The sequence below is a fragment of the Eschscholzia californica genome, unplaced genomic scaffold, assembly GCF_041429995.1.
Source record: "Eschscholzia californica isolate CP2 unplaced genomic scaffold, dmEscCali1.0.p SCAF_3, whole genome shotgun sequence".
NCBI classification, from domain to species: Eukaryota; Viridiplantae; Streptophyta; class Magnoliopsida; order Ranunculales; family Papaveraceae; genus Eschscholzia; species Eschscholzia californica.
Genome location: NW_028238420.1, coordinates 20809055 through 20881143, shown reverse-complemented (window position 1 = coordinate 20881143; position 72089 = coordinate 20809055). Strand labels below are relative to the sequence as shown.

General features: G+C 37.8%; 4 protein-coding genes and 3 pseudogenes across 9 annotated transcripts in view; 2 read left to right on the top strand and 5 right to left on the bottom strand.

Moving 5' to 3' along the window:
- Positions 1-31018: 31018 nt before the first annotated feature.
- On the bottom strand, positions 31019-31895 carry LOC147548983 (uncharacterized; annotated as a pseudogene).
- Positions 31896-32677: 782 nt separating this feature from the next.
- LOC147548982 (uncharacterized) lies at positions 32678-33487 on the bottom strand. The gene has a single exon (XM_086668167.1). It carries the CDS (start codon positions 33485-33487, stop codon positions 32678-32680), a length of 810 nt encoding a protein of 269 aa, XP_086524293.1.
- A 2703-nt stretch (positions 33488-36190) lies between these two features.
- LOC147548981 (uncharacterized) lies at positions 36191-36556 on the bottom strand. The gene has a single exon (XM_086668166.1). The coding sequence runs from the start codon at positions 36554-36556 to the stop codon at positions 36191-36193; it is 366 nt and encodes a 121-aa protein (XP_086524292.1).
- A 5167-nt stretch (positions 36557-41723) lies between these two features.
- LOC147548980 (U-box domain-containing protein 45-like) lies at positions 41724-44723 on the top strand. Its single transcript, XM_086672660.1, has 2 exons — positions 41724-42314; positions 43708-44723. The coding sequence occupies exons 1-2, from the start codon at positions 42037-42039 to the stop codon at positions 44549-44551; spliced, it is 1122 nt and encodes a 373-aa protein (XP_086528786.1). The 5' UTR covers positions 41724-42036; the 3' UTR covers positions 44552-44723.
- A 9377-nt stretch (positions 44724-54100) lies between these two features.
- Positions 54101-58972, bottom strand: LOC147548979 (uncharacterized; annotated as a pseudogene).
- A 5153-nt stretch (positions 58973-64125) lies between these two features.
- The window catches only part of LOC147548977 (uncharacterized), an 8456-nt gene continuing 492 nt past the window's right edge, over positions 64126-72089 (top strand). The window contains exons 1-6 of one of the 6 annotated variants that reach the window (XM_086666412.1): positions 65858-65928; positions 66024-67723; positions 68322-68451; positions 69602-70370; positions 70458-70550; positions 71478-71632. In XM_086666412.1, the coding sequence (XP_086522538.1) occupies positions 68347-68451; positions 69602-70370; positions 70458-70550; positions 71478-71632 (1122 nt within the window). In that variant the 5' untranslated portion in view covers positions 65858-65928; positions 66024-67723; positions 68322-68346. Of the gene's footprint in view, positions 64420-65857; positions 65929-66023; positions 67724-68321; positions 68452-69601; positions 70371-70457; positions 70551-71477 lie in introns of those variants that run through there. The other 5 variants (XM_086666410.1, XM_086666411.1, XM_086666407.1 and 2 more) reach the window with 5 other exon arrangements.
- Positions 65802-66491, bottom strand: LOC147548978 (transcription repressor OFP16-like; annotated as a pseudogene).

The following is a 72089-nucleotide window of genomic DNA, read 5'->3' as shown; positions in this document are numbered from 1 at the left end:
GAATAAGTTAAGTGATAGTATGTTTGTATACATTGAAAATGATATATCTATGGAGATTGATAAAACGAGATAATTATGAGGAACTTCCAAGCAATGAAAACTCGTAGAGGTGAATTATGAATGTATATATTATAAAAGTATGAAACCTGTCTAAAATATTAAGTTTTTGAATCTCTCCGTATAAATTATTTATGATTATTAATTTTATCAATAAAATATTATGATTTGCTTAATTTGAATTTTTGATGGAGATTTTTTAGACCCCCCTAAAATCGTGGATGGATACTCACTGATTGCAAGAGAGGGTAAAGGAAAATTCAATCAATTTTAGAAACTCTAAAAACCTAAACTAATACACCACAAAAAAGGATTCTGGGAATTCAATCAATTTTAGCTAATATACCTACTTCATATTCATCCCTTGATCAGATGTTATGCAAACCAAACTGCTCGACCAGGAGTATATGTGAAGAGGGATTAATCTCTTAGTTTAATATTAATCAAGTAAGTGAGAGAGAGAGATAGTGGAACCGAGAGAAAAAAAGAGTTTAGAGGTTGGGTTGATAATGTAAAATAATTTCTCTCTGTAATTCATTATGTGAATAGAATACAAGTATATATAGGTATACAAAGTAAAACTAAATTACAATTATCAAAGATATACAAAATCAAGACTAATTCTATCTAATCAAGTAGATCGTATGGGTCGGACACTCGGATCCCCGAGTGGATCCGGGTTGGATTTGTATGAATCTTAACCATCCCCCTCAAGTTGGGGCGAGAAGTGAAGTGACACCCAACTTGCCCTGAAACGAATCAACACCAAGAGGTTTGGCAAAATTGTCAACAAGTTGATCTCCGGATGGTGTGAAACATGGTGCAATGATGTTGACTTTGATATTCTCACGAACAAGGTGGCAATCAATCTCAATATGTTTGTACTTTCGTGGAAGACCGGGTTGTCAGCAATGTAGAGAGCAACTTTATTGTCACAATGAATTGTCATCGAGGAAGAGTGATCGATAGCAAAATCAAGAAGTAGATATTTGAGCCACTAGAGCTCACATATAAGAGTGACGAGGGCACGATATTCTGCCTCGACAGAAGAACAAGCAACTATTGGTTGCTTTTTAGATTTCCAAGATAAAAGGGCTAGAACCTAACATGGTAAAATAACCAGTGGTTGAACGTCGGGTGGAAGGAAAGCCAACCCAATTGGAATCGCAATACCCAGTGATATATAGAGAACTATTGGCAGAAAGGATGATACTTTTGCCTGAAGAACCTTTAAGATAGTGGAAAACACGGTGAGTCACTTCAAGGTGGAGATCAAAAGGGGTTTTTGGAAACTGACTCAGGTTATTGACCGCATTAGTAATGTCAGGATGTGTGACAGTGAGATATAGAAAGCGCCCTATGACGCCCCGATAAACAGAAGGGTCGGAGAGTGGGGTCCCATCTGTAGGACTGAGACGAAGCTTTTGTTCCGTCAAAAAATTCGAAGGACGTCGAGCAATAAGACCTGAATCTTGAATAATGTCAAAGTCATACTTTCGTTGGTAGAGAAAGATGCCTTTAGAAAAGCGGGAAACCTCGATTCCGAAAAAGATATTGCAGACGTCCAAGATCCTTAAGAGAAAATGTACGATCTGGAAAGGATTTGGATATCCGAATTTGGTGAATTATTATTTCCGTGATTATTATGTCATTAATGCATACTAACACATAAATGGAAGTGGGAGATGTGAAGGTAAAAAAGGAGTAATCAGACTTCGGGAACCATTGGCGAAAGGCTTGTTTGAGGCCATAAAAGGATTTGTTAAGTCCATAAACTGTAGAGTCCCCCTCAGATGAAATTCTTGTGGTAATTTCATAAATACTTCTTCATGAAGATCATGTTGGAGGAAAGCATTGTTGACATCAAGTTAATGGAGGGACCATCCTTTGATGGTTGCAATGGATAGGATACTCTAACTGTCACAAGTTTTGCGACCGCTGCGAAAGTGTCAGTATTATCAAAGACTTCAATCTGAGTGTGTTCCTTGGCGACAAGACGGGCCTTGTAACGTTCTATTTTCCCATCAGATTTGAACTTTACCTTATAGATCCATTTGCAGCTTATTGATCTTTTAGCAGAGGGGAGAGTAACGACGGGCCAAGTGTCGTTAGATTCGAGAGCATTGATCTCACGAGCCATGATGTCACACCAGTGAGGAGATTTCATGGCCTGAGTAAAAGAAGTGGGCTCTAATGTTGAGATAACCCAAGATAAAACAAAAAATTATGAGAGGTCAAGAAAGAATTAACGGAAAAATATCATTCGAGCGTGTATTTGATACTAGGAGAGGCAGAACAAACGAAATCATCAAGATAGCGACGATTCTGGTGTGGTATGGTTGGGATAGGGGTGCCTATAGAGGGTGAGGGAGACTTGTAAGGTGGATTTGAAGCGAGTAAGGGTTGGGTAGAACAACTGGAAGGAACCATAAGATGGTTTTCGAGAGGCACCCCAAAGGACGTGTGAGTGGGAGCAGGGGGTGCCTCTACGATTGCATTGGATGGTGAGGGAGTTTCTGGAGGCACTGTTGTGGCGTCAACCAATCTTTCAGTTAAAGAGAGATTGGAAGCCATAGGTGCTGTTGTAGCCGAAAAAGAGTTTGACTTTGTCGAAAATGTAAAAGTTCTATCATCGGAAATTGATATGGAAGGGGTTGGTTGGGAAATTGATATGGAAGGAGTACCAATCAGAAAGTTTGTTTCATAGAAAGTGACATCTCTTGAAGTACAAATACGATGAGAATTGATGTTACTAATGTCAAAAAATGGGTCTCTGCCAATCAGCAAGGAATTGAGACTTGATATATGACAGCGTCTGTGATGTACGGGTATTCAGCCAGGTTGATTGATGGAATGTGGTAAACTTACTCAACGTAGGTTAAGTCAGTTGCCTTGAAGAAGGTGATGTGGTGCCCATTTTATAGGACGTAGTAGACCGACTTAGATCAGACGGTGTAGATGAGGCGGTTGTGATTCACCGTTTAGGGAAGTTTCCTATTGTTCTTAGTTAGGGTTTCCCTTTTGGTTTATCTCGTGTCTAGGATAAATAGAAGTTCCTATGTTCAAGGATACTTCGTAGATATCCTACCGAGATGATAGATCTTCCAGGAGATGTTTCCTCCTTTGAGACTCTTGAAGTCTAAGCTTGCTTGAACACTTAAGATCTTTTAGGAAGATATCGGGATTAAGTCCGTAAGCGGCGCGTTTTTGCCTTCCCAGTTTAGGGCGTCAGGCATCAGCCTTGCTTACGTGGACCCCCTTAATCCTTTAGAGAATCTCAGGGCTGGCCTCATTGTGTTTTAGGCGAAGCAGGGCTGGAGCTCCTTAGCTTATCATGGCCGACCTCCCAGTTCTAGGCGTAGGTGGCAGAGCATTGCGGGTCCAGCAGTCATGTTGCCTTAAGTCGGGTTGAGCCGTTGGACTTTTGGTCTATTCTTGACTTTTTGACGCTAGTCAACGACTGAACATTTTGTGCATCATCATGAGTATCGCCACTCCTTATTCGAAAGTAGATAAACTAAGGAGTAGAAGTAACTCTCAGGTTTCAAAGCATTAAATAAATAACCCTGAAGACAACGGGTATACCTGGACCAGAGCTATTTCGTGGAGCTCGGTCATTCTTTGGATTTTTGTTGCTTTGAGCTCCATGTTCCGGAGTTGGTTTCAGCTAGGGCTGAATCTTGTGTGACTAAATTCCGCGTTCCGGAACTGATTTTGGTTGAGTTGTTTTGCTAATGGCCAAGTTGATTCTCTTTTAGCTGAGCTCGGGTATCCCTTCGTTCGTCTGGGTTATTTCTTCAGAACATGTCGGGTGATGAATTCTAAAGGGCGTATCTAAGTATCGATTTGTGCGTGACATGTTTCAGTTTCGCACCTCGGTAGAGGGATTTCCGCTTTTTTGCTTGATTCTGTAAGGTCACAGATCTGATCTTCTGATCAAGCGCTTTTGGCGTTAATTAGGTAACAACCCACGGTACCTCTGTTGGCATGCGTAACGTGCGTGGCGTCTTTTTATTTGGAGACGATTGAGTCTTGTCGAGTCTCATTAATTCCCTTCTGTGACTCGGTCAACCTTCAGTGCGTTACGAAGGTGCTTTATCCATTTGCTTTAATGCCTTCTCCTTTGTTAAGGGGATCCTTTGATTTTCTTCTTCCACTATAAATAACCTCCTTTGGTTTTAAGTTTTCATCAAAAATAACTTTCTCCAGCTGCTTTTCCTTCGATATTTTTGTTCGCTTCTGAGCTCTAATAGTTTTTAGATGAGGCCCATGTTTGAGTTTATGCTTGCGGCTTCTTCAAGCAATTTTTTCTTTGCAGTGGTGATGACGAAATGTGGGATTCTTTGGAATGGAGATGATGGCCCAGGATGCCAATTTGGGTCGCTTCATTGCCGGGAGATGATTCTCGATGTTGAATAGCGGGGAATTGTTTTTATATCTTCATGAAGTCGGTGTTGGTGGATTCGGCTTGGTGAATCCGTCATCCTTTTCTTCGCATTGTGGCTTATTGGAAGGATGATCTGTTCTATTTCCTTTTTTATTGCAATTTCTTTTGTAATAGACCTAAACACTCTCCCTTGTTTTGGTGTCTTTAATTGTAATTTCTTATGTAATAGATTTTGCGCTAGAATGAATTAGAGGTGTCGTTGTTGCTTTCCCGTTATCGTTTTAATTACTCTGGTTGTTGAAGTCTCTTCGTCTTCTCGCGCTAATGTTTGCCTGCTTTGCCGTTTCGAGCTTATCATTTCATTAAGGCCCCCTAAGCAGTAGCGCTTGATCATTTCGTCTTTCTTAACCTTTGCCTCTATAAATAAATGAGGGCAAACTCAACTTCTTTCTCATGGCTACGCTGACGGTTCGAGGGACTCTTTCTAGAGATGGTCTTGGGATAGGTTTTTATTTGACCCTCTTTACGGAACAACTCTACATTTTTCGTTTCTCCATTGATGTTGAAGGCGAGGGCGTCGTTCGAGTTCTTCGCTGGATGGGCTTAACCTTGTTCGAGACTTGGAGATGGTTCTCTCTGGTGACCCATTTTGTCTGTTGCATTTTGTCTTGAGAGGGTGTCTAAGCGACGGTTGGCCGGTGATCTTTGTTGTGATGGGGTATCTGGTTCCCCGAGGAGATTCCCCCGATGTTATCTCTTTTTCTCCTTCCTCTTCTTTTTCTGACATATAATCGTTCACCAGCCGTCGGGTCAGACGGTGTTTTTACCAATAAACAACTTTATTTTTGCTTCGTGAAATCTCTTCTTTCTTTTGATTTCCTGTTCCTGCATGCATACTTTAGATATCGACAGGGAAATGTTAATTCGTTAATATAATCCTAAGCTTACTAATGCATTTTTCTAACTTACTACGCTCTGCTCCAAATGTCTTTTCTTGCACATAAAATTCAAATTAGAGTTATCCTGATTATGCATGACCTAACTTACTAATTCCCTCTTCAACATAAAAACCCAGTTAGCCCTGTATAATGGTTTGTACTTTTTTTGTAGTTTCGCTGATTGCTGATGTTAAGTTTATCTAGGGCTTCCCCTTGGCCCCTAGTCGTGGCTCTCGCTACCAGGGCAGGTTTGCTTGCTAGACCAAAACTATTTTGACTAGGACTTCTCCTTGACCCCTGGTCGTAGCTATCGCTATCAGGTTGTTTAGTCGGCTTGAGCACAACTAGTTTAGACTATGACTTCTCCTTGGGCCCCTGGTCATGGCTTGGGCTACCAGGGTTGTTTCGTCGGCTTGAGCAGGACTAGTTTAGACTAGGACTTGCCCCCTGGTCATGGCTTGGGCTACTAGGGCTATTTCGTAAGCTTGAGCACGACTAGTGTAGACTAGCACTTCTCCTTGAGCCCCTGGTCGTGGCTTGGGCTACCAGGGTTGTTTCGTCGGTTTGAGCACGACTAGTTTAGACTAGGACTTCTCCTTGAAAATAACTTCTTATTTCGTACAATTTTTTGAACTTCAAAGGTTCTTTTCGTCGGTGATGCTATGTATATGAGCCCCCACTCCCTCTTCTTTGTTTAAAGGGTCCGCGAAGTTTCTGGGGCAATTTCGTCTTTTTTCCTGAAGGCTGGTTTCAGGTGTTCCGCATTCTAAGGATGTGTGAGGATATGACCCGATACATTTTCTAGTATGAAAGTTCCTAGTCGTACCACATTGACTATTCTGTAAGGGCCTTCCTAGGTCGGGAAGTGTTTTGTTGCTGAAAGGTTTTTGACGAACTAGGAGTTTCTCCACACCATATCTCATAGAACGAATTTTCTTACCTCATGTGAGACTTTTTTTTTTTGTTGAAATATATTGCATTAAATTAAATCAAAATGTTATTACAGTATTTATCCACTAAAATACACGGTACATTTGACCACACTTTGTTCCGCTGATTCTTCCTTGCCCATTTCGCTAGTTTGTCAGCATTCTGATTTAGCTTTCTCCCGGTGTACTGAAATTTGATCATCTGGAAATCAGGGATATATGTTTTGATTTTCTTTAAGTGAAAGATAGATTGCCATTGAACTTCATTCTTTGAATTGTGTAGGTGATGTATAAGATTGATATTATCACTTTCTTTTATGATGGCGTGGTGGTTCATCTCTTTGGCCCATTCAATACCAAGAAGGATTGCCTTAGCTTCACTTTCTTCACTGTTTCTTGCATTGCTAGATTTGACTTGTGCACCGATGAACATAGATTTATCATTATGTGCAATAATGCTGATGCCTATATTCGAAGTAATATTAGTGAATGAGGCGTCAACATTAATTTTTATCATGTTATTTGGCGGAGGATTCCATTTTTCATCAGTTGAAGCATTTTTATTTCTATCATTTTTTCTGAGTGTTTTGTTTAATTTCGGATAGTTTTCTATCAGTTTAATAATGTGATGCAAGTCATTGATTTCGTGCTGGAAGCAGTGATCACATCTAACTTTCCATAAGATCCAAAGAACTGTGGAGAGATGAATGTTACCTTTGGTGTAACAAAGATTCCCATTTTCTTCCCAGGAGAAAATCCAGTCCGAGATGGATAGGATATTCTCCAAGATGATGTCAAAATAGAACTAAATGTTTTTAGCTAAGGCACAGTGTAGGAGAGCATGTTCTGAAGATTCCATAATGTTGCAATTGGGGCAGTTGAAAATGTTACCTATATATTTGCCTATTCTTCCTCTCACAGGAAGAGCTTCGTTGCAGACCTTCCAAATAAAATTCTTGATTCTCGGGATGGTTGGGAGGTTCCAGATGAACTTCCAGTTTCTTGTGTTTGGTTGGGTCTCTGTATTATTACTGATAAGATGTTTGTACATCGAGGCTACTGTAAATCTACCCGACTTGGTGAGCTTCCATTTCAGTTGATCTTTACCTTCATTGTTGATCGGTATAGTTTTGATGAGTTCTTGAGTGTTAGTGTCAAAATTCGCCCTAAGAATCTCTTCATTCCAATTGTTATTAGTGATAAGTTGTGCAACTTTGGTGATGGGAGAGTTGTTGGCATTAGTGATGGGGGTATTAAGGTTAGGGATCCAGCTGTCTGTCCAAATATTCACCTCTTGCCCAGAATTCACTTCCCACATGGAGAGATCACTGATCATATTATAATGCTTCCTTATAGTTTTCCAGTTCCATGAGTGATGGTTCTTGGCCGGACCCGGATTACTCGTATTGGGGAAGTATTTAGCTTTAATCAGCTTGGCCCAAATAGCTTCCGGTTCAGTTTTAAGGCGCCACGCCATCTTGGCAATAAGAGCACTATTGTCTAATTCCGGGAGGTGAATACCTAATCCACCCTGACTCTTAGGACGGCAAATATATGACCATGCTTTGGTGCATATACCTTTAGACTTACCCCACCAGAAGTTCCGTTGAACGGACTTGATGCTTTTCGTGATTCCTTTAGGAATTGCAAAGCACTGCATCTGATATCGGGGTACGACTGCAGCAATGGCCGAAATGATCACCGTGCGACCAGCTTCGGAGAGGAAAGAATGACTCCACTTGTTCAGCTTGTTATTAATCTGTTCAAGGATATCCTTGAACACTTTAGTCTTCTGTGCTCCTATAAAAAGTTGCGCTCCCAGATATTTCTCCGAAGTAGCAGCTTGCCTAACTTTCAGAGTCCTCATAATGATACGCTTAAACTTGGGATGGGAGTTCTTCGAGTATATATTCGATTTAGCATAGTTAATCATTTGCCCTGAAGTTTCACTGAAGTCCTGTAAAATATCTTTAAGGTTGTGGATGTTCTCGATTGAGTTCTGGCCAAAGATGATACAGTCGTCAGCGAAGAGAAGGTGAGTAATCTCCTGATCTAAGTGAGGCGTGGGGAACCCCTTAAAACTGTTATGGCCTGTCTGAGCCTTTAATCTCCTGCTGAGCCCTTCCATGGCAATGGTAAACAGGAACGGAGATAACGGGTCCCCTTGCCTGATACCTCTAGTGGGATAGAATGTTCTCCCCGGCCTACCGTTGATAAGGACAGACATAGAAGGGGTGGAGATACACGCGTGAATGAGCTTGATCCACTGCTCATCATAACCTAAACTTCTCATAACATCCATCAGAAATTTCCATTCCACCCTATCGAATGCTTTCGACATGTCCAGCTTCAGACCAAAGTACCCATGAGCACCTTTCAGCTTTTTAAACGAGTGAATAATCTCTTGTCCCATAATGATGTTATCAGCTATCTGTCTACCCGGGACATAGGCCGCTTGGAAAGGAGAAATGATAGGGTTCAAAGTGACTTTCAGTGTCTCCGCTAAAATCTTAGTAATGACTTTGTAGGTGGTATTGAGAAGACTGATAGGACGATAATCTGCTGGAGTCTGAGGGGTGGTAGTCTTCGGGATGAGACAGATATTGGTGTGATTAATACCCGGGGGAAGCAAACCCGTAGAAAAGAAATTCTTGACCAGCTCATAAATATACTTTCTAATGGTCTCCCAATTAGATTGGAAAAAGAAGGGAGGGTACCCATCCGGGCCCGGGGCAGCCTCCTTCTTCAGACTCTTGAGCACCCAGTCTATTTCCTCCGCGTTAGGGATAGTGATGAGGTTGTGATTCTGCTCCGATGATATGGTATGATGAAACATATTATGAATCTTGCTATCCTCTCTAGGGTTGATGGAGGTGTTGATGTTGAGAAGATGCGAAGTGAAAATATCTTGAATATCTGCGATCTCCTCGATCCACTCACCATTATTATTCTTAATCGCCCTGATTTTGTTATTTCTGTTCCGTTGAATAGCCTGGGAGTGAAAGAATTTCGTGTTTTTATCGCCCAAGTTAAGGAAATTATCCCTTGATTTCTCTTTCCAGAGGCTTTCCTGATGATTATATAATTCTTCTAGCTCAGCATTAAGGTTATTATAATCTTTTTTATTTCTAGTATTTTGGAGCTCTTTGATGATCCGGCTAATATTGTTATCTATATTACCAAATACTCTTTTATTCCAGATTGTCAGTTTAGAGCTCAACTTCTTAAGATCATTCTGGATATTATTCTGAGTATTGTGATTCTTGATCTTCTTCCAATTATCCTCTATATAATTATAGCAGTCTGGGTGTGACATCCAGGTTCTAATAAATTTGAACGGTTTGGGTTTACTAAAGTTATTATCTTTACTTTCTAGGAGAATGGGTAAATGATCCGACCCCACCGTGTCGAGGTGAGTGATACAGTACGTGTTAAAGTTGTTGAGCCAAGAATGATTAGCTAGGGCCCTATCTAATCTTTCCTGGATAAGGTTTTCACCATAGTGTTTATTACTCCAGGTGAAGGGGTTGCCCTGAAAGCCTATATCAAGCAGATCAAGCTCACTAATGATCTCCCTAATTCTGTCTATATTAGAGTTCGACCCCTTGCTCCCCCCATTCTTATCCGCATTGTCAAGAATACAATTTAAATCACTGATCATAATCCAAGGGGAGTCTCTATCTGTGTTAATGTCTCTAAGGTTCTTCCAAGGTTTGAACTTGTTCTTACTATAAGGGGATCCGTAAAAGCCCGTAATATTAATATGATTGTGCGTGTTTTGGTCACGGAGCACCACCTGAATGATATTATTATCCGAGTATTCGACTAGGACTTGTAAGTGGTGCTTCCAATATAACGCAAGACCCTCAGCTTTGTTCCTAGGTTCTACCATATGTTGAGCATATTCCTTGGCAATAGGAATGTTCTTGTTGATGGTGGAAGTCTTGTTCTTCGTCTCAGATAAGAATATAAGGTCAGGGTGGTGCTTATAGATGAGATTAAGAAGATTCTTCTTGGTCCTAAACGCGGAGGTGCCTCTAATATTCCAACTTAAAATGGTTGGGTGGTCCATGATGACCCAGAGGTCCAACCCACAACCCAAGTACTAAGGGCACTCCTCGTACCCCAAACCCCAACTAGGAGTCTAGACCTGTCTAACCGAGCCTACTCTACCTCCACTCGATCCACACTCGACTAGACCAGAAAGGAAAGAAACAAGAGGCAGAGAGGGTAACCACAAAACACTAGTAAGCCACACAAAAACAGAAAAAGCAAGAAAAATAATATTGAACAGTTAACTAAAACCTATTACTACTAATAAAAAACACAAGAACAGGAAATACCAAGACAACTAAAAACAGTAAGCTATAAATATTATATAACTTCCAAGGCCAATTACATATAGCTGCAGAACATAACTAAGGGCTAATCAACATCCATGGCCAAGTCTACTAGCAGGAACAGAACAAAAGTAAACGACTATCTTATACTAGTCGACCCCAAAAAACCTGCCACAACAGACATGCTAAACAAACTCCCAGTGACCAAGTATTAGCAAGAGAAAATACAAACTAAGAAACTAAACTAACAACCACACACTAAAACTGAATTATCAAGTTAAGACTGAGAATTGGACTGCCCATCTTCACCCACTCCCTTTGCATTAGAGTTATGTTCAGGTGACTCTAAGAGAGAGTCAGCAAAAAGATGCCTCCTTCTTTCCTCCTGGCTGTCCACAGATTCTGGAGGTGGGCAATACCAGCTAGCAGGGATAATGGAGGAAAGACCCAATGAATCAGAAGAATTACTGGATGACCTGTTTCCCCTCCTAGAAACCCCTGAAGAACTGCCTCCTCTCAGCATCTCTCTCTGCTTCTTCTTATGAAATTCTCTGAACTCTCCCTCTTCCACTTTGACCTCTATCAGTGACTGGCCTTCTTTCGTTTTACCTCTGTACTGGAAGAGCTCGTGAGGGGGAATAGGTGAATCTGTTATCACATGTGAGGTGGCTACAGAGATAGCCCAGGTGGGAGGGGTAGTGGGGATAGGTGGGGTTATTTCCATAGGAGAAAACACTTGATGAAAATTGGGACGAATACAAGGAGTGAGTGGGTGCTCTATGATCCTACAGACATGACAAATAGCTTTGGGGAAACGAGCATAGCTGAAGTTGACAGGCTTACCTCCATCCGTGAAGATTGAATTAAGGGTAGCAAGGAGAGGGGTACGGACATCATACATGAATTGAATCCTAATGTATGAGTTCGTCACCATACTAAAGTTTTTAGGTTGTACCTGCATAATTCTACCCATACAAGAGAAGATGATCTCAAGATCGTGTTGATTCTGGATTGAGGAGGGAAGGCCCGTGAAACTGCACCACATCGGCTCTTGCATCAATTCAGGGAGCTCTCCTGATAGCGGGAAATCCACTTCTTGCATCACAACCAAAAGACCTCTTATAATCCAAGGTCTTCCTTGGTTGATTTCATTCATCACAATGCTATTTCTCGGCTGAATTGAGAAATAGTTGTGGCCCATGTTAACTGGATCGATTTTGCACTCTCTGAAGAACTTGGACTGATATGAAAGATTCCTCCTGATAAAACCTATCCCATAATTGTAGTGACAACATAATCTCGCCACAAAACCTGATGAAATTTCTTGAAGCTCCTTGTTCTCTGCTGGTTTAGGGTAGGTAATGGTTAAGTTGCCATAATCTGAGAGATTAAGCTGGATAGCCATGTTGTTAGAGAGCTTTTCGATATCGATATCAGAAGAACGAGACGACATTAAAAGGGTGAGGGTGAGGATGAGAGACTCAGACTTCGGGTGGGTGGGAGGAACAGAAGCATTAAAAGAGAAGGTAGAAAGGAGAAGAATATATGGAAGAAGATATCGGAAACCTCCAAAAGATATCATAGATAACTGCACCAGCGGAAGATCTTTAGGCCAAAAGATAATCATCATACCAGAGCTTCTCGGGAATAAGAGAGAGAGAAAGGAATGAACAGAGGGGCGATCAACTAACCAACGGGAAGCAGCCAGGAGTAATGTCCATTACGGTTCGGGCGATGCAAAGGGGGGGGAAGAGGAACGATCCAAATTCTCACAGATTAAGTGTGACACATGTTAAAAACGAAATTAAAAGCAATTAATGTAGATCCAGACTAACCTTGGTTTGTGTAGATGTGTTGATTGTTCTTCAACCGTCACTTGCTGCTTCCCTAGATGGTTTAGTCGATTCGTCTTCCTAGAGCGCACACTTGTTCGAATTGCCTCGTAATTTCCGTGGTATCTTCTGGATTAGCTGCAGGAACTACTAGATCTATTCGTCTAGGATCTACCTCTAGTTAGATTTGTCTTATGTGTGATCAGATTTCTGTGATTTCTTCAAATTATTAGCTTGAAAGATGAAATTAGGGTTACGAAATTGGGGAAAAAGGGGAAGTGGGGAGTCGCTTGGCTGACGTCACTCGACTCCTTCTCTTCCTCAAAAACCCTCTATAGTTCCATGTGAGACTTATGTTGCTTGACCATTTTGTGTTTGAAGGCTAGGTTTCTGACCTCAGCATGATCTCGGACTTCCTCGATCAGGTCTAAGTGTTTTCGCATGAGTTCCTCGTTTCTCCCAGGGTTAAAATACTTGATTCTTAGGCTTGGTTTTACTATTTTGACTGGTAGTACAACCTCTGTGCCGAATACCATTCGGAAGGGTGTTTCCCAGTTTTCTTTCGTGGCGTGATGTGGTAAGTCCACAACATGTTGGGGAGCTAATCTACACAATTTTTGTCACCATCCATTTAGTTTTAATGAATTTCATAAGAGTTTTATTAGTTACCTCGACTTGGTCGTTCCCTGCGGGGTGAGTCGGGCTGACATAGGCGGGCTTGATTCCATACTCCGCCACGAAGCTTTTCATGGCGTCATTCTTGAATTGTGGTCTGTTGCCCATGATTAGGACTCTTGGGACTCCGTACCAAGTTATTAGTTTATTCCATAGTACTTTATGCTGTCTTCCGTTCGGGTTTTTGATAGTGTTGCTGGTTTGGCCCATTTGGTAAAGTAATCCACGATGACCAGCAACATATTTTCCCCCTGGTCCTTTTGGGAAGGGTCCTACTAAGTCGATCCCATATTGCGCAAAGGGGCAGGGACTTACGGTTGGCGTTAGTTTGTTGGGATGCATCTTGTAGTTGTTGGCGTAGTTTTGGCATGATTCACAGTACTTGGTGTATTTCATGCAATCCTTCAACATTCCGGTCCAGTACTACTCGGCAAGAGTCAGCTGTCTCGGTAACATCCTAAGGACTGTGTGATTTCCTGTCTTTGTCTCGGTAACATCCTAAGGACTGTGTGATTTCCTGTCTTTCCCTCATACATTTCCATCATTCCGTATTTTCGCTCGTCTTCGGTCCGGCAGCACCGCGGAGGATGCACCAGAGACTTTTGGTAGAAGAGGCCCCGAGCATGGTGTACATTGTTGCGTTTTGCTAACCCTTCTTGCTTCACTGGTGTCTTCCGGGAGCTTGTCCATCCGTAAGGATTCTATGTATGTGGTTTCATCCAAGTGTCCCCCTGAGCTATTCTAATTTCCAATACTTCTGCGGCCTTGTCATTTTTTTTCTAAGGTTTGGAAAAATATCCCGGGTAACGTGGCTTATCCCTTGATCATCTTAGACAGGGCATTCGCCAACGCGTTTTCTTCTCGCGGAATTCTCGTGATGCTGAATTTCTAGAACTGTTGTACAAGTTCCCTCACTTTTTCCACATATTTGGGGATATCACTTCCCCCGACTTTGTAATCTCCATTGATCTGATTAATGACCAGTTGAGACTTGAGAGTCGATGTATGCCTGGACGTTGGTGACTCTGGCTTTTAGAGTCATCCTTAGGCAAGCAGAGCTTTGTACTCTGCCTCGTTATTTGTGAGCGCGAACTTGAATGTAGTTGTCTAGAAAAAAAAAATTTCTTCTGGACTGGCCAAGACAGCTTCTTCTCATTTCAGAGCTTCGCTTGAAATGCCGTCAATGAAGAGGGTCTAAAACCAGCTCAGGTCCGATCTCTGCCATGTGTAGAACACTCTGACATGAAGTCAGCCAACGCTTGCCCCTTTAAGGCACTGCGTGGTGTGTATTTTATGTCGAATTCGCTGAGCTTTACTGCCCACTTTGTCAGCCACCCTGTTAGGTCCATCTTCTGTAAGACATTCTTGAGTGGTTGGTCTGTCTGTATTGTTATGGTGTGAGCTTGGAAATACAGTTGTAGCTTCTTAGCCATTAAGACGAGTGCGTAAGCTAGCTTTTCCACTGTAGGATAATTCAGCTCTGCTCCGCTTAATACCTTACTGACAAAGTATACCGGATGCATCACTTCGTTGATTATTATTATTACCACTGTGGAGACTACTTCTTTAGATGCCGCTAAATAGACGGTGAATTCATCCTCTGGATTAAGGGTGACTAGTAAAGGTAAACTCATCAGATGCGTCTTCAGGCTCTGGAAGGCTTGCTCGACTTCTTCCGTCAAGTCAAACTGTGACATATTCTTGAGCCTTTTGAAGAAGGGAGATAGCCTTGTCTCCCATTTTGTTCAAGAATCGTGAGAGAGATGTTAGTCTTCCTGTTAATCTCTGAACCTCTTTCAGCGTTTTAGGGCTGTGCACGTCCATCATTGTTGTGATCTTAGCCGGGGTGGCTTCTATCCCTCTGTGACTAACCATGAAATCGATAAATCTGCCCGAGATTACTCTGAACGTGCACTTCTTTAGGTTTCACTTCATGTTATAGGCTTGAAGCCTATCGAAAGCTATCTTGAGATTTGTGCTGGTCTTACTTTTTACGATCATATTGTCGACGTAGCACTCAACGGTTTTTTCAAGCTGATCTTCAAATATTTTGTTGACTAGCCTCTGATATGTACCTCCGACGTTCTTGATCTGCCCAGTGCATGGCTATTTGATGATAACCAGCGAATGCATCCATGAAGCTGAGCAATTCATGCCCCAACGTAGAATCTACCAACTTATCAATAGACGGTAGAGGAAAATTGTCTTCCGGGCAAGCTTTATTTAAGTTGGTGCAGTCAACGCACATTCTCCACGTGTCATTTTTCTTTGGCACGAGTACCACATTAGCTACCCAATCAGGGTATCAAACTTCTCTGATTACTCCTGAGGCTAGCAGTTTGTCAACTTGCTTTGCGATCTCCGCTTGCTTTTCTGGGACATAGTTCATCTTCTTCTGTTTGACGGGTCTGCTTCCTTCTTTTATGTTTAACCTGTAGGTGATTATAGAAGGGTCTATCCTTGGGACTTCATCTATCCCAGAGGTGAAAACGTGTCGGTGCACTCTTAGGAATGTACTCAGTTCCTTCTTTTCTGCTTTGGTCAACGCGTTACCGACATACGTAACGTCGCTGGGGGTTTCCCAATTTGGACGACCGTGATATCTGTCGTTCTATCAGTTCCTTCTTGATGGGATGGATCTTGAGCAAAAATTGTTGTTGTAAACAAAAAATATTTGTTCGAAAAAAGGGGTTAAATAGAGATTCCTGTTATCGAATTGATGATATTTGTTGGAGAGATGCCCTCCTTCTAGCGCAATTTGTTGATGTCAAGAAATGGCTCTCCTTTAATCAGCAAGGAATTGAGACTTGATGCATGGCATCGTCTATGATGAGTGGATATTCCGTCAGAAAGATTGCCCCTCTTTCTTCCTGCTCCCGCTCCTCGCTCCTACCTCCTTAGAAACCTGGGGAAAAAACCTGCAAAGGATTCGGAAACCCCTCAGACGCTCAAGACAGTCAGATTATTTTTTGCAGTAAAACATTGAATATTGATCGAACTTTTTGGAATTGTGGTAAACTTACTCAACGTAGGTTAAGTCAGTTGCCTTGAAGAAAGTGATGTGGTGTCCTTTTATAGAACAAAGTGGACCGACTTAAATCAGACGTTGTAGATGAGGAGGTTGTGATTCACCGTTTTGGGAAGTTTCCTATTGTTCATAGTTAGGGTTTCCCTTTTAATTTATCTCGTATCTAGGAAAAATAAAAGTTCCTATGTTCAAGGATACTTCGTAGATATCCTCCCGAGGTGATAGATCTTCCAGGAGATGTTTCCTCCTTTGAGACTCTTGAAGTTCAAGCTTGCTTGAACACTCAAGATCTTTAACCGGTTGAGATCTTTTTAAGAATATGTCTGGTTTAAGTCGGTAAGCGTACGACGCGCTTCTGCCTTCCCAATTTAGGGCGTAAGGCATCGGCTTTGCTTATGTGGATCCCCCTTACGCCTTTAGAGAATCTCAGGGCTGACCTGAAGAAGATATATTCTAAGTCTGAAGGTATGACCTTCATGATACAAATATATCCTAAAGGTCTAAATGTATAACCTTCCGAAGGAGTGCCCTTCGACCAAGATGGCAATGCGTACGATTTGACTTATAGGATAATAATAAACTTATTTGGAAGATCAATCGATCCGGTTCAATTAGAAGGTCATAATCCTTAGCTAGAAGTCGCTTACAATTATCGGATCACTTCGGTTATCCGCGCCTAACATAGACCGGATCCTACAACGGGTTACACATAAGAGTGGTAACTTGAACCGTGAGAATAAACTGATGGGAATTGGTATATAGATGGATATGATCCAGTCTGATAATACTTAAAAGATATAAAAGAATCGGGCTCAAAAGAGAAGTCTGAAAAGGGCTAAAAGCACACCTTTTGGGCCGAAATGGGAATCCCTTAAAGGGATTGCTCTGGCCGGCCAAAAGGGGGGTGTGGGCCGACCAAGACAAGCCCACTAAGGGTTGTCTTGGGCGGCCACACTTAAGGGGAAACCCCGATTAGGGTTTTCCCTAATTAAAGAGTTTAAATTAGATTAAACTCTAATTTTATGCCTCTCTTTTTCTGAGAGACCTTTTAGGATTCCTTATTTGAGTCACACTCTACTAAAATAATATGCCTATATAAGGACCAGTTCTAAGTTCAGAAAAGGTGTGGAATTTTCTCAGAAGAAAATCATCTATTTCATACATCTCAGAGAGAGAAGGAGATTTTAGAGAAAAGCCTCCCATTCTATCTATCAAGTCTAGGGAATGAGTTTTTCATCTCAACTTACACGAAGGTCCTAACTGACTGAAAGGAAGAAGTTCAAGTTATACATTCGGTGTCTAAAGTAGAGGAGCTACACTTGAAGCCCTTAATCTTCTGAATACTGGTCGAAATTTAGTTCGTGGGAAAGCGAATAAAGGTATTCTTCTTCCTTCTAGTTCATAGATTAGTTCATGTATAGATCCTGAACAACTTAGTGTTAATCATATGATGATTGAGATTCCGCTGACAACACTAGTAACATAATTAAGATATGTATTAGATACATGTAATTCCCAACAGTGGCATCACAAGCCGTTTACATGAAACTATCTTTGGCTAGAACGAACTAGATTCAAACCTTAGATTGATAGATAGAATTGTTTGAATAAAGATACAGACAAAACTTTGATTGTTTTGAATTAGATTAAAACATAATCAAACATGTATTTGAAAGAATTTCAATGCATAGAATCATTAGATTTTGATATTTTTGAAAAGAGTTTTCGAAAACAGATCTACGGATTATAAATTTTGAAAAATGGGTTTCAAAATCATGGATTTTGGGTGGTGAATAGTGCAAAAACAACAGCTTTCACCATGAAAACAGGGTGGTGAATAGTGCAAATATAGCAGCTTTCACCATGAAAACAGTAGGAAGAAGAAGGAAGAAGTCGGTTGGATGAAGAGTTTTTGAAAAATCAAAAAACTATATGCCAGACCAGCCAAGACGCGAATAAAGGTATTCTTTCCTTCTAGTTCATAGATTAGTTCATGTATATATCCTGGACAACTTAGTGTTAATTATATGATGATTGAGATTCCACTTACAACAATAGTAACATGATTAGGATATGTATTAGATAAATATAATTCCCAACATGACCTGATCGTGTTTTAGGCGAAGCAGGGCTGGATCTCCTTAGCTGATCCTGGCCGACCTCCTAGATTTGGGCGTAGATGGTGGAGCGTTGCGAGTCCAGCAGTCCTATGCCTTAAGACGGGTTGACTCGTTGGACGACTGAACAGTGTGTGCCTCATCAGATGTTATAGATATGGTATCCTTCTTGTCCGTTTGGGTGGCCTAAGAAAAATCCTAGAGAGGCTCGCGATTCCAATTTATTCGTAACAATGAGGGTGTGTGCAAAACAAAGACAGACGAACCCACGGAGATGGGAAAGATGTGGTGGACAACCTAATAATAATTTATGAGGAGATAAGACACAAAGTATAGGAGTGGGGAGTTTTTATTAAATAACTAATGCTAGAACAGATTCACCCCAAAAAGAGAGAGAGGAAGATGCGTTGGAAGACGTAAGGAACGGGCTACTTCAAGGGAGTGATGATGTTTTCTTTCAACCACCCCATTTTGCTGGGGGGTATGGGTGCAACTTCTTTGATGAATTACCCCATGATCTAAGAACCATTGATTAAGATAGTTCTTAATAAATTCCAAACCATTATCCAGAACGAAAGATTTTGGTGGTTGTGTTAAATTGTGTTGAAACATAATTCAAAAAATTGGTGTCTCATTTATTACTTTCTGATTAAGCGGGCATAAGAAATACCCAAGTATAACGTGAAAAGTTTTGGGTTGTGGTTGGTGTCTTTTAGTGTTCTAAGCGGAATATCAGACATCTCATGTCTAACACTAGTAGGTCCCAAAATCATCATGCATAAGTTAATAATTAACTAATTAACTAAGAGTTTAGGATTACCTTAATCGCTAAATTTTCTCTCGAACCTTTCCAATCGAATGTGAGGACAAGAGCTCCAAGTGTTACTCCTTTATTCAAGACACCCGAATGATCAATTTGATCCCCACCTTGTAGCTAGCTAGAACTTCAGTGGTGGTTTGATTAGAATAACTCCTTATTTATGACTAGTTAGATAGCTTGGGAATCAACTCTCTTTCTTTCTCTACTTGATGTTGTAGAGTAAGAAAGCTTCTTGAGAAATTTCACACCTTATTCAAGTCCCTAAGAGACATTATATAGAATCCTAGTTAGAGTCCAACCCTAATAAGGTTTCCTAAAAGTCCCTTTTGAATAAGATTAAGGAAATACTCAAAAATTGAAACTAGTTTCTGTTTATTGCTTTCCTTATTATTGGTTTCTATTTATTGGTTTCCTTACTATTGTCTTGGCCGTGCCCTTTCGGGCCCCAAATCACCTTCTTTGGTGCCCGGCCCAAATACCCTTATTTTGGGCCTTTTGTGCTATCTTTGCCTAAAATTCTTTTAGGCCTATGAGATATGTTAATGAGACTCTCCTATGATTATATGTCTCATCCCACTAGTCATATCATCCGATCAAATAAACATTCTTATGTGTAACCCGATGTAGGATCCGGTCGAAGTTAACCGCGAATTACATAGTAATTCGACGATCGTAGTTGGTTTCTAGATAAACACTACGACCCCTAAATCATCCGGACTTGATGATCCTCTTCATCAATTGTCCTATCCGACAAATTGCTTGAATTGCATCTTTGCTCGAAGGACATCTCCTTCAAAAAGTCGCCAATAAGGGTTAAAAAATATCGACATCTCGAAGTAGAGGAGACCGAGAATGGGCCCCATAAGTCAGCATAAACAAGTTTAAAAATATGAGAAGTAATAGAAATATGAAAAGGGAAAGGTAAACGTGGTTGTCTGGAACAAGGACAAATAACGCACGGATTTTTATTCATAACATAAATTAAATGCATAAATGGAATCTTAGAAATAAAATACTTGAAACAAGAAATAGATGGGTGGCCTAGACGCCAATGCCATAAATCAGAACTAACATTACTAACATTATTAAGACCTAAGCTAGTAAACGAAGAAACCCTATGCTTCGTGCATAGAAAGTAGAGACCCTCATGGAGATCACCATGCCTAATCGTCGTCCTCGTTGCTCGGTCTTGAAAGACACAAGTACCCGTGTCAGTAAACAGTATAATTTATTTGTTTGTTTGAAGTCTCACTTAAACCGTCATATCATTTCGTGGATGTGAGACTGAACCTTCCTGGATACTTCATTTTTTGGGTTGACCCTCAAATCTTCTGATTGCTATTGTATGGGGAGTCATCAACCATTAATCCAGTAGGTTTACAGTAATTTTCTTTCCTTTTCATTATCATCGTCTGGCTGAAGACTTTAAACTTAGCGCTTCTTGGGAGGCAACCCATGCATTTGGTATAGGACAATGGAGTATGGTAATATCTTTCCTCTCGTCTTTTTATTTTGGCATAGTCTTCAGAACATTGGGGACAATGTTTGGTTTAAGTTTGGGGGTAGGGAAGAACTTTTGCTAAGTCCTTCATTTCGAAAATTCAAGAGGGTTCAAAATTTTTCAATTTTGGACCGAAAATGTGAGTCTAATAGTTGTTTTTGGCTTGTTAATAGTTATAGAGTCAAGTTGATCGTACTATCCGGTTGTTAAAAGTTTCTTCATGAATTTCGAGTCTTGAGGTCGTTTGTGTGTTAGCCATGTGAGTATTATGGAAGTGAAGGGTAAACGGTTCTGAGAGAACTAGATTAATCATTAGTGGAGACCTAACCCTTGTGAGATTTCTGAGCCTTTCTATTACCTTTGAGCGTACTCTTCTGCACTGACTCTGAGTAGAGTAAAGAGCTACTCAACCTCGCAACTTTATAAAAAGAGCTCATTTGATCTTGCGTGCTCAACTTCCATATCAACTAGGAGTGACATCAGGATAGCGAATAAACCTTACTCTTGTAGTCCATGAAACCCGATAATAGTGTCAACTTTAGGAAGACGGATACTCCACCATCCATTCATCATATGACTCCCGAGAATGAAGGCATGAAAAGTAAAGGAAGAAGAATGTGAAAGCAAAGTGTGAAAAATGGAAAAGTTGATTGTTGAGAATACTAGTGTTGGTATTGCATTGTTTGTAATATTGTCAAAAAAAAAAAACAGATAAGAGAAAAATCTCTGAAAAACAGAAAGTGTGTGTAAAAGTTCATGTGAACTTTAGTTTTGTTATGTAAAATAAGTGTTCGAAGCAAAAAGCTAAGTATGAAAGTTGCTTGAAGTTCTCTAGCATTGAAGGCGTCGACATTCTCGGGATCTCATCACCATCCATCTCATTACTTATATCCGTTGACCTTTAGGAAGCATTATTAGAGGGTAGAGTGGGTGAGAAGGGTAAATGAGCTTCCCCAATCCATTTAGTGGTTATATTCCTTTTCGTAGATCATTCGTTCTAAAATGTTGTCCTCACCCTTTTTATGTGTTGAGTTCAAGTTAGGTGATCACACTCACACATACGAGCGAACCATTTCTGAGTGATTTCATCTTTAGAGTGTATGTCTTTGAGGCCAAAGTCGAGGCGAAATGTATTAAGATAGGGATCAAGGTTCTGTCTGCTTGGAACTGACGTGATTCTCATTGTGGCTAGTCACGTACACTTTGAGTCTAGATTATTAGTGAAGAAATTTTAAACGTCTGTATAGTGTTGTTAACTTTGACTGATTCCTATTAGCTTGCTAAAATTTTTTAGTAGATTAACATTTTTGGTCTGTCTTAGTTGACTTTGAGTGCTTTTGGACCCTATTGTATTTTAGAAATGTTTTTGAATTTTGTGGGTACATTCTTTGGAAACCCTCACGAGACAAAACTCGTCCACTAAGGAAACCTAGGGGTTTAACGACTTGTTGCATATGCAACCGGGATTCCTCCGAAAGTGAGTTAGGTTTTTGCTTGTTTTGTTTTGTTTTGCTCGGGGACTAGCAAAATCTAAGTTTGGGGATGTTTGATGGGTCATGAAAAAGTCCCATCTGAGTCGTTTAATTTAGCCGAGTTAGTCCGTTTCGAGTCTTTATTATAATAAAATGGTTGGTTTTCTTGATTAGGTGTCTTTTGTAGAGTTATGTGTGAAAAGTGATTAAAAACGGGAGGAAGTTACTTGAAGGGTATTTTGGTCATTTGGAGTCAAGGGTATTCTGGGAAATTTGGACAAGGTCAGTGACGAGTGAAAAGTAGAGTCCGAGACGAGCTCGTAGGAGAAAACGGAAGTCAATTCGGAGTCCGGAAGAGTGAGATATGCATAGTCAAAGTTGGAGTCAAACAATGTAAACTGGTGGGATACTTTCGGGCACCATTCTGGCTGGTGGGATAATGGCAGGTGACGTGGCACGTCATGAATGCACAAATCCATTTCTAAAAGCCAACCCTAACCATCAACCCATCTATAAATAAATCTCTACCTCTTTCATTTCTCTCTAGACTTAAAATCCCTCTCAAAAGGCTTATTTCTCTAATTTCTAAGCCACTTCTTCCCTCTTCTAACCCTAAATCCATTTCTTCTACTACTTTCTCTACCACCTTCATCTCTTCTTTCTAATTTCTTTCTACTTCTAATCTCTACATCTAACCTTCTAATTTCTTCATCCAAACTTCTAATTTCTTCATAAATTTCTTCTTCTTCTATCTCTCTTCTAAATTTCTCTTCTTTCATCTTCCAAAAAGCTATTATTTGGAGTTTTGGGTAATATTCTTGGAACATTTGGAGCTAATATTGGGCATCAACATGGAGGCACAAGGAGTTATGGATCTAAATCTCATTTGGTGATTTCTTTTCATTATCTTTTGTAATTCCATTTACTTTAGAATTTCAATGAATATTACTTTAGATTTCATGAGTAGCTAATCTTGTATCTAGGGTGTAGAGGAAACCCATACTTGGGCTTATTTTGAAATATGTTATTAATTAATGAATCCTTGTATTAAGCTTCAATGTCTATTAATTGTTATTTCATATAGATCTTATAACCTTGTCTTTATTCATGTTTCATAGTGAGATATTTCATGCTTTTGTTAAGTTATTAGATGAGATATGCTTATTAGATGATGAATGATTATTAAGGAATATAACTTTTATGTGATAATCAATTAAAATATAAATGCTTTTGAAATGTGTTATTAAAGAATATCTTCCGGAATCTAAATAGTTTATTATGTTAGATTTTGAGTTATATATGAAAAAAGGAATTTGTTAATTGAATGCATGTTTTAGATAGTCCATTTATGTGGTAAAATCAAGAACCCTAGATTTCTTTCCCATCTTGATTTCATTATTCTTTACTCTTTTCTTGTTTTCTTTTAAAAATAGTTTTCACAAAATCAAACCAAAATTAATGAATGGAGGGTTAATTTAAGATTTAGATAAAATTACTTGTCCCTTGGAACGATTTCCCGATTTACTAATTTTACTATAACTTGATCCCGTGCACTTGCGGGAATAGACCTATTTTAGGCCTATCAAGTTTTTGGCGCCGCTGCCGGGGATAGGTTTAGTAGTTTGGATATCGTTTGTTTGTTTGTTCATTAGTTTAGTGTTAATTTCTTACTAAGACATTTTTGCTTTATTTATTTTTCTATTTTCTTATATATTTTTTTTAGGTACCATTTAAGGGAAATAGCCAGAAGAGCATAGGAGCGAAGGAAAGGAAGGAATCGAGAAGTAAAGCGAAAAGTCGATAGTATCGCATTCTATCTCTTCCTTCTTACTTTTGTGTGATTGTTTAGTTCTATAATTGTTAGTTCCCATTTTGTGATTATGTGTTGTCATCTTTGAATATTGTTAGATCATGGCCCGTTCTTATAACGGTTGGCCATTCGATGTTGATGATGATGAGCTTGTTTCGAGGATTCCCCGCACTAACCGACCTGATATGACCTTAGGTGAATACCAACAGATGTGTAGGGATGTTTCGATTAGTGAGGGGAATAGACCATTTGAGCATGACAGATCTCGTATGACCCTAGGAGAATACCGACGGATGTGTAGAGATGGTCGAATTAGTGATGGATATGGTCCGACACTAAATATGTATGAGAGACCTTATAGTCCACATTATCCTGAGACCAATGATTTTAGAGGCAGGTATGATCCTAGTATGTACGGTGGGAGTTATTATCAAGAGTCTTCATTTAATTACACTTGTGAGCCTTATCACGAAGAGACTCTTGAAGATAGATCTCAATTAGAGTCTGTGAGTCGTCTGACTGAAATGATGTTACAACATGAAGAGACACAAGACCTATTTCAACAGACGCAGATTCAAATGCAACAAGAGTTACAACAGAGGTTTGAGTCTCTAAATCATCAGTTTGAGTCTCTAAATCATCAAGTACAGATGATTACATCACAGTTATTAGCCGACGAGGAAGGGGTTTTACCACCCCAAACTCAAGAGGGTACTAGGTCCGATGGCGAGGGTAATACGTCATACCCTAGTACTAAGTTAAATGTCGACGAATCAACTGAGAGGACCCAAGAACTTGAACAAACTGATAACCTTGTTGTCTCGTTTCCTCACCATGTGTCATCTCATCATGATAGGACTACATTAGACTTTGAGATTCAGGATGATGGCTCTATGAACAAGTTTGGGGATGACATTATTTTGAACTTTTTGATTTTCCACACTTGTAGGGAGTCAGTCTTAGATGCCAGACATGATGTTATAATTAACTGCGAGGCTCCAGATGCCTTTGAGGATATTGATGACGTAGTAGTTAGAGACATGTTGGATAGTTTGTCAGACTATTTACCTAAGGAAGCCATGGACCTTGACTTGGTCCCCGAGCCTATTGCCTTACCCTTAAAGTCTAGTTCGACTTTCCACATGTTATTAGACTCGGTCGTTGATCTCTTTTGGGACGTTTTAGACGTCTTCGGTCGTTGATCTCTTTTGGGACGTTTTAGACGTCTTCCCGAAGACGTCTATGGACATAGTGGATGTTATATCCACTAAGCTTCCGGATGACTTTTTGCCTTCGACTGACCTCTTAGCCCTTCACTTATATGTCGATCCTTTTGACGACTTCTTAGTCATTGCCCCTAGCATTTATGCTTACTTAGTGGGCCGTGCATCCACTAAGTTTGGGGATGGCTTATTTTCTTCAATCGTCTTACTTGCACTTTATAGTTTATTCATAGTTGTGAGACGATTACCATTTATATATAGCTTTCTTTGGGATGACCCCCAAATTTTCCGTCTTTTGCTTTATGATCGTTAGACCGATTGAGATGGGTCTTGATGTTTGTGGGTATCATCTCTGGAAACCCTCCACGAGACATAACTCGTGTTCTTGTGTGAAATCAAGATAATCAAAGGCTAATTGCATAGCTCAATGCAATCGTGTATACCCACGTTAGTGGTAGATTTTTATGTGGTCATGTCTTTTATGTGATTCATTCTCATGATATTTGTTGTTCTTTTAGGAGCAATTCTTATATGTTTTACTTCTAAGGCGTGGTTTGTTCCAAGTTTGGGGATGGCGCGAGCTTGGCATCAACTTGGAACCTCTTTATACATGAGCCTTGGTAGTATCATCTTTTATCTCCTTCGGTTATGGTAATATCTCTCCACTCTTCTCTTTAGATTAACGTGCCTCTTTATCTTTTGGTGAGTGTATGCTTAGAACATTGAGGACAATGTTAGTTTTAAGTTTGGGGATGCGGGATATGACAATAACCAATGCATGACCATGGGTTTGAAAGACAAAAGGGTTCAAATTAGCCAAAATTTGAAAATTTTGAACATTTTAAGTAGATTTGCATGTGATTCTAGTGATAGTTTTAAGAATTTTGATGCATATGTGTCGAGTTGATGAGTTTAGTGATTGCTAATGGCCTTTGCATGAAAGTCGAGTCTTTTAGTGTTTGTGTTGTGCCATGTGAGTGACATCTTAGTGAAGAAGAAACATTTCTAAGAGACCTAGAGTAGTCATTAGTGGAGACTTAACCCATGTGAGAGCTCAAAGCCTAAATTGCCATTCGAGTGTACTCTTCCACGCTAACTCCGAGTAGAATGAAGAGCTACTCAACCTCGTAACTTGTAAAAGAGCTCATTTGATCTCGTGTGCTCAATTTCCTTAGCCACTAGGAGTGACATTAGGATAGCGAATTAACCTTGCCCTTGTAGTCCATGAAACCCAATGAGAATGCCAACTAGAGGAAAGCGGATACCCCATCACCATCCATCATCTTATATCCCGAGAATGAAGACATGAGATAAAAGAATGAAGAATGTCAAAAGCAAGTATGAAATGAAAAGTTGATTGCAAGAATAGAGTTATGTGTGTTGTATTTTGTTTTAGTTGATTGTATTTGTGTTATGAAAAAAAAAAAAAAAAAAAATTGAAAAAAAAGTGATATGAAAAAAAAAAAAAAAAAAAGTGAAAAAAGTGATTTTTGTGTATGTTTGAGCATGTGTTAGCTCTTTGGTGTGAGTGATGTGATTGTAAATATGTGTTGGTGTTTTTGTTCATGAATAAGTATTCGAAGCAAGAAACAAATGTTGAGATGCTTAAGAGGTTCTACCATTATGAAGAGGTCAAAATTCTCGGGAATCCACCATCATCATCCATCTCTAGTATCCGCTAAACTTTAGAAGGGATTTTTAGAGGGTAGAATGGGTGAGAAGGGCGAGTGAGCTTCCCCACTCTATTAGTGGCTAATTCCTTTTCGAAGATCATTCGTTCCAAAATGTTATCCTCACCCCTTTTTATGTGTTGAGTCCTAGTTAAGTGATCACACTCACACATACGAGCGAACCATTCTTGAGTGATTTCATTTTTGGAGTGTATGTCCGTGAGGCCGAAGTCGAGGCGAAATGTACTAACTTGGGAATCAAGGTTTTGTGACTTCGGAACATAGATGTGCTTATTATGGTATGACACTTGCATTTTAGGGTAAGACCATTAGTGAAGAGATCTTTAGCTTTTATATGAACTTGTTTACTTGATTCATTATGTTTTGACATGCTTAAACCCTTCACTATATGAACCATGCTTATCTATGATTTGGATGTTGGACCCTTGTGTATTTGAAACCATGATGTTTGTGGGTGTCATCTATGGAAACCCTCACAAGACCACACTCGTCCACTAGGGCAACCTAGGGGTTTAACGGCTTGTTGCATACGCTAAATGCAACCGGGATGCCTCCGAAAGTGAGTTAGGTCTTTTCTTTTGTTTTGTTTTTGCTCGAGGACTAGCAAAATCTAAGTTTGGGGATGTTTGATAGGCCTAAAATAGGTCTATTCCCGCAAGTATACGGGGTCAAGTTATAGTATAATTTGTAAATCGGGAAATCGTCCCAAGGAATAGGTAGGTAACTTCGGATATTGACGGCGAGTTTAGCCCAATAATCAAAATGTCAATAGCTAACTTAGACTAACACACACAACCCACTCATAAATTTGATGATTGATTTGGAAGAAGTAAGAAAACAAATAAAACTAACTAAACTATCTAAGAGAGAGGTAAGAGGATATCTAAGGTTATAAAATCCCCCGCAATTTTCACTTTATAAAACAAGCACTAATTACTTAAATCTCTTTTGTATATACTCGGGATCCAATATAATGAACTATTTGGATTCCGGATGATGTTCTAGATAAAACAATTTTATAATCACTAATTCTAATTGTCTTCCTTATAAAGATTCGGATCACTTAACTATTATTCATCATCTAAAAAACATACTCCATCTAACAACTTAACGAAAGTATGAAATATCTAATTATGAGGCATGAGTAATGGAAAGAAAATCCAATCCATATAGATAAACAATCAATAGACATTAAAGCACATCAAAGGATTTAATTACAAAGAACAAGTATTATAAAAATCCAAAATGGGTTTCATTTACAACCTTAGATGACTAAATTAACTATACATGGAATCTAGAATAACATTCATTGACATTGTAAAATAAATGAAAATACTAAGAAATTAATGGAAAGAAATCACCAATCAAATTCCATATCCCCATGTATCTCCAATTTGTCTAAGATTTGCTCCATTTGTGCTCAAGAATCTTACTCCAAGAATTCCAAGTAATAGCTATTTTATTACACCCAAATAAGAAAAAGAAAGAGAAGGAAGAAATTAGATGTAGAAAGAAGAGATGAAAGGGGATAAAGATGATAGAAGAACATGGAAGAAAGAAGGAGAAGACTATTAATGGAAGAAAGAATAGTGGTAGAGAAGAAGTAGTAGTAGAGAAAGATGGAAAAATAATGGAGAAAATGGATTTAATAGTAGAGAAGAGAAAAAGAAATAGGTAAGAAAGGATAGGTTAGAGGTGGTTTTAGGGTTAGAGAAAGAAAAGTAGAGAAAGAGAAGGTAAGGGAATAGAGAAGAGGGATTAGAGAAGAGGGATTAGGTAAGAAGAGGTATGAGAATAGAGAAGAGGGATTAGAGAAGAGGGATTAGGTAAGAAGAGGTATGAGAATAGAGAAGAGGGATTGAGAGGGTTTGCAAGTCTAGGTTTAATGGAGGAGAAAGAGATTTATTTATAGATGGGTGAGGGTTTTTGGTGGGTTAAATGGTAGAAAAGATAAAAGGAAGGGTCATTTTAGGAATTTCTAGGGTTAAATATGAAGAAAACCCTAAATAGAACAAGTCTGGGCGGCGGCTGGGTTTGGCTGGGAAATTTGGATGCTATGGTATAGCCGGTAGCAACTTAACAAGCCATGACAAGGTCAGAAGCCGTCGGATCTTCAAGACACGGATCTGGAGAGTTGGTAGAAGACCACGCGTCCGGGAGAAGGTACCTATCTGCTTCGGAAAACACGGAATAATAAGAAATAGAGCTGAATCTCGGAAACCGTTGGATCTTGGTAACGCGGGAGCAAGCGGTCAGGATTAAAACGTGGCAGTGGGAGTACAGAAGCAAGTTACAGCGCGTCACACTGAATCAGGCTTATAAGGGCCATTTCGTTGTCCAGCGGAAACACGGAAATTGGATACACCGGTCCCTAGAGCGCGCCACGTGTCCCGCAGAATCCCGCACGTCCGAATGTCTACCGAATGTGTCTCACTTGGTCAAAAGCCTTTGACTCAACTTTGACCTTGATTTATTCCTTCGCCCGGACTCCGATTTGACTTCCGTTTTCTCCTACGGACTCGTCTCGACCTCTACTTTTCAACCACGCACTGACCTTAGCCAAATTACAAGATTGTCCTTGACTCCAAATGACCAAAATACCCTTCATGCATCTTTTCCTCGTTTTTAACCGTTTTTCACATCTAACTCCGCAAAAGACACCTAATCAAGAAAACCAACCATTTTATTATAATAAAGACTCGAAACCGACTAACTTGGCTAAATTAAACGACTTAGATGGGACATTTTCATGACCCATCAGTCAGAGGCGAAAATAAGATTTAACTTAAAGGAGGCTATGTGAAGAACGTTTGTTAAATAAAACTCATTGTTAAACGTAATTGAACCAATATGTAAAACCCTAATTCGAGTATCGTCTGGCAATCAAACAAAGTAATTGGACGGTGCATTGGTACACGAAGAAAAATGAGATACCCGAGTCAATGACCTATGGAAAAGGGTAGAAGGACATACCGGTTAAGTTAATTTTAGTAGCAGAGGTGCCTACAGTGGAGGTGTTGTTAGGCGTCTTGTGCTGGTCTAGGAGGTTTAGAAGAGCTTGATATTGTTCGGTTGTCAAAGACATCGCTAAAGGCACCGCCTGGATTCTCCTTGAATCGATGCAGTGACGGGTTCAGACCGTAGTCTGTTATGAGCGCGCGGGCTAGATTGGTTAACCATGGAGTTGATAACAAGTGGATCTGTGGTGTCCATGGGACTTGCAGAAGTCATTGTACGGTCTGGGGCGTTGGAGCGTTGCATGTCGGGTCGTGAGTAACCCGTTTTTGTTTGACCGATGACAAAAGCAGCCGCTTCGGTTCCGATCAGTGGGGAGGAAACAATGTTTTGTTGTACCTCTTCTTGCTTCACAAGTGAGCGAATACGTAAAAGAGATAGGAAAGCATTAGAAGGATCTGACTCCGAATAGCAAAGAAGTGGTCATCTACACCCTGCAGGAATTCCATGACCCTATCTTCATTTGAACAGTCAAGTAGAGAACGACAATAACCACAGATACAAGGGTCAACTGTCATTAAAGATTTCAATTCGTCTTGGAGAGACTTGAGTTTAGTGATGTACATAGAAACGTTAGAACCTTCTGTTTTAGTGATGTATATAGATTCTTCCAGACATCAGAAGCATCATCATCATAGAGAATAGATGAGCGGAGAAACGGATCAACAGAGTTGATAAGCCAACTTGAGACCAAGTCATTCCAACGTTCCCATAAGTGTAGTTCATTAGGGTTGGTGGGTTTAGAGATTGATCCATCAACAAAACCAAGCTTGTCCTTCGCACGAAGAGTTTTGGTCATTCCTCGAGACCATAAAGAATAGTTATCTCCTGCAAGGAGAAAGTGATGAGAATGGTTGTGGGAGAATCCGAATGATGGACATCAAAAGGTACAGATGAATTCGTAGTGATTGGTGGAGTAGTTTCAGAAGAATAATCAACGGAAGTCATTACTAAGTAAAGAAAAATATTATGGCTCTTATACCATGCGAAGAGGGATAATTAACCTCTTACAGGGCCGGTCCTGACATTTTGGTGGCCCGAAGCGAGAACCGAAAAATGTGGCCCCTATACTTTACGCGAATCATAATTATATGAGAAAAAATTATAAGTACTTACATATTTTTATTATATTTATATTCAAAAAAAGGTATTGATAATTAAATTCACTGAAGTTTCACTCTTCTTACATTTTAGATGCAAAATCACTAATAATTGTCGAGTAGTCGAGATTTTCAGTCATTTGTCTCTCAATTGACAAGATAGCTAACCCATCTAATCTTTCTTGTGACATAGTAGATCGAATATAAGACTTGATCAACTTCAACTTTGAGAAACCTCTTTCGGCAGATGCAACGGTGACGGGTATACTTAACAAAATCCTATATGCAATCCATGCATTAGGGTAGAAGCCTTCCATTTCTTTTAAAAAAATTTAACACTTCCATTGGTTTTTTTACCTCTATTGGTACAAGACGCTTCAACACTTTCAACTCAGAGAACAAGTCAAGCCCATCTATATCATATGACTCGTTAAACTTTAGAAAAGTTTTTAGTGAAGCACATGAATCTCTCAAATCACCATCCTCTATAGAGTTTAGCTTATTCAAATCAAACAAAAATCCAAATATTTTTTTGTAATCCTGAAATTGTTCGAATCTACTTTTAAATGAAGATATGGCATGATCCAATATGTATATGAAGTAATTTATTCTAAATGATTCTTCAGCTGATAGTGATGCATCTTCATTTACATTTTCGTCGAACTGTTTTCTTCTACGAATTATACGCTTTTCTCGAAATATAGCTTCAACTCCCATCTTAATTGTAATCTCTTTAGCTTCAATCACGGCTTCTGCAAATCCCACATCTCTATAACTTTCAAGATAACGAATGAGTCCTTCAAATTTATCTAATACAATATTAATATCTATATCTTCGGTTTGAAGTGCTTTGCTAACAGAATTTACCGCGAACAAAATATTGTACCAAATAACCATACTAAGTAAGAACTCAAAATTCTCTAAGTCTTGTGTTATTATGTTTTCAGCATCATGAATCATTTTTTAATCATCACTTGTTTCAACCAATTTTTGTAAAGCTTCTCGTATTTGTGGAGCTTGATACCGTATTGCTTTGACACTTTCAGCCCGACTTTCCCATCGAGTTTGTGAAAGAGATTTCAGTGTGATACCATCAAAACCATGCACGTTCTCTTTTAAGATTTGCCAACGCTTTGTTGAAGATGAAAATAATACATAAATACTTTGCACCGCTCCAAAGAAAGAAATTCCTCTAGAGCACGAGTTAGCCATATCACAAGTTAAGATACTAAGACTATGACAACCACAAGGCGTGTAGAATGCTCTTGAATTTATTTCAAGTAATCTTTTCTGTACACCTTTATGTTTACCTTTCATATCAGACCCGTTGTCATATCCTTGTCCTCTGACATTATTAATATTCAAATGAAGATTTTTTAGTTCATTCTTAAGGACATTGAAAAGACAAAGTCCAGATGTATCTTCTACTTTAAGAACCCAAGAAAAAATTCTTCCACTTTTATGGGAGTTGTTGCAAATTGACACGTCTTATTACTAACGACATTTGTTCCTCATTACTTGTATCGGGAGTGCAATCAAGAATTACTGAGTAGTACTTGGCATCTTAAATTCTTTTAACAATCATGTTCTTAGTCTCGGAAGCCAACATCAATATCAATTCGTTTTGGATATTGTGACTAAGATAATGATAATGAATTTCGCCATTTTTAATACGTTCAAGATGCAATTTTAGTACTTCATCAAACTCCGCAACCCATTCAATAATGCCCAAAAAGTTTCCATTATTCTTCACCAATCTTCTCACTAGTCCCACGAAAGGCTAAACTTCTTCTAGCAAGAGTTCTCACAAGACCAACTATCCTTTTCAATACTTTTTTCCAATGTTCCTTCTCTTTGTTAAGTTGTTCTTGTATATGTTTGTCAATAGTTTCAACTCTTCGCAATCGAACATCCAATTCATGCCATTTACTTGAAGCTTCATAATGGTCTTTACTACATTCATGACTTTTAAGCCTTCCGGTAAGATTTCTCCAATCTTGAAATCCTTCAAATGCTAATTGACTAGTATTTCCACAAGCGAACAACTTACAACAAAAACAATATACTTTATTTTTCGAAATTGAATATACTAGCCATGTCCTATCATACTTATCACCATTTATAGTAGAACGAGTATAATATGCAGGAGAGAAACGTCTACCATATTCATCCAATGGAAAATCGAAACTTATAATTCTTGTTGGACCTTTTTGTACCAAAAAGTCTCTTAAATTTTGGTCAATGACATCCCAATGTCTCGGATCAAAAATATTATTAGGTCCGTGTTCCTCACTAATAAGACCTTCATTTGTATTGTCATTTAAGGGTTGACTTATATTATCTCTTTCAATATCATCTACACTATCCCCATTCATATTATCATTTGTGGTACCGTGACTACCGTCTTCCGCACTTTCATCGTTTATATCTCTATTGTGTCTAATAAATCTATCGAGAGTACCGACTTGGGATTGAACTAATTCTTCTTCTCTTCTCTTCTTTTTTCTCTTTTCAGACCCGCATACGTGCTTTCGAACTTTGTTAGGAGGCATAGCTAAATCTCCAACTATCTCTAAAAATCAATCAAAAAAATTTAATCACATGATGATTGCAAACATAATAAGAAGAATAGCCAATATGTGAATCGATTAGAAGAGCTAGCTAGGTTTTGGTAAAAATGTTGTAATACTAATGAGTAATGATTTAGAAATCTAAAAGACTAAAACTAAGAGATGCCACAAATGGCAAACCCTAAAAATTTAATAATACTAAATTACTAATGATGAAGAAATCTATAATACTAATAAAATCAATAATAGTCTAATAGACTAATAGTTATATAGATTAGTTAGATGATTAGAGAAAGATAAGTAGTCAAACAACCTATTATAATACAATGATAAACATCATTATTGGGTTAGTTACTTAGTTATTTAGTTAGAGAGAGAGAGAGAGTAAAAATTACCTTGATTAGTTGCCTTAAATCCTTAATGCCTTGACCCTTGTTGTCTTGTTGAATTAAAAAATTGAACAATGAGTGCTAACTGTCAAAGTGGGAAGTGGGAATGTGGGGTTCGTGGGAAATGGGAATGGTGAAGTGGAGTAACTGTTGAGACTTGTAGGAGATGGTGGTGGGTTGTGTTAATTTGAGATGGGCACCCTAAGGACTAGGGTTTATGTTTTAAAGAATGTGGGCTTGAATTGTGTTTTAAAATGTGGCTCATTAATTGTTTTAAAAAATTTTGGAGGCCCTCAAATTCTATCACACATTTTATAAATTCTGGGGGGGCTTTTAAAATTTTGCATTGAAATGTGGCCCTTATTATTAGGTGGCTCAAAGCGAGGCTTTGCCTGCTTTGGGCCCACGGCCGGCCCTCCTCTTAGTTTAATATTAATCAAGAAAAGAAAGAGAGAGAGAGAGAGAGAGAGAGCCGAACCGAGAGAGAAAGAGAGGTGAACCAAGAGAGAGAGAATTTAGAGGTTGAGTTAATATGTAAAATAATTTCTATCTGTAATTTCTAATGCGAATAGGTTAAAGTATATATAGATATACAAAGTAAATCTAAACTATATTTATCTAAGATATGCAGACACAAGACTAATCAAGTAATCGTACAGGTTGGACATTCGGGTGTCCGGGTTGGATCCGTCATCCGTATGGATCTTACAGTAGATCCCATGATTGGATGTTCGTGCTTCCTCTGGCCCGTTTCCTAGAAAGGCCTACATGATTTATTGCAGGTCACAAGTAGTCCACTAGGAATAATTATTATCGTAAATGAGAGCGGAAAAGTATCAGGATAAACAATCTGACCTATAGAATATCTAGCTAAAAGGTTTTTAGGCAAAAATCTGGTAAGCCTAACAGAGTGCTTTCAGGATAGGAAAATACCATCCGAAAAGAAGTCAATCATGGAAAAACCCTAAACTGTCTCAGTCATGAAACCAAAAGGTTGAAATTTAAACTTCCAAATACATGTAAATGGCCCACAAAATAGTACTTGTTTTGGACCTTATTTGTGAGCTTATTTGACCTTTTCATGTAGTGTGATCCAACTTTCTCAATTTCTCCAATAAGATAACAATATTCAACTTTAGGCCCATACGAAAGGCTGAAACTTTTAGAGAAAGGGGCCATTTTTTCAAACATTTGATGGGCAGTTGTAATTAATTGTTTCCACAAGACTTCTTTTGAAAAAAGAGATCACACAAGTGTATTACGATATTTATATAGCATAAAACTTTTCTAGTCTAAGTTAATAAATTAAGTATCGACAGAAAATGTGAAATTTTAGTACAGATACATTGTATTACCACTAAAAATATATCATATGTCCTTAGAAGGACGTTATACATAAAACCCACCCTTTTTTACTCCTTGGCGATCAATCTCCTTGTTGTAATTTTTTATGCTTGATTTAAATTATGGAGATTAGAAAGTACTGATAGTCTAATAGTACTAGTTAGAAAGATGTATTTGTCAAATTTACAGTAAGTTTTATTCACGAGTAAGGGCTTAAATTTACCCATCAGTTAGTTTTTTTTGTTGTTTTGAACCCATCAGTTAGTTTGTCCATTTCTTAATAAATTTTCAAAAATCAAGAACAAGGGAAAGAATTGCCCCCTTTTGGCCCGTCAACAAAGTTTGGTTAGGAGTGGGTTATCAACAGATATTCATTAGTGGACTTGTATTCACATTATAAAAAGCAACAATTTTGACCCAGTTGTTTCATATAACCATAACATGTATCTGGAAATAATTAAGTGATTAACATTTTATGATCACTTAATTAAGTTAATTAATTTATCTTGTCGTTTGGTAATGGTGTGTTTACCCTATCATTAATTGGTCCACATGATTTTTAATAAAACTCAAGCTCTCTATTGTCGGAAGGATACTTTTTTATTTTATAGACAAAATAAGCATGGACAACACGATCAGGTGCAACTGTTTTACGTGCACGTAGCAATGGAAGTCATAGTATATTAATAGTACGGGAAATAAAACTAACGAATACGACAAACTTATCTTTTCTTACTGCCAATAACAATGGTAGTTCTAAACTATAATTGAAAGGATTCACTAAATGAACATAGCTATATCTTTTTTTTTTGTTGAGGAAAAAACAAAGATTACATAACGCTCTGAATTTCTAGCGCCTCACTCCAAATCCATTTACAATTATTCTTTCTACTCCATCTTGCTATGGCATCGGCCTATTTGTTGCTTTATCTCGAACTATATGAAATCTGATTCAATTGAATGTTGTTTTGAGAGTGTAAATGTTTTCCATGTGTTTTATTGCTTGCCATTGAATTCGGAGTGATTCGTTCATGAGATGATTGATCACGTTCATGTTGTCGCTTTCAATATGGATGAATTTGAGGTTTAGTTCCTTCGCCCATTGCATAGCTTTGAGAATCGATATGGTTTCACATTCCTCCACATTTTGACCTCGAGTTGCATCTGATAGAGCCTTTATGAACTTTGCTTTATCGTCGTGGATAATACAACCAATACCTACGATTTCTGAAATAATAGTAAACGAAGCATCAACGTTAACTTTAACAAAGGGAGTGACAGGGGGGTTCCATGTGGGATTTTCCTTTTTCTTTTTCATGGTTTTTGTGATTACTTTCATAATTTTTGTGGGAGTTGTTTATAATGCTCATCGGAGTAGGTGACTGTTTAGAAAAGCATTTCTCGCATCTCGCTTTTCACATATAATTTTGGCGAAAAGACTTGATATTTCTTCATCCAGATTTTTCCACGTAAGAATCCATTCTTTGACATCTGTGATTTCGTCTGTAAAGACAATAAAGTAAAACCAAATAGTTCTAGCAATGGACAATGAAGTAGTGCATGATTGTGTGATTCCATGTTGTTACAATAGGGGCAGTTGTAGCTGCTACCTATAAATTTACCTATTTTGCCTCTGACTGGTAGGCTATTAGTATAACATTTCCATAGAAATAGCTTGATCCTCGACGTTGTGTTGATGTGCCATATAAAGTTCCATTCTATTCTTTCGGTATTACTGTGGTTGTTAGTTGTTCTTAAGTGGTAGTACATTGAGCTAATGGTATATTTTTCAGATTTGGCTAACGACCATTTTGCTTCAACTTCTCTCTGCGCCTTCAAATTAATACTTAGAATTGCATTAGCAACATCAGGATGAAAACAATAATTCACAAGATTATTATAGCTATATCTTGTCAAAAGAAAATGAACCTAGCTATAATTTTGCTACCCTACACTTTTTATTTTAAAATATTTGTTTTTGGTTAAATTGTACTGTTATCCTTAAATTATAACCGAATAATTCAGCTTCAAACAGAAAATCTCACCGTACAAGAACTTCAAGAATATCCACCTGCCCTATTCGAGTTACTTTCCCCCTCTTTCTCTCTGATTCTCTTGTCACCCAATCAAACGTTATTTGGTCTTTTCCATTTTGTAAAATTAGTGGCTAGAAGATCTTTCTTAAAAATTATGTGATGTCGTATAGAGGGACGGATCTAGGATTTTCGTTTAGGGGGTGCGGATTTATATACTTAAATAATTTTTTTTACAAACACAATAATTAACAAAATATTTATATTTATTAGTTACATTAACGCATCAACGATTACAAACGCAATTGACATATACGAGAGTTCATATTTTAAAATGTTCGTATAATCGACTCATTGTCAATTTCACTCAGAACTTCTTTTTCAATAAAGACTACTAAACTATCATTCAGCCATGGATCACTCATCTTGTTTCTTAAGCGTGTGTTAACTAGCTTCATAACTAAAAAATCTCTTTCAACGGAGGCAGTTGCAACCGGCAAAGTTAGTGTTAAAGTGATAAGCAAATAAATTAAATGATATGTTTTATCTCTCTTAGTTTCCACCAATGTTCTAGCAAGAGCTCCAATCTCATCTCAATTTGAGAAATCATCATTCTACCTCGTATCGTAGATGTAATTATCAAGCTGAGAACTAAGTGGCATAGTGTCAAGATTACTAAAATCTAACGGATAAAATTCAGCAAGACGCATCAACTTACTTTTGTCGAAAAGGGCAAAACCTTTAAAATGGACTCAAACATGTCGAAAATGGGAAAACCTCGATAAGTTGAAATTTATAGAGTTTAAGGTAGATAAATTGAATTGTACAAAAGTTATGGTAGATGAATTGAAAGTTTATAGGGATTTATGGAAGGTAGCTGAATTGAATTTTATTGGGTTTAGGGTAGTTGAATTGAATCATTTGAATATATAAAAGTTTAAATACTTCAAATTGGTTATAGTGGGATTCGAATCCCCACAACTCAATGCCTCAACCACTGAGCCAATCTCTAAGGGTGATTTTATAGGCAATGCCCAAAGTTTTTAAAGGCAAGTTTGCCTGGATGGAATTTGAGAAAATTAAAAGTTTTCTACCAAATCGTCAATATGGGAGGCAGGCAAAGTTCGTATTCTTGTGGATAGGTTTGTGTTGATATTCCTACTAAAATCTTAATTCCTAAGAAACTTCTTAAATCTTTTTTATTACTGACACAAGATACCCATGGATGATTTTATGATTAGGGTATGTTTCAAGATTAAGTTTTTCTAGCAGGAGGATAATATGGTATAGAAGTTTGACTAATGGAAATTTTGAATTCTAAGGTTGGTGGTTGGAATTAGTGTGTGGCGAAGATAAAGATTGAGTGTTAAATAACAAGTATATTTATTTTTGGACTACAGAATAAATATACCCCCGAAGTCAATCTTAACTGACGAAGTCTTTATTCTCCAGAGACTTTTCTTTATGCCCCAAAGCCGTGGCTATTTCTTTTTAGTCTAAAAATTGACTTGATCAAACATTGTCCCCTAATCTTCATCTTCTCTCTCCCGATCTCTCTCTCTCTCTCTCTCTCTCCTATTGCTCTCGATCCTATTGTTCTCTCTCTTCCACTGTCTCGCACCATCTCTCTTTTGTTCTCTTATTGTTCACTCTTCTTCTCTTAATCTCTATCTTTATTCCTCATTGTCTATCTCTCCTTATTGCTCTTTTTATCTATGTCTCTCGATCACTCATTATTTCTCTCTTAATCTCACACTGTTTCTCAGTCGATCTCACATTGTTATCTCCCTCTCTTACACAGACACCTCTTCGGCAAAGGAAAGTGTTCCCTTCGTCGGAACCTGACATCGATGAGGGTTTTTGGTGAAACCCTCCTCGAGGATTTCGTAGCCACGAAACATTTTGTGTCCATGTAACATTTTGTGGCCATGACCATTTCTGTGGCTGCGAAACAAATTCGTGACCATTACCATTTCGTGACCACAAAACGTTTCGTGGCCACGAACTCTGTGGTTTTCATAGAGAGCTTTATACAGATCGAGAAAGAAGGAAAGAGAGAGAGACTGCGAGAAAGATGGATATGATTAGTGAGAGAGAGAAATATGTCTACAACGAGAGAAATAATGAGAGTGATCTACAATAAAATAGAGAGGGGGGAGAGAGAGAGAGAAAAAAAGAAAAAAGAAAAGAAAAAGAGAGCTCTAGAGTGAGAACGACAGAGAGATAGTCAGTGAGAGACGGGGGGGGGGGGGGGAACAGGGAGTTAGAGAGGAAATAGAAGATGTGGCAATGGTGCTGGTGGGAAGTTGTTGTGGTGAAGGTGATAAAGAGGATGAAGATTAGGGGGCAATATTTGATCAAGTGAATTTTTGGACTAAAATAAAATATACCCCCGAGAATATACAAAAAACGTGAATTCCCTAGAGAATTTATTCCCCGGAGATTATTCTTTATTTCCTAAAGCCGCTGCCTTTGAAAATAGTTGTTTGGGTGGAAAAGTTATTTATAATAAGTAAGGGTCTGTTTGTTACGTGGGTAAACGATTGGATGTGAAAATCAAGTAATTTTCGTGGGAAAAAATCATCACTTTCAAATGTGAAATTAAAGTTTAAATGTGTGGTAGGAACGCCTTTAGAATTTTGGTTTTAATTTGTTCAGCTCAATTGAAAATCTGTGATCTCTTGATCACCAACCTATGATCGTCAAAGAGATATTAGGGGTTTAATTTATGAAGCACAACTCGATTGAAAATCGAGATTGAAACCAACTCGATTGAAAATCGAGATTGAAACCAACTCGATTGAAAATCTATGAACATGCAAATTATCATTATCTTCATCTCTTTTTAAGTAAAAATCAAGAAACTTCAAAATAAAAAAATAAAAAAAACTTCAAAAGGTTAAGGAAGATTATTTCTGTTAATGTATTTATCTATACCCACAAGTAAAAAACCAAATATTCAATGAAAAATTTAAGTTAAAGGAAAAACCTAAGAGAACTTAGGTCAGGAAATCCCATCGATCCACAGAGCTGCAAGAAATCTCATCTATCCAAAAACAAATGTTTCTCTTCTAATCTGGACTATTTAATCTAGATTCAACAACAACAACAAAAAATTCATGATTCTGGTATTCTTTACCTTCACAAGAGGGGAGACAGATGGATGGTTCACATGAGAAAGACTGAGAGCCAGGGAGAAAGCGAGAAAAGAATGAATTGGGAATTTAAGCAAATACCCTCACAAGAGGAAAGATAATGCAAGTTTGGAAATAGTGAGTAAGAAATGGGTTGTCCTATGTAAAAGGTGGTGAAATAATTTTGGCAATTTTCACATTTTTTTTCCGTCAGAAAACGACTTTCACACCTAAAGTATCCTACCAAACAGTTGAAAATAGATTTTCTAACTTGATTTTCCCATTTAACAAAGAGACCAAGTAATAACTTTTTCTATTAACTAGAAATTGACAAAATATTATGGCTCATATTCTAACATTTTTTTTTACACAGAAAATAACCTTTCGACTCTTCTTCTTCTTCTTCTTCGAATCTTCGAGGGAGTGATGATGAATCTCTAGAATATCTGAAACAGTAATGATTAAAAGAGACTTGTGATCATGAATCGTGATGATGATGTTGACTCAAATCTCTTCTTCGCTCTCCTTACAGATCAAAATCTTTCTTTTCTTCTTCTAGACCCCAATCAAAAAAACTTTTTTTTTGCTAGAATCCTAAAGTTCAGGTTTGGTGATGATCTTATTTGACTCGATAAAATCTAAGTTCAGGTTCGTATTCTTCATCTAATGATGATGAATCTGATGTTGATGATGACAAACCATAGAAGACTGAAACCTAAAATTTGATGATGATGAATCTTGTGTTGATGTTGATGATAATGTGCAACCAGATCTAGAACTCTAAATTATCTTAAGGTGATGAAGAATAAATTTTTCAAATTTAAAGAAGAAACTTCAGTTTTTTTGTTCTCAATTTGCAAATTTTACGACCCAGTATTACATTCTGCAAAGCTTGCAAATTAAGTTTCCAATTGACATTTTGCAACTGCAATTTGCAGTTTACATTCTAAGTTTAATCTTTTTGCAATCTGGATCACTCCCCTTAGTCGGAACTTAGAGAGATAGAGAAGTAGAGAGAGAGAGCCCAACCTCTTATACATTGGGCTTGCTCTTAATGGTGAAAGTTGGAGTACTCAGTCCATTGATTCATGATGTGTTTCATATTAAAACGCCACTAAAAGTGTCAAATTCTTTTTGGTGGAAATCTTACAAAAGAAAATGACTAGTGGGGGTAAGAGTCGATCCATTTTAATATTTCCAAGTGAGTAACATATAGATTAATTCTCTAAACATAAAAAAGAAAAGTAACAAATAGAGATAGATTAATTATCTGAACAGAATTTGATTATTAAAGAGAAAGAACGTGGTCTACTGCCTCGTTCCATTAAATCCCATTGTTTCTGTGTCTGCATGTGCTATTCATTCTCTCTCTCACTACCTTCTCTCTCTCTAAAAAGCAAATCCGAGAAGAAAGCGGGTGTTTATTCATTCTCTCTCTCTCTCTCTAACTCTCTACTTATTTGTCTCCTCTAATTAAATCACAACCAACAGACACTCGACCACCATCAGATTCTTCCATTTGATTGTTCTTCTTCTACTCTACAAAACTCCAGTTTCTTTCCCAACATTTCCGGAAACCAGAGAGAGGGGAATCACAAGAACCATCCTCGAAGAAGAGAAGAACAAATTACATGGAGGATCAAAGAATCGAAAGTTCTTCTTCTTCATCTTTACCCTCTTCAATTATATTACAGAGATCAGTAAAACAACTTAACTTTGGAAACTGGGAAGAAAAAGAAGTGGCAGCTAAAGAAATCAAAAGATTAGCTAAAGATGATTTGAAAATTAGGAAATTATTAGCTAAACTTGGTGTTATTCCTTCGCTTGTTTCGATGATTGATTCAGAAGTCTCAGATCGTAAAACATTAGCAATTCAAGCATTAATTGAACTCGCTAATGGAACTAATACGTAAGTATCAATTTTATTCCTTAATCATCTATTTGATTCAACATCTTCTTTGTTATTTCATTTCTATTTGCAAGTTTCAAGTTTCGAATTCACAACTGATCTGAAAATCATGAAATGAGTGCTCCAAACATTAGATGTGGAATTACATACCTTTACCTATTGTTGATTAAGTCGATAAATCTGTACAGTAAAATATAATCCAGAGACACCCTTAGTCTCAAATAAAGAGACCTGTCCAACAATGAGTTCATTAATCCTCTGGTTTAATTTGAAGTTTATGAAGTAAGTTTGATCTCTTGATCATTTTTACCAAATTAGGTTAGTAGAAGTATGATATTATTAGTTCTTCATGAACAACACTAGCCAAGAAGAAATCGAGTTATTTTGCGTAGTACACACCCTGCGTATGTTAGTTGTTATTCGTGTTTTCCTGCCGGAATCTGACGTTAGTCATCGGAGATTTGAATTTTAAAAATAGGTACGGACGTATTTGTTTAGTGCAAATTGCAGTATTGACTTTAAGGCATGGAATTAAACAATTCGTTAAAGCCAGTTTGATTTGGTAGGTGATTTTGTTAAGATTTTGGACGGTTATTGCTTACCAAAATGACCTTCTCTATTATTTTTCTCCAATTTGAATGTTCAAGGGCTAATCTACCCAACATTTTTTTTTATTAAAAACAATTCTATGTAATATGTTATTGAATTTAGGAAAATTCGAGGGTTACTTCAATAGACGTCATAAATTAATAGCGTAAATGACGTAGTGACTTTGACATACAGTAATGATGATTAAGTTGATGTTGATATGTACTATGATTTATCAAATAGTTAATTATGAAAAAGAATCAGAAAATTCTGAACCATTTGCTTTCATCAAGTGAAGTTTGGTTTAATGTCCTGAACCAATATTACAATTATACATATATTTACACACACACACACGAGGACGGCCGCTAAATCCGCCGTGTGTCTAAATAACTCCATGGTGGGTAGCAAAATGGTCTCTCGAATAATTTTTTCGTTCATTAGAGTTATTAGGACAAAGTTCAGACAAAATAATTGAAGCTCAGACTTTAAATTATTTCTTAATCTAAGTTTGATAAATACAGTATAAATATAGAATATGAGATTTCTATATGTAGTAGTTAAGAGTTCAGATTCCTTTTAGAGATCTGAACAATCTTGAAAATTGTTAACCATTTGACCTCTATTCTTTCACAAGTTCTTTACTTAAACTCATTGACTTCTTCTCTTTAAAGATTTAAGTTTGTAATTTAGTTTTAACCTTTTCACTAAACATCTTTTTTGGTTAATTATATCTTAATGTTGATATATATTCGACTTCCGATGTTAAAAGGTGACTAATCTCTTCGTATTTTGTGTTTTTCAGAAACAAAGCTTTAATAGTGGAAGCTGGATTTCTCTCTAAATTGCCGGGAAACATTGATGTTGTCGATAAATCAACCAGGCATGACTTTGCAGTACTAGTTCTTGCAATCTCTTCTTTAGCCAAAACCTCATTCCCCATTGCCTCTACAGAGATTCTCCCATTTCTTATAGGAGTTCTTGATTCAGATTCTGGTATTGAAGCAAAAAAGGATTGTTTATGGGCTCTATACAATTTATCTTCTATGTTAGAAAATGTAAGCCCATTGATTTCTAATGGAGTAATACATACTCTATTAGGCTTATCAACCGAAAAAGAAGTAGCGGATAAAGCATTAGCGATTTTGGGGAACCTAGTGGTGACAGTATCGGGGAAGAAAGCTATCGAAAATGACTCAATGGTACCTGAAAGCTTTATTGAAGTTATGACATGGGAAGATAAGCCCAAATGCCAAGAATTATCTGCTTATATTTTGATGATTCTTGCGCACCAAAGTTCACACCAACGAACGAAAATGGTTCAATTAGGGATAGTTCCAGTTCTTCTTGAAGTGGCCTTGTTAGGAAGTCCTTTAGCTCAAAAGAGGGCATTGAAGATACTACAATGGTTTAAGGATGAAAGGCAAACGAAAACTGGAGCTCATTCTGGTCCACAAACAGAAGTAACAATTGGTTCACCAATTAATCAACACGAAGTGAAGGAAGGGAGGAAATTCATTAAGAAGATGGTGAAACAAAGTTTAAACAAAAATATGGAATCGATTATGAGAAGAGCTAATGGTTCAGTTGATTCTTGTAGGTTGAAGGCTTTGGTTTTGACTTCAAGTTCCAAGAGTTTGCCTTATTAAGGTTTATTTATACATTACGACTCAAAATTTCAGAAATTTTTTGAATTACCCGCTTCGTGCTGTGGTATATTATGGTTGTAAATTATGGGAATATCCATGTTTTGTATTAATAAAAGATACATTATCCTTTAGGATGGTGTGATGAGTGAAAAAATGTGCATTATTGAAGAAATTGTTACTGGAAAATTTTGATTTGAGAATTCTACAAGCACTCCAGAAATTGTTAAGCCTAAGCCCATGTAGCTTATTGAAATGGGGAAACAATGAGGGTGCTCCCACTTGGGTAATTTTATGCGCACAATTGTTTTTTTTTTTTTTCCGTTGAAAGCTTTGTTTTTTGTTAATCAAACACGTTTTAAGGAGTGAGACGCCAATGAGGGGTTGTGGTTGTATTAGGAATACTGTCAATGAGTTCTTTGCATCACTTTCTAATATAATTTTACTATAGCCTCTCGTTGCCGCCAAATGAAGGCCTAAAATCATTGCGTTAGCCTCCGTCAAATCAGATGAAACGTGTGAAAGTAGTTTTGAAACACCTGCCAGAAACTCTCCTTAATTGGTTCTTGCCACTGCCGAACAACTGGATCCGGATATTGAACACGCCCTAAAATTAATTTTGATAAATGATTCTTGTGGGAGAGTCCACTTTGGATAGATCCGAGTTTGAATTAGATTTGACGATATAAATGGTGTAACCTTCCCACCTTCCATAAGTATCATGTGTTTATTGATGGAGTTCCAAACTCGATTGAAATTATATAGAGTAGAATCCAACACAACTCGGTTACGTTTGTTCCTATGATTCTAGAAGACCACGCAAACCTCATAGAAGTTTAAAAACTATTTTCAACCTGTAAGGCCTCATGTAATAAAGAAATTCCCGTAGTCCCCCCCCTAAAATTTTGGCCTAATAAAAGATGAAATCCTTAGTTGCTGGAATTTGTAGCAATCGCCAAATAAGTGTTCAATTGTTTCTGGTTCTTGATTACAACAAGGGAAATTCACATCTGAGTCGGATATTAAATCTATGAATATTTGTTCCTACATCAATACCAAAGTGGAGAATTTTCAATATGAAATTTTAATCTAAGAGAGACTTGTCTTTGTAGAAGCGAGACCACTTGAAATTAGTAGAGGGATATGTAGATCGTTAAGATTGCAATAGTTCCTTATAACAAGAATTTGTCGAAAATATCCCACCTTTTTTGGGTGTCCAAATTAATTTGTCTTCTATTTCCAGCATTGGTAGTCGAATTGGTAAGATTCTTTTCTTATGTATCAATATCAAAGAGCATACGAATTAAAATTCCATTCAAACTTTTGGTTACCGAATCTATCAGATCACCAACTGTATTTATATTCTCCGACCAGTGTGGGGGTTTTGGCAACAACCCTTTCAACTCTACTCTGGATTCACGGATGATTAAATAGATTAACTCCATATCCATTTCCAATCGGCCGGATTAAAGTTTTATCAAAAATATTTCTTGGTTTTAAAATAGCTTTCCACAGTGGCAATGAAGTTGCCCTCCAAATATCCCCTTGCTGGAAATATTTAGCCCTTAAGGCCATGTTTGGCGTGCGGGAATGGCGTGGGAATGGAATGTGATTCCCGGGAAGCACATTCCAGATCATTGTTTGGCTTGCGGGAATGGTGTGGGCCCGGGAATGTGATTCCCTCAAAAAGGGGTAATAGCAAACCCAAGGGGGAGGTGGGTTTGTGATTCCCATTCCCCCGGAATCACATATATTAATATTTATTGACATATATATCCTTAACAAAATATTGAATTACCAATTTTATTTTTTTGTAGGATTTGGTATTAATAAGTATTATTTATGTTTATGAACAAAATTTAATTTTAGATAAATTTCTATTTAGGTCTACGAACAAAATTTTATTTTAGATAAATTTTTATTAAGATATTTATTTATTATCTTTAAATTCTAACCCTTTGATGTATCGTGTTATTATTTCATATCTACGAATTTGAAAAAATAATACTGATTTTAATATTACAAATTTGGTTATATTTTATGCTAAAAAAAGTTGATGTGTATTATATGTAATTTAAGTAAGGGTAAAAGTGAACTTTCACAAATATGTACATCCATATTCCTATACGAACCAAACACCTAATTGGGAATATGTCAGGAATCAAATTCTCATTCCTGGTCAAACCAAACATCAAAATACAGTAATCTGATTCCCATGAATCACGTTACGGGAAGGTGATTCCCAGGAATCACATTCCATTCCCGCGCGCCAAACATAGCTTAAAAGTTTATCCCAAGTAACCGTTGGGGCTTTAGATACCGCCAAACAATTTTGGCTATCATTGCCTTGTTTACCAACCCAAGTGGATGAAAACCCAACCCACCTTAAGGCAAAAACAATTGTGGTCCAATTAACGAAATGGAGTTTCTTTGTATTTTCATCATGTCCCCAGTAGTTTTTCAATTTTTTTCTTTTTTTTTTGTTAGAAAACTTCAATTTTCCCATTTGAATATTGATTCCAATTGGGATATCAGTGGTACTCATGTAAAACATTGAAAGTGAGGAGAGAACTGACTTAATGATAACCTTTCTTCCTTCTTGTGAGATCATTTTCTGTTTCCAACCTGATATTTTCGTCCTGAATTTATCAATTAGAAAGTCAAATGACTTAAGACGAGGATCCAATTTTAATAGTTTAGAGAGGGGTGCTGAACGACGACCGACAAGTGACCTTTGAAGTGGTGGGGTACCTGGTTCGTTTGTTAGATGGTAGTCTTATGGCAGTGATTATACGGACCTCTATAGAATTAATTCCTTCTGACGTAATCTCCCTGTCTTCTTCTCCTGTTTCTTCTTCTTCGTCTAACATGTAAATAGTACATGATGGGTGTTTCTTGACGCTTCTTTTTTATTCTGTTTTGACCTGCGCATACTTAGACATGGAATAGTTACTTGTTTTAAAGCCCTAGTATTACTAAAGCATTCCTAAACTTACTACGCATGCTCCGAATGATCGTTTCTGCAAAAACTAAAGAAAGTTAGACCTAATCTATCATGTTCTAATCTATTTCCTTCTGCAAAATAGAACCCAAATTAACATAGCTCCGAAAATCATGATGATTTTCAAATCTAGTTTTTGCCCCTGATCATGGCTATTGCTCCCAGGATTGCTTTTGTGGCTTGAGCACAACTAGTTTAGCTAGGACTTCTCCTTGGACCCCTGGTCGTTGCTTTCGCTAACAGGGCTAGTTTCGTTGGCTTGAGCACAACTAGTTTAGCTAGGACTTCTCCTTGGACCCCTGGTTGTTGCTTTCGCTAACAGGGCAGGTTTCGTTGGCTTGAGCACAACTAGTTTAGCTAGGACTTCTCCTTAGACCTCTGGTCGTAGGGTGGCCTATCAGAGCTGGTTTCGTTGGCTTGAGCACAACTAGTTTAGCTAGGACTTCTCCTTAGACCTCTGGTCATAGCGTGGGCTACCAGAGCTGGTTTCGTTGGCTTGAGCACAACTAGTTTTCGCCGGGACTCCTCCCGTGCCCCTGGTCGTAGCTTGGGTTACTAGGGCTGTTTTGTCTGCTTTCGCATAACTAGTTTCGCAAGGACTTCTCCTTGTACCCCCGGTCACCTTTCCCAGGGTTGTAGGTTAACTAGGACTTCTCCTTACAACCCTTAGTTTAGGTCGCGTTTCACTTGAGTAAAGTCTTCTGTTTAACTAGGACTGCTCCTTGTAAGGTTCTCTGGTCGTTGCCTTAGCTACCAGAGCTACCTAATTTTGCCGGATTGAGCACGGTAAGTTTAACTAGGACTCCTTCTTGGGACCTTGGTGAGGGGTCCGTTTTACTCGAGTGACGTTCAGTTTAACCAGTACTGCTCCTTAAGGTTTCTGGTCGTTGCCTTAGCTACCAGAGCTATCTGGTTTTTTACCAAAGTAAGGCGAATTTGACTAGGACTCCTCCATGACAGTATCGTCTTTTTGCTAAAATAGTTTGTTTTATTAGTAAAATCTGTAGCTTGTAGCGCTACTTCTTCTCCCTAACGGCTTTATTCGCAAGGTTAAAAGAAAAATATTGATGGTAACCTACGTTGTCATTAATTTTCAGTCCTGCATGTCTGTTGTGGAGTCTTCATAGAAGACTTTATCTCCTCCGACGGTGGCCGGGTTAGTGGTTTCTTCTTCGCAGCCCTGAGCAGAGATTAAGTAGCGCTCCCTGGCTATTTCTTGATTCCCTCTGACCGTTCCTATGAGATTTGTTCACGGGATTGGGAATTTCATCATGAGGTGGTTCATGGAGATTATTGCCCCTGACTCTCTCAGGAAGTTCCTGCCCAGTATAATGTTGTAGGCATGCATCTTGCGACTATGGTGAAGTTCAGCATTATCGCTTTCTTTGTTTCTCCTTCTCCTATCAGGTCTTTGTAGAAAACCATGTGTCACAAGTCGTGCTTTGTAGGGAATGATCTCATTACTTTCATTTCGTTTTCTTACAAAAACTTATTTCAACTGAACTGAGTTTACATCCTTAGACGTGGGGACCACTGGTCCAAAAACACTACGCTTATTAAGTAAATCTAGTTCTACCTGAATTGCATCTTTCTATTTCGACCAATCAGGTCTTTGTCGACATTCCGCAATAGAGTGTGGTTCATAATCATCTTCTCTTTCAAAATTAAGGTTGCCACTGCAAAAGAGAATAATCTCATCGATAATTGTTTCATTTCTATCCCACACTTCTCTCAAACATTTATAATTATAGAGATATCCTCATTATTAGGTATATCTTCCTCATCAAGGGCTACACCCTCTTTAAGGGGTATTTCTTCAGAAAGTGTTTGTGTACTATTAATAGTCTTATTCTAGAGAACTATTATTTTGTGATTGGTTCTTCCTCTTTCTAGGGGTAGTATATTTAGAACTAATTGGTCGTCCACGCTTCTAACGTATTTTAGACGACTCATTTGTTATAGCAGTTTCTCCTGGTCCTTCATTAATATTAATTCGTGCACGAGCATTAGCAACAAGGATATATGATTTTGTCGCCCCTTGCTGCATCATTAAATATATCTGATAGTTTATTTGTAATGTCTTGCAAATGTATTATTATCCTTCGTACATTTAGTTCTGGTTGACTAGTGTGAGGGTCTAGAATAAGACAAACTTTGTGTATGCCAACACAAATCATTTTTTTACTATCCGATGTAGAAGGATTTTCCCCCCCTAATGGTGGGAAAACTGTCACATCAAAATGATAATCCGCAAACTATGCGGTAAAAGTATCACCTTTTATAGGTTTGAGATATCTTATAATAAATGGTGAATCAAAACCAACATATATACCCAACCGCTGTTGAGGTTCAAATTTAATACGTTTTGGAGGTGAAATAGGGATATGCACCGCACACCCAAAAACACGTAAATGTGTATTATTTGGTTGATGACCCAAAACATCTTGTAATGGCGAATAACCATTCGCTCTGGGTCGAAGGCGGATCAAAGCTGCAACATGTAAAATTGCAAATCCCCACGCAGAAACATGCAACTTGGTTTTGATCAGCATTGGTCGTGCAATTAGTTGTTGATGTTTTATCAATGATTCTGCTATGCCATTCTGGCTATGAACATAAGCTATAGGATGTTCAACATCAATACCAACTGACTAACAATAAGCATTAAAAGCCTTTGGTGTAACTTCATCTGCCCCCCATCAAGATGTATTCTTTTAATAGGAAAATCTGGAAAATGAGCATGTAATCTAATAATTCGAGCTCGTAACTGTGCAAAAGCATTATCACGAGGGGTGCATATGACCACAAATATCTCCTTGAATCGTTTCAAAAAATTTAGGAGATTCTATATGAACTTTTAAAAAATGATTTTACAATCATTTTACCTGGAGAGCAGGATTTACAAGTAAAATCCTTACTTATCAGAAACTTCTGGTTCTGTAATGGGTGTCCTTGCGAATTTTTGAATTATTTTAGTCATCATGATAGATCCAGGATGTCCCAAACGATCATGCCAAAGTGTCACCGCACTAGGATCGTAAAGCTCTGATTTATGACAATATAAGATTCAACCGTTTTTATCTTTACAAGATACAATTCAAAAGAGAGATTCGAAAGTCACTTTAGATCATGCTTCTCGCCAGAGGCATTAGAAGTAATATATAAATATGTATCATTATTCTCATCTCCAGTCTCAATGTGATAACCATTTCAACGAATGTCTTTAAAATTTAATAATTTTTTCAACAACTTAGTTGAAAATAATGCGTCATCAATGGTTATTTTTGTATTATGTGGTAATATTAAAGTAGCTCTACCAGAACCCTCAATGAGAATAAATGAACTAGCGATTGTTATCTCATTAGCCTTGTATAACATCAAGGTCTCATAATATTTATTGTTTCGAAAGATAGAGTTAGTAGTTCCTCTATCAACTACACATATATCTTCACCATCTTTCGATATTATATTTCTGCAATCCATACCTTGTGTACACAAAAATAAGACATAAGATAATTATAACATATTTATATTATATGAACATGATAATATTACACTATTTAAGAGAAACAAAATAATATGTACAAATATAACATTATTGTGGGAAAACGTTAGAAATGACCAAACACTTCGTCAAATTCTTCATCAAGTAGTTTGTCAAATTCAGCGGAAGATAGATGATTAAAGCTAACATCATATATATCTCGTTCATCTTCTGGGACACAATCTTTTGGAACTTCAGGATTACAACCGTAATCAATAGGAAATAACTCAGTATGTGATTCAGTATCATGTATTTCAACTTCATCAACTAGATAATCAGACACATCCAATCTAGTGTTACAGAAGGAATCACCTATCTCTATCTGATTCATTTCTGTATTGGTCGTTGATTTCTTTAACTACGCTTGGTAAAGATCTACCAGATATTTTTACAGTTTTACAAGTCCTTTTCCAATGACCTGTCATACCACATCTATAACATTACTTAGTTTGCATATCAGATGGTTCATTTAATGTTTTTTTTCCTTTATCTTGTCGACTGTATGGATGAGATTTAGTACGCGAGTGATTATAACGTCCACGTCGGCCATGACCTTAACCCCGACCCTTCCTACCAAAGTAGTAGCCACCATCTCTGCATTCCAATTTTGACCGTTCCCACAACCACACCCTCCAGAGTGGTAGCCACCATCTCTGGTGTCTAATTAGTGATCGTTACCACAACCACGTCCTTTAGAGTGGTAGCCACCACCTCTATTATCACTGCTGTGAGCGTTGCCACGACCACCTCGTCCATAAGATGTCATATAGGTTTCATATACTTCTGAATAACCCGTTGGACGAGCCTCTTGATTTTTCATAATGACTTCCCGATATTAATTTGTTCCGCAAAAAGTAGACAAGAAATTAAATTAGAATGTCATTTAAAATTCATATTTATGTATTCTCTTGTAAGTTCATGATAGATTATGAAAAGTGGAAAATGTTTTCTCCAACACGTGTTCTTCAGAAACTGGATAGCCACAATGTCCAAAATTTGTAGTTATCTTAACCAATACAGAATTATATTAGGAAATTGTTTTGAATCCTGCAACCGCAGATTTATCCAGTCATTTTGGGCTTTTGGTAAGATAACTCACTTCAAATGACCATATCTTTCCTCTAAACATTTTCATAATACAAGTGGATCTTTCTGATATAAATATTTTGATTTAAGTTCTTCACACAACTGATGGCAGATCACAATCAGGGCCACTGTGCGTTTGTAAAGAGGTTCATTATTTCATTCAAAAACTGTTTTCTCTAGTTGTTTGGCATCTAGATGTGCTTCTATTTTGTAACACCCTAAATCCAGATTTCCACGTCGACCGCCATGAAAACCTAAATTTAAAGCATTTCTCCGCAGAACAGTGAACATATACGATATACTCATCAAAGTGATAAATAACATCGAACATGAAGCTCAAAAGTAACAATAAATCAACTAATGAAACTTTACCGAGTTTCTCAAAACTCGCATGATGTCTCTAGAATATCGACACATATGTCAGACAAGATCAAATAAAGGAAAAACAAGTATTTAGGAGATGCAATTACCTAAAGAAAGAAATGAGACTACTAAAGAAGCTCCACCAAAGCTAACAATGACTCAAGCGGGTGGCACTTCCCGATTTCCTTGTCCTGAAAAATAAGAGGTTGGGTTAGACCCCAACAAGTAGATTTTGAAACCTCTAAAGCCTTGACGGACAATTTCTAGAACTAGCAAAACGAATAGACAACCCCAAAACAATATAAAGGTGTCCGAAAATAGTATCCCAGTTGTGACCATATCTAAAGCGATATGACAAGTTGGTGTCGACGTTGTATAAGAGTGTGGTCCACAAGGTTATCCTTGTGTTAGCGCTGACCCCATACGCTCCATACCTAGGCCCATCCGATAGAGACGGTCGAACCAATCACAAAACTCTCACAACCCTCCACCAACTCCATCACATGACACGAATAAAATAGCGTCACACCACAACATACATAAATCAAAATTATATTCGCCAATATATTACGATGTACGAGTTTCATATCTATAACGTTTTGCAAGTAATGAATCGATGTATAATAATAGCCTACAATTCTCATATCATGTTGAGTTCTAGCATATGTTCATGTATCAACATAAAGAATATTGTCCAATAGTGAGAGACATCTAATTATTAGAGTTATATACTAAAATCATGGTAAATAAAAGGTTTAGCCGTAATTATCATTGTAGTGCATGAATGTAGCATGCGGATGTTAATAGAGGTTGTATGGTTCATCAACTTTGTCATTAGGGTAAATTTCCTTCAAAATCTAAAACATGGATGAGATTTCAAAGTGACCTAAAAATTTGTTTGTGTGGAAAAGATAAATCTACTACTTCTAATGTATATCTTTGTTATGTATATATTAGTTTCAAGGACCCTAATCTTTGTTCAAGAAATACCAAGATCTAGGGTTTGTAGTGTCATCTAGTTTGTCTAGGTTATTCTATAAAAATGGCTATTCAAGTCCTAGAGAGATAGAAATCTACCTTAGATCTAAAGCAAACCAATGAAGAGAACTTCCACACCAAGAACAACAAAGAAAAATAAAAACCCCGAGCTCCAAGCCCTTCTTCTGTCTCTCCTTCTCTTTGCCTAGCTATTTATCTCTCTAGAACCTTCACTTTCTCTTCATCTTTAGCTTACAAAGCTGTTGTTTGGTTATGTGAGGAAAAGAGAATGAGGAAAAAAGGTTTAGGGTGTTTAGATGGTCACAAGTTCACCCGTTATAGGCACCCCATATTATTGGTAGGGGCACTATAATCTCTCCTCCTAAAAGAAAATTTCGTCCTTGAAATTGAACGTACCTGACGAGAAGAACAGATGAGGATAGAGAAGTTGCATATCATCTTCATGCTCCTAAGTAACTTCTTTATCATTCTGATGATTCCACTGAACCTTAACCATGGGAATAGTCTTTCAGCGAAGCACATGCTCTCTACGATCAACGATGCAAACTGGTTCCTCCTCCTATGATGAATTTGATTGGAGCTCTAAATCATGGTAGTCAACCACCGAATGTTGATCCTCATATCTCACATTCTTCCGAAGCATCGAAACATGAAATACGTCGTGCACACCCGCCAAACTTGCAGTTAAGTCTAAACGATAAGCTACTTTGCCTACCTTCTCAACTATCCTGAAAGGTCCAATATATCTCGGAGCCAATTTTCCTTTCTTACCAAACCGTAAAACATCCTTCATAGGTGACACCTTCAACAAGACCTCTTCTCTAACGATAAACTCCAAATGCCTATGTCGCTTGTCAGCATAACTCTTCTGACGGCTTTGAGCTGCTTGGAGCCTACTCTGAATTAACGCAATCTTTTCAGAAGTGTCACGAACCACCTCTGGTCCCTCTAGTTTAGCATCTCCTGCCTCTGTCCAACATAATGGTGATCGACAAGGCGTCCCATATAATGCCTCGAAAGGAGCCATGCCAATGCTAGATTGGTAAATATTATTATATGCGAACTCTACCAAAGGCAAGTGATCTTGCCAACTACCACCAACATCTAGTATCGAGCATCGTAACATATCCTCGAGTACTATGTTGACTCTCTCTGTCTGCCCATTGGTCTGAGGGTGAAAGGTTGTACTAAAATGTAATGATGTTCCCATAAAAGCCTGGAAACTCTTCCAATACCGAGAAGTAAAGGATGAATCCCTATCTGACACAATAGACACTTGACTCCGTGCAACCTGACTATTTCCTTGATATAAAGTTGTGTCAGTCGATCTCCACTATTTGTCGTCTTCACTGGAAGGAAGTGAGCCGACTTAGTCAGCCTATCTACTATCACCCAAATGGCGTCAAAGCCTCGACTCGCGCGCGGTAAACCCGTGATGAAGTCATCGATATATATTCCCATTTCCACTCCGGAATAGGCAACGGTTCTAGAAGTCCAGACGGATCTCGATTTTCTACTTTCACCATCTAAGACACCTCACACTTCCTCACATGTTCAACAACATCTTTCTTCATTCCGGATCACAAGTACTGCCTCTTCAAGTCTCTGTACATCTTGTTACCACCAAGATGAACCGTGTACTTACTCCAGTATGCCTCATGTAGTATATCCTGTCTCGACACTGGGTCTGCCGGTACCAATAATCTCCCTCGATATCTGAATTCGCCGTCTTGCCCCATACTGAACTCAGTGTTTGACTCTCTCATTGAAGATATTTGTTTCTGACACCACACATCATCTATCTGTGCATTCACTAAACAACCCAGCAAAGAAGGTCTAACTACCATACTACCTATAAATATCAAGTCAACTCCTGACCCAACAACATAAATATCATACGTCGCCACATCTTCTGACATCTTCCACCGATTCATCATCAATGTTGTTACGATACCCCTCGGTTGTCAGCTTAGAACATCAACTACCACATTAGCCTTACCCGGGTGGTATTGCAGCGTGAAGTCACAGTCTTTCATTAGCTCCAATCACCGACGTTGGCGCATATTCAATTCCTTCTGAGAAAATAGATACTTGAGGCTCTTATGGTCGGTAAAGAGGTCAAATTTTTCACCGTAAAAATAATGCCTCCAAAGCTTCACAGCAAACACTACAGCCGCCAACTCCAAGTCGTGAGTTGGGTAATTTCGCTCATGCAGTCTCAACTGCCTCAAAGCATAGGCAACCACCTTATCACTCTGCATTAGAACACAACCCAGACCCTGAATGGATGCATCAGTGTAAATCACCAACCGAACACCGCTCTTAGGAATGGTCAAAACAGATGCAGTAGTCATTCTCGTCTTCAGTTATTGAAATGCCTGATCACACTCTGTAGACCATCGAAACGGAACTTGCTTCTTAGTTAGGTTCGTCTAAGGCTCTGCAATACTCGAGAATCCCTTGATAAACCGTCGATAATATCCAGCCAAACCTAGAAAACTACGAACCTCCGTCACTGATGTGGGGTTGCTTCCAATTAAGCACTGCCCCGACCTTAGAAGGGTCGACTAGTACTCCAATGCTAGAAATAACATGACCCAAGAACTTTACTTCTTCTTGCCAAAATTCACACTTCTCGAACTTAGCATACAACTGATGCTCCATCAAAATCTCTAGTACCTGTCGTAAGTGATCCTCATGATCTTCCTTATTTCTGGAGTAGATAAGGATATCATCGATAAATACAATGACAAACTTATCTAAGATATCCCAAAACACTCGGTTCATCAAATCCATGAAAACTGCTGGAGAATTAGTTAAGTCAAACGGCATAACCAAAAACTCATAAGAACCATATCTGTCACAAATGCAGTCAATCTTCGAAAACCATTTGGATCCTCTCAATTGATCAAATAAATCATTGATCCTCGGTAAAGGGTACTTATTCCTCACAATAACCTTATTCAACTCCCTATAATCGATACACAACCTCATCGACCCGTCTCTCTTTTTAACAAAAAGAACATGCGCACCCCACGGCAGTGGCGAAGCCAGGATTTTTTCGATGTGGGGGCACATTTAAGTAAAAATAAAAATAACAATTTCATATGCTATAAGAGAATGACTTTTATTTATTCATAATAAGGTTCTTGTCTTTGTTCTTTTCTTGTGAACAATTATGAGGCTTCTTGAATTGTGATGAAGATTCATTTATAACTTTTCGTTTAAAATATCTCTTCATGATTTCTTTGATGTCATGACAAAAAAAAAATGAGACTACGGTTTTGCAAGAGAACACGAATACTAAAATTTATAACTTCTATATCTTTGTTTGTTTCTTATTTAGGTTAAAATTAGGATTTTAGTATATAATGGTAGATTGGAAGGTAAAATAGAAACAACAATTATACAGAATTTCAGAATTTAGGAGTTTTCTCAAAAAAAAAAGAAAGAAAAAGAGTTAGGGACTGAAGAAATTTTTTGTTTTATGGTTGCCGGTGGTTAGTGATGTAATGGCCTAATCAGTGCACCGTTAAGAAAGTTGCCTATTGAATGGAGAATAAGAGGTACACCGTTAAGAAAGTTGCCTATTTAATGGTTGGATGGATTTAGTTAAAGTAAACGAAATCAGTTGCCTATTTAATGGTTGAATGGATTTAGTTAAAGTAAACGAAATCTTTTTAAAAAAGTGGTGGGCCATGGAATCTTTTAACTAAAACAAAATTGTTAATAATATTGAGCTGGTCTTTTCATTACTGGTTGGCTGATCATAAATTACTCTAGAAGCACCTCCCATTCTCTATAAACTAAAAGAGCCCACATTTGGGTCTGTGGGGGTCTGCGCCCCCACGGGCCCCTATGTGGGCCCGCCCCTGCCCCACGGGGAGCTACTCTGGCATATGAAGCCCAGACCAAGTAACTGTTGAATCTGGTCCTTGAGTTCACGTAGTTCAACTGAAGCCATTCGGTAATGAGTTCTAGCTATCGGTGCAGTACCCGGTTCCAACTCTATGCAAAAATCAAACTCTCTGCGCGGTGGCAACCATGGTATATCGCTGAACACCCCATGGTACTCACATACCACGTCAATCTTCTCTAGCATCTTACCCATTACCGATTGCTCTATCAGTTCCACGTTACCGAAGTGCATCTCCCTCATCTGTCTCGTAAGTCCACGGACAACCAACACCTCTTCACCCGGAAGAGAGAATGTAACCGTCTTGGCAAAACAGTCCACAAGGGTATGATATGAAGCAAGCCAATCCATGCCTAGGATGACATCATAGTAAAGTAACTGAAGTACAAAGAGGTCCAAAGCAAACTCTTGTTCACCTAACTTAATAATGCACCCTTGACAAATGTGGTCTATCACATAGACCCACCCTAAGGTGACGACACAATAAAAAGGCGCACACCTCGATCTAACACAATAGGCAAAGTGCGTACAAAAGAATAAAAAATAAAGGTACCCATAGCACTAGGATCAAATAATACTCTTCCCAGATTGCTTTGAATAGGAAAGGTACATTCGACCACCTCAGCAGGTGCTCCAACATCTCTAGGAACTACGACATTCAGCTGCAGCTACTGACCACATCCCTGCAACCTCCCTTGCTGATTATAATCATGTTGGTGCCCTTGATTACCAGTTCGAGCCCCATTCTTCTTCGGACAATCAGCTGCTCTATGACCCTGCCCATGACAAGTGTAACAAGTTCTTTGGAAAACCCTTTGTCTCCCCTATTTGCCATTCAGTGGTTCCAGTTGTCCACCAGTTGCTACCACTACTCTATCATCTCAGTCTATACGAGGCCTCTTGCCATCCCATTGACCATTATAGTCATTGCGCTGATTCCATCCAACCTTCCCAAAATTTCTACCATTTCCCTTTTGTTCACCTTTACCTTCCACTTTGATTCCTCTCTGCTTCTTTGCCTCCTGTATCCGAGCATCGTGGACCTTAGCACAAGAAACCACCTTCTGATAGGTGTCGGAACTAGGTTGCCCAACAATGTACCTAGCAATGTGTCACGCAACCCATTTACAACCTCTCAATCTTTTCCTCCTCTGTGGGGATTAGTTGACTAGCAAAGAGGGAGAGTTTGTGAAACTCATTCTCATACTCCAATACGGACTGATTCTCTCCTTGTTTAAAGTCTTGAAATTCCCTCTTAAATGTATGTCGAGCTGAGAAAGGAACAAAACTTTCCATGAAGGCATTCTTAAATTCTTCCCAAGTGCACCTCAACGGATCCACCAACCTAGACTGAGTGTCCCACCAATTAGTTGCATTCTTCTTTAACTGAAATACCATCATTCGTTGCTTATACACCTCAAAGCAATCAAATGCTACGAACATCCTCTCTATCTCCTTGCACCACTCATATGCCTCTATAGGCCCTATAGTCCCATCAAATTTTGGTGTCCCCATCTACTGAAACTCGTGATAGTACTGCAACCACGTCATCTCAACTTGTTGTCGCTGATTCACAATAACTTCTAGTGCCAGTTCTGCAAGGCGTCCCTGTCTAACCGGTGTTGAATGTTGTGGGATCTCATTAGCCCGCATTGCAGCATGCACAGTGATGTCAACAATATTGCGTAATTCCTCAACTCCTATGGTAAGAGTTGGCCCTCCACTCAGATTAGGATTTGAGCATGTATGATCCTCTGACTGTGACTGTAAATCCTCTAGTCCTGCAGACCCCCTTACCTCAGCTAAAATACCTTGACCTCTACCACCTCCTCGGGTGCGAGCACTGCGACGTCCTCTGCCCCGACCAGTAGCTCCTCCGTCAATGATTCCAACGAAGAAAAGAACAAAAAGGGAAACTAAATTAACTATCATACACAAAGACCCAAAAAGGACTAAAGTGCCACTACTGCTTCTAATTATCTTAAGCCCTAGACACAACCCCTAGGACTTATGAACCTAGAGCTCTGATACCACTTTGTAACACCCCAAATCTAGATTTCCACGTCGTCCGCCATGAAAACCTAAACTTAAAGAATTTCTCCGCAGAACAGTGAGCATATACGATATACTCATCAAAGAGACTAATAACATCGAACATGAAGCTCAAAAGTAACAATAAATCAACTAATGAAACTTTACCAAGTTTCTCAAAACTCGCATGATGTCTCTAAATTATCGACACATATGTCGGACAAGATCAAATGAAGCAAAAACAAGTATTTAGGAGATGCAACTCAAAAATAACTTCCTAAAGAAAGAAATGAGACTACTAAAGAAACTCCTCCAAGGCTAACTATGACTCAAGCAGGTGGCACTTCCCGATTTCCTTGTCCTGAAAAATAAGAGGTTGGGTAAGACCCCAACAAGTAGATTTCAAAACCTCTAAAGCCTTAATATACAGTTTGAAGAACTACCAAAACGAATAGATAACTCCAAAACAATATAAATGTGTCCGAAAATAGTATCTGAGTTGTGACCGTTAAAATAAAGTAAACCGTATTTGTAACAAAACAACCAAAAGAAATATGACAAGTTGGTGTCCACGTTGTATAAGAGTGTGATCCACAAGGTTACCCTTGTGTTAGCGCCGACCCCATACGCTCCATACTTAGGCTACATCCGGTAGAGAGGGTCGAACCAACCACAAAACTCCTACAACCCTCCACCAACTCCATCACGTCACACATACATGGCATCACACCATTTGTAGTAAACAACCAAAAACAATATGACAAGTTGGTGTCCACGCTGTATAAGAGTGTGGTCCACAAGGTTACCCTTTTGTTAGCGCCGACTCCATACGCTCCATACCTAGGCCACATCCGGTAGAGAGGGTCGAACCAACCACAAAACTCTCACAACCCTCCACCAACTCCATCACATCACACACATATAATAGCATCACACAACATACATAAATCAAAATTATATTCACCAATATATTACGACATACGAGTTTCATATCTATAACGTTTTGCAAGTAATGAATCGATGTATAATAATAGCCTACAATTCTCATATCATATTGAGTTCTAACATATGTTCATGTATCAACATAAAAGATATTGTCCAATAGTGGAAGAAATCTAATTATAAGAGTTATATACAAAAATCATGGTAAATAAAAGGGTTTAGCCCAAATTATGATTGTAGTGCATTAATGTAGCATGAGAATGTTAATAGAGGTTGTATGGTTCATCAACTATGACATTAGGGCAAATTTCCTTCAAAAATCTAACACATAGATGGGATTTTAAAGTGACCTAAAAATTTATTTGTGTGGAAAAGATAAATCTACTACTTCTAATGTATATATTAGTTTCAAGGACCCTAATCCATGTTCAAGAAATACCAAGATTTAGGGTTTGTAGTGTCATCTAGTTTGTCTAGTTTTTCCATAAAAAATGACTATTCAAGTCCTAGCGAGATAGAAATCTACCTTAGATCCAAAGCAAACCAATGATGAGAACTCCCACACCAAGAACATCAAAGAAAAATGAAAACCCCAAGCTCCTAACCCTTATTCTTTCTCTCCTTCTCTTTGCCTAGCTATTTCTCTCTCCAGAACCTTCACTTCCTCTTACAAAGCTGATGTTTGGCTAAGAGAGGAAAAGAGAATAAGGGAAAAAGGTTTAGGGTTTTTAGAGGGTCACAACTTCTGCCGCTATAGGCACCCCATATTATTGGTAGAGGCACTACAGATTTCAAGCTTCCAAGTGATATAGATTTTCCCCGACAAGTCAAGGGTTGTAAAATCAACACTTGTTAGATTCGACATATTACACTTGAAAATTAAGAATTACCTGTTAAATTTTGATACTCTTTTTGAGTTGAATGGATCTTCTCTACGACTAGAGCGTCACGCTGATAACGTATTAAATATATATGGATATGATGGAGTAAAAGATATGAGAATGATATCAAAATATATATTGATTGTTATTTGTGAGGCCACTAGAAGTTTATATAAGACTTTTTCACTAACTATATCACTACAAGAATGAACGGGTGATCTTATATATAGTTTCTTATGCATGGCTTTAAGGCCCATGCACAAGACACTTGTACCTATGCTATGAGATGCTTAGTTCTAAAGGAATTGGATAACCTCTAATCTCTTTTCACATCATCCTTATAGCCCCCTAAAGATAATGATCTTAAGAACTAAGTTTTAATCTTTATCAAAGTAAATGATATAGGCACACCAAAATGATGATCAACCATGTAACCCTATTATAATATTTATCAATATATTTGTGGCCTTCTTTTTACCTAGATTATTCTTTGTGGCCTTCTTTTTACCTAGATTACTCTCTTTGCATAACTTTATGTGGTGAGGTCGGCTATTCAAATGGTTGACAAATTAATTTTTTTAAAGTTAATTTGAGTCCTTGGAACGTTCCATAAGCGCTCAGTTATTGTTGTTCGTGCCCCTATAACCAAACATTTGGAGGCGTTAATGAGTGAAAGGGTGCCTATAACACTAAATTTGGACATCTATACAACATCCTAATTTTATGTTGATTTGTATGTATTTTAAGTTAGGTAATTTTAAAGTCCCCCTACTAAAGTGGTATTAGCACCCCTTTTCCTCACAACTTCCCCTTAAATTTTGTCTTAAGGGAGCGCTGATAACACTTTCAAGGGCCGCCTTTAAAACTACCTTTTAAGTTATTTTGGGTTCGTTAATGAAATTGTTGACAACCGACTGTATAGATTTTGTAATCACATAAAGTTTTACTGATAATCTTATTAAATACGTAGAGATGACACAAATTTGTACCTAAAATTCAACCAGTACAAAATACAACCTTTTTCTTCTGTAGAAAGGGTACAAAATACAACCTAGGGGTCCCTAGGTTAGTTTTCGCCCTCTAAATCCAAAGTTCGAGACACCAAATCATATTTCTTAAAGTACGGAGACATTTCAAAAAATAAAATAAAAAAATACAACCTATTGGACACACGAAATAAATTGTCAAGGTTCGTTTGGGATGAATCATAATTAATGGGTTTAAGTGGAAATCTCTCATTTAAAAAAAAAATGTCCACCATCCTTTGCAATGATTGGACACCCCTCTTAAGCCCATGAGGTCGTGAGATCGAGTCTCGGTTGAAGTAGTTTGTCATAAAAATTTATTCCATGTAACTTAAGCTATAAGTAAAGTAATTAAGGAAATAATTTGTCGGGCTTTAGGCCTCTTTCATGTTGTTGGATTTTAGGCCTCTTTCATTCATAGTTTAAATTAGGCGGTTATCATGCTTATGACAGCTTCGTGATGTATCAATGCCGACTAACGTAGATCGTAGTTGAATTCTCAAAAAAAAGAAAAAGAAAAAAATAAGAAAAAGAAAAGTGGAACTCTCTTTTTACTCTTCAACCGTCGCAACTTCATTTAACATCCAACTTTTGTGGCAGGGCTCAATATTCTCAGTCCCCCTTGATTCTCTATAATTTTTTGGCCACGACTTTGAGGCATAAAGAAAAGTCTCCGGAGAATAAAGTCTTAGGAGACATAATCATTTTTTGGCCCTAAAATTTACTAAGTTGTCTCTTTCCCCCTAATCTTCATCTTCACCTCACCTCAATTCCACAACTTCCAGGAACTAAAAATTTCGGTCACTGTCACCACCACCACCCCACCACCTTCTTCTTCGTCTCGGATTTTTCTACCAAATGCCCGAGTAATATCTCTGTAAGAACCCTAGACAACTACTTCCTTCCCTTCCCATATTATGCATTTATTCACAGATCTCTGATCATCTCTTCATCAAAAGTCGAAGTTTGGGATCTTCAAGAGCATGAAAAAGCCACACCCTAAACTTAACTCTTGGCAGAAGCAAACTTACTCTAAATTAACTATCAGTTATTCAATCAAGCATCAACAGTACTCATTATATTCTTATAAAAGCAACATAAGCAAAGAGCGTACCATTAAAGAACCCTAATTAATTCAAACAACATATTTAGCAATAACAAAATCATACTCATAACTCCTCAACTATATAATCAAAATACACCATGATTTTCATATATGGTTTGGCCTTCTTTTTCTACAATAAAAGGAACTAAATACAATAATACGATATCAAAGAGAACAACTTTAAAGTAAAATAAAGAAGAAATAGAATGACAAACCCTAGATCTTGTCAATATCTTCATCTTCATACTCAGTATAATCATCAGGAGCACCCTCATCTGCAACCGTGATTAAGGGGTTGTTTTCCCTTTATCATCTTATTCAACTCAGAAAATGAGTTAAAAAGATAGTTTTAGAGACAGAAAGAGAGGGAGAATAAGAAGATAGAGAGAGAAGACGAGAAGGATGAAGGTGATAATGGCTGGAATTTTTTGGTTGCTTGAAGTTGTACGGTTGAGGTGAGGCGAAAATGAAGATTAAGGGGTAAGATACAACTTCGTAAATTTTGTTTTTAGGGGTCGAAATCTGAGATGAAGAAGGTGGTGGTGGTGACAGTGGCCGAAACTTTTAGTTGCCGGGAAGTTGTGGGATTGAGGTGAGGTGAAGATGAAATCTAGGGGGCAAGAGACAACTTAGTAAATTTTAGGGGTAAACAATAAATATATCCCCTAAGACTTTATTCTGAAAGGACTTTTCTTTGTTCCCCCAAGCGGCGGCCCTTTATTTTCTTCCCTTTTCCTTTCGACCCCCTTTTGGTAAAATTGCCCTTTTATCAACTTCTCTCTCTGCTCCCAAAACCCCAAAGAGAAAAGCTGTTCCACCTGATCTTTGATCCTCTCAAGTGTTCGCCCTCTTTGAGATTTTGGATTCTCAAAATTCAGGTTTTATTTATGTTTATGTCTGTACTTTCTATCGATGATTATGAAGTGGGGTTTGATTTTATCTTCCTTCCTGGGGTTTGTTCATTGATTATGTTGAGTTGTAAGTTGCTTTTATTTGGTTATTCTTTTGTTTAGAAGGAAAACGTAACTTTAGGCATGAAGGGATTTAGATGTTTAAGCTGATCTTTGAGTTTTTGGTTGATTCTGTAGTTTTTTTTTCTGCTTGAGAACTCGTTTGATTTAGAAGAGATAAGGATTTTTGTGTCTTTGATTTGATTCTATTTCTTACTAGGTGAAGTTGAGAAATTTGACTAAAAATTTTAGTTGTTGCATGATTCCATATGTAATTCAATAAAGGGTAGTTGTTTGTTACTTTGTTTCATGATCTAACTAGTTTATCGATATTATTTATGTGCATCTTTAAGGGTAACATTTTACCTGTTACAAAAGGGTTTTTGCCACAACAACATTACTAGTAACCTTAGTATTAGCAACCTTCTTTTAACTCACTTCATGCATTGGTGTTTAAACACATTGGTTTTAGTGGCATCTCTTTTTTTAGTTTTCCTTATTCCAATGGATTTGAACTATACCAACTTTCTCTAGTTGTGTACCCACTTCTTGAATTCCGTTTGTTGTAGTTCTCCTCCTTTGAATCGGAAAATTTGTATAAATTATCCAAGTGTTGTATAGTTTTCGTGTTAATGTATCTATTTGACATTGCTTTCCCATGGAAGTACAAAATGATACTTCAGGCATTGTTTTCTTGTAAGATTATCTGAAAGTGATTTATGTATGTCATACTTGATATAGTGACGCAGTAGAAAACTCTGAATAACTTTAGATCAATGTTCAAAACTTAGAAAAATCGAAACTCAGAAAGAGTAGAGAAACAACTGTAATTTTATTGATAAATCGAATCAATTAAACAATTACTAAATTCCCTTTATATAGTGTTAGGGTTTCCTAAGCTTAATCAGACTCGAATTAACAACTTCGAAAGATATAAAATACTAGAATCTAAAACTTAGAAAGTTTCTTAAAAAATATAAAACTACTAAATATACTAATTCTCTACTAACTCAAAATAAATATTAAACTACTAAAACTACTGGATTTTAGATATCTAATATTCTCGAAAGGGTGCTTCTAAAGGCACCTGACCAAAAGGCTGTTCGCATCCATCTCTGTTAGCACCAGGCCCAACCGCTCCTTTCTCTATTAGCACCGTCCAACTATGTAGGCACCGGTCAAGTGGAGTTAACTCTAACCCCTCCATCTAATTCTCGCAAAATCCAATCACAATAATGCCCTAAGACATACTAGACGGACTGGACCAGTCCGTCCGTTTCCATTAAGTCACGGATTAGCCAATCCGTTACTTTTCACATGCTCACGGATTGGCTAATCCGTTTCTCGGTTTCTCATCCTCTCTTTCTCTCTCTAAAAATCAATCTCTTTATAGAGAGAGAAAAACTCAAATCAAGTGAAAATCAGAAGGAAGAATCGATAATTAACTATGTCATGTTCTGTTGCAGTTGACATAAGACTAACAAGGAGATGGGCGAAAGCTCCAATTATGAATTTGTGAGTGTGTTTAGGGTTAAGGGTAAGATGGCAAGAGAGTAATTCGTGTAAATAGTCCCAATCTTCTTTTACATCAACCACTAAATCTCTAACTTCAACCATTTCTTGCATTGATAGTCGGAAATCCATGTAAGGATCAGGCAAGTAAGTCGGAAATGGAACAACAATTTCGCGGCCGATTAATGTGTCACATTGAGGTGGTGGGGATTCATGTATTGATGATTCTACAATGAAATTTGTACGGCCAGGCGATGAGAAGAAGAAACGTTGAGAGGCGAAGACGGTGGTTAGGTCCGCTGGTGTTGGTTCAGTGGCGTCGGAGCTGAGGAAGAGAAATAATCACTCGAGTAACTTATTATTGACTTTCAAGTTGAAGAATCAGGGTAAGATCGTAAATAGAATTGAAGTTTTTCATCATCAAAATTGATGATGATGAAGAGGTGGTGGCTGCGGCAGTGGCGGATGGTAAGGGGTGGCGGACTGACGGTTGTGATTTTTGCTGTCGAGTGGGATGGGTGAGTCAGTGTCAAATGAAGATGTTCGTTTGAGTTTAGTGAAGCAATGTTGGAGACTTTTTGTTCGCATTTTAGAGAGAGAAAGTGAAGGACGATCTCAGCTCTAGGGAGAGAGAGAGAAAGATCGATAGAGGAAGGTGTATTTATGTTGAGGAGAGTTAGAACAGAGAAGAAAGGTAATGGAAATGGAACCCAAAAATGAAATGGAGTAATAGATGGTGACTCCACAAAAGCAACAAATATGTTTTTACAAATGGAGGAGTATTGATGTAAATAAGTATTATTTTGGAAGAAGATAGAAGAAGCAAGCGAAGGTGAACGTCACCCACATTAAAAACTGGTGCTTATAGAGAATTCGGATCAATGGCCATTGACCAGAGTCAATAAAATTTCCGGATGCTAACAGCCTTTTGGCCCGGTGCCTTTAGAAGCACCCATTATCAAAATATCTACTGAAAATCTCTTGTGTCAGCCTCCTCCACTTCAAAGGAACTTGTCTCGAGTTTACTAATCGATTGAATGTTATCTTGATTTGTACTCCGTTGATATATCTTTCTATGAATTATGCATAGGAATTACCAAATATCATATTTGGTTAAAGACTTTATTACGTCATAAAGAATTTCCGCCTATATTTATAACGTGAACTCTTTTCACCCCAAAAATAAAATTGAAAAGATCTTGAATATGGTAATTGAGAGCCACAAACTTTGATGAAGGCTGACAAATAAAATTACTTACCAATTCATGTGAAACAACTTGTGATTCACAAAATAATTAAAAAGGATCTTCATATGAAGGAAAATCAATTGCATTTTTATCAGACTTACAAAATTTATCATCTTCGTTCGAATTGACTATCTGAACAACTTCCTTCACAAATTCTTAAGAAATAATAGACTCCTAATGTTGTGTGAACTGATGATATTAGACTCTTCCGTGAACACAATAATGCCAATTTTTGTTTCTTGAAATTAACTAGTCGTCACATGCAATTGAAATTTCTACTTCTGGGACAACCATGTTATTTGTATCCACAACTAGAGTAGTAACACAATTTGATATTACCTTAAATTTTTTTGTAATACTAGTTGTATATTCTTCTTTGATCTTCGTTTCATCCGTGAGACCTCATTAATGTATTCATCATAATCTCTACGTAGGTGCATTTGGTTGAAAAATTATTACCATGTTGTTGAAATTGTTGTGTTCTTCCTTCGTATCTCTTTACAGTGAGGTTGTGGGTGAATCCTTCAACACGTTCCCTGTTAATGGTTGATTGCCCAGGGTTTACATTGATAGGTCAGATGGTTTTTCAACACCATAAATTGATTCATCTTATCAATTGCTAACCATATAGCATTGGATTTCTCGATCACCGTCAACGCTGTGTTTCTACCCTCATCTTCTGCCATTAAACCTGGAGAAACCTTTCTCTTGATGCCTGTAAACTTAGAAAAGTCTTAAATCTATGTCCACTACATTGAAAAATCGAAAACTCACAGAGTAGAGAAACTGTTGTGATTTTATTGATAAACTGAATGAACTAAAACTACTAGATCCCCTTTATATAGTATTAAGGTTTCCTATACCTAATCAAAACTCGAATTAGCAACTTGTAAACAAATAAAATACTAGAATCTAAAACTTAAAAATAATCTTAAAAGTATTAAACAAATTATAATAATCTTCTACTAACCCAAAATACTACACTACTAAAATTACAGGATTTTAAGCTATCTGAAATAATCGAAATATCTTCTGAAATCTCCCTGCATCATATAGTTCGTTCTTGCTAGAAATCTTATTTAATATTCTATTATATAAAATTGTTAGTTAGTAAAAAACATGGCGAGATGGATCCCTTTTAGTCCTTACAAAGTTTATTCATTGGCTGCAGAGGTGTAATTTGGAGACACGTATTAATGTTCACTATGGATTTCAAATCTGAAGGTATAACCTGGGTTGGGAATATTTACGACAAGTTCGAAGCTATGTGTCATGAAGTGGAAGATGTTTTGAGCGTCGAGGTATGTAATGATCAAATATGTTGGTTTTACTCTCATCATTTTCAAATAACCACAGTATAGTAGTTCACAATGTTGTGAAATTTTAATTCGCATCTTACATTGGAAACTTACCAATTCAATCAACACAGCAGTGCCTTGCTTTTTCTTCTCTTCTTTCTCAGTGAAGAAAGATCTAACCCTGAATAATTCTTTTGTCTTCACTTATATTTCACTTTTGGTCAAATAGTTATGAATGTGGGATTCAACTTGAATCCCACGATTCACAATTTTGTGACCGATTTATGCTGTGAATCTTACGATTCAGCTGTAGAACGATAAGAGGAGCGATCTAAATCGATTTTGATACGATCCGATTTGGTCCGTATGATTTAACTCCTAAATCCTACGAATTTAACATCACTGGTAGTTCGTAGACAATGTCTTAAAAATTGGTTAAGATTTAAGCATTGAGGTGCACCTTGAATCCGTTTGGTGCCTTCTTTCCTTGAGGCGTACACCTTTTTCATACTCAACGAAATGTATGCATTTACTTTGCGAGGTGTATGCCCTGATACGAAACACTTCAAGTTGTTCAAGGTGTACGACTCACAAAATGGCCATGTTTGTAAAATAAAATTGAATTGTATACTTGTCTCCACAGGTTTCCTTTTACTCTCTCATCAGGTTTGATTTTTAAAATGAACCATAAAATATAATGCTCTTGCCCCTTTTGAGGGTTTTGAAATTTATGCGAGTATCTGACATTAAAAACATCGCTACTTTTTTCTATTAAACACCTCAAACTTTAGATTATAATAGCAAAGCATAAAAAGGCTGTTATGTTATCTTTCTATACACAATTTGGTAATTAAAAAAAAATAATGTATGCTTTTTACGAATTGATGCATACGTGTCAAGGCGCCATTTCGCCTACCACATTGTGGCGGGAAAAACAATTTTTAAAACACCCCGTAGACATGTCCTTTCAGCAAAAGTCTAACGAGATAAGTCTTTTAGAAACAGGAATAGGCACAGAACACTGATAGATCAAAATGGCCGAGAAAGACCTTAAGACTGGCCCTGAAACATTCATGACATAGAAAACAGAACCTCTCTTATTTTTTTACTTCAACCTACCCACTTTTTAACACACTTTTACTTTATTGGACAGGAAACAGCTAAATATGTTGAAAACCAGGTGCAGGATGTAGGAGGAAATATTAAAAAAATTTGTGCGGAAGTTATGAAAGATTTGCTTCCTCCTTCTCTTAAAGATCATGTGAAAGGGGAAATGATTGAAAACTCTATAACAAAAAATGCTGAACTTGAGACCTGTAAAAAGTCAAAGGATAACACTAGACAGGAAATTGTTCCTCGTAAAATTATGGACGTCATTGCACCTCCCATAAAGGATTTGAGTCTAGTTTCATTTTTGGGTGGAGTTCCTATGATAATTCATCTACTTCCTCCGGATTCTGTAGGGTCTGACTTTTCTCCTGAACAAAATGATACTGATATGCATAAGAAGTCAAAGGTAGACATTGAAGATGACCCATTAGAGAAGAAGCTACCTTCTCCTGATGTTTCAGAGTTTACTGATTCTGTTATGGGAGATTCAACTCAACCATTGGTGCTTGTTGGAGATGAAAAGGAAGATCACTTACCTCTTCCTCTTGCTTCTTCCCATGATGATGTTAGGAAGCTTAAGAAATCAATATTTGATGTCGAAGGAGAGCCTATAAAGGATAATGCACTTCCTTCTGGTGCTTCCACGTTAATTGATTCTGCTGGAGCTTCCAGTAGGGAATCAACATCTGACATTCCCTGCAGTTTAGATCTAAGTTCTCATTTGGATTCTTCAGTTGTCTTATTTGAGAAAGAAGATATGGAGTTTGGACAAATGAGTCCATCTGGCAGCATCTTATTAGTTCACTCAAATGGTGACTATCTATTTCTTAGTCTAATTTTAGTTTGTTTATGTACTTTTATGATTCTATTTTTGTTAATTGTTGCTTTTCCATTCGTAGATTCTTTAGCAACTTACAAGGCATTTCATTTGAAGAAATCTCTTACTGATGAATATGAGCAATGTGATGCAGAGGTAGAGGAATTTGCAACTGGTAATTTACTTCCCTTCCAAATGTTTTTTAAAGGTTCTAGAATTCACAGGACACTTCATTATGATTTTAACTAGGCTTTGCGTTTTGCACTTCCTTTTCGAGCTTCTTATAAGATTTTTAAACAATTCTGGTACTTAATTCCGAGTTTTTTGTTATCATGGCTTTGATTGTGAAACATGGGTAAAAGGGTAAGGTGCTGATTTCGAAGATAATCTTCATTTGTTGCCAAAGCAGCTAACTAAACTCGAAGGCAGCGAATCTGATAAACTGCCTAAAAAGTTAAAAGTTTACCCCCGCTTGTAGAATATTGTGGTCCTTTCTCTTGAAAATCAGATTATTATGTACAGTCTAATTCAAATAAGATGAAATAAAAAAAATTGACTTAGTGATTGAGATTGGAATTTGATTATATGTCCTTGGGACATTACATCCCTGCAGCGATGCTCATGGTTCTTTAGATGTTGTCTAGCAAAGGTAGAATTATCATTAACGTATAGTAATTAGTAGGTAGCAATTCAATTCTATTCGCTCAGGTGAACATCACGTAATATTGTGCTCTCGCAAACGAGCCAAAACAAAACTCATCCTATTTCGTAAAAAGTCTCTAAAACTTGTATAGTATTTGTCTACATTCTATGAAATAACATAATACAAGAAGCCAAGAAGATATGTTATAGAGTTCAGAGTGACTCTTTATAACCCACAAGATGTCTGTTCATACCAAGTGCCGACTCTGGTCATGCCAAGTGCCTACTCTCCTTTCAAGTCATAACTCCCCACAACTTGTGTTCCCACATCCACCAACCACGAGACAAAAACCGTTTGGTTGGAGAGACATCCACTAATAAAGACACTTGTACACATAATTCTAATATATGCTTATTCCCAGTTTACCTGTATTTTACTGATAAAAGTCTATTTATACAGGAGTATCTGATGATGATGATCTTTTGGAATTTGAAGATTCCACTGGTTCCATGCAGAATGTTGAACAGTTTGACAATTTGAAGCTGGAGGGTAGTTGTGTAGTTGTCCAACCTTTCACTGTCTCTAGCAGGGAATACAGGCACAGATCTTACAAGGTATTCTCTCTCTCTCTCTCTCTCTCTCTCTCTCTCTCACACACACACACACACACACACACACACAGAGTCTCTCTCTCTCTCTCCCTCTCTCTCTCTCTCTCTCACACGCACACAAGCACACACGCACACACAAGCGCGCAGAGTCTCTCTCTCACGCACACACAAGCGCGCACACCCCCAGAGTCCGAGAAGGTTGCCCATGCGAAGTGGAACCCATTTGTCATATCCAGAAACAACACCTGTACCAGCTTTGAACCTTCTAATTTCTTCAGAATCTCATTAGCCGAACCAACACAATGGGAACCTGCCAGCTTCCATTATGATTTTATCATTGATTTTTAGCATTAGATATTAATATTGGAGAATTGAAACCAGACTGTTCAAATTATTGTGGAAACTGAAATGGAACAGACCTGCCAGTATCTTACAACACAAGTTTGAAAACTAATTGATA

Coding starts and splice junctions, on each gene's coding strand:
- LOC147548982 (XM_086668167.1), bottom strand. CDS start 33,487: ATGCCTCCTAACAAAGTTCGAAAGCACGTATGCGGGTCTGAAAAGAGA.
- LOC147548981 (XM_086668166.1), bottom strand. CDS start 36,556: ATGAAAAAGAAAAAGGAAAATCCCACATGGAACCCCCCTGTCACTCCC.
- LOC147548980 (XM_086672660.1), top strand. CDS start 42,037: ATGGAGGATCAAAGAATCGAAAGTTCTTCTTCTTCATCTTTACCCTCT. Junction 42,315..43,707: donor CTCGCTAATGGAACTAATAC/GTAAGTATCAAT, acceptor TGTGTTTTTCAG/AAACAAAGCTTTAATAGTGG.